The sequence below is a fragment of the Somniosus microcephalus genome, unplaced genomic scaffold, assembly GCF_052327205.1.
Source record: "Somniosus microcephalus isolate GS21.2 unplaced genomic scaffold, FLI_Smic_1.0 unresolved_chr3, whole genome shotgun sequence".
NCBI classification, from domain to species: Eukaryota; Metazoa; Chordata; class Chondrichthyes; order Squaliformes; family Somniosidae; genus Somniosus; species Somniosus microcephalus.
In genome coordinates, this window is record NW_028225181.1 from 68817470 (window position 1) to 68889558 (window position 72089).

The following is a 72089-nucleotide window of genomic DNA, read 5'->3' on the forward strand; positions in this document are numbered from 1 at the left end:
CAGGTTGGATGACTGAGTGAATCTCTTCCGACACACGGAGCAGGTGAACGGCCTCACCCCAGTGTGAATGCGCTGGTGTCTCAGAAGGTCAGAGGAATTAGTGTATCCCTTCTCACACATGGGGCAGGTGAATGGCCTCGCTGCAGTGTGAATGTGCTGGTGTATCAGCAGGGTGGATGAATTAGTGAATCCCTTCTCACACACAGGGCAGGTGAACGGCCTCTCCCCAGTGTGAATGCGCTGGTGTCTCAGAAGGTCAGAGGAATTAGTGAATCCCTTCTCACACACGGAGCAGGTGAATGGCCTCTCCCCAGTGTGAATGCGCTGGTGTCTCAGCAGGGTGGATGAATTAGAGAATCCCTTCTCACACACAGGGCAGGTGAACGGTCTCTCCCCAGTGTGAATGCACTGGTGCTCAATGAGGTGAGATGACTGCCTGAACCTCTTCTCACAGTGAGAGCAACTGAATGGTCTCTCCTCAGTGTGAAGTCGCTGGTGTGTCAGAAGGTGGGATGACTGACTAAATCCCTTCCCACACTTGGAGTAGGTGAACGGCCTCTCCCCGGTGTGACTGCATCAATCAGTTTCCAGCCGGGATGGGGAGCTAAATCCCTTCCCACAGTCCCCACATTCCCACAGTTTCTCCGTGGTGTGGGTGTCCTTGTGTCTCTCCAGGTTGGACAATTGGTTGAAGCCTCATCCACACACACAACACATGTACGGTTTCTCCCCACTTTGAACGGTGTGATGTTTTTTCAGACTGTGTAACTGGTTAAAGCTCTTTCCACAGTCAGTGCACTGGAACACTCTCACTCGGGTGTGTGTGTCTCGGTGCTTTTCCAGTCACACCGATCTTTGAAATCTTTTCCCACAGACAGAACAGGCAAACATTTCTCCTTCCACATTCAAAGGCCGATGATATTCCCTGTAAAAGCAGTTTACAAAAGACATCACTGTAAGTTCAGGATTAAAACCCGGAACAGATAATTCTAGTTTCTATGGAACATTCTCTCCTCTCTTAGTACATAGAATTACACAGATTGTACAGCACAGAAACAGGCCAATCGGCCCAACTGGTCCATGTGGTGTTTATGCTCCACACGAGCCTCCTCCCATCTCTCTTCATCTCACCCTATCAGCATCTCCTTCTATTCCTTTCTCCCATGTGTTTATCCAGCTTCCCCTTAAATACATCCATGCTCTTCGCCTCAACTACTCCCTGTGGCAGCAAGTTCCACATTCTCAGCACCCTCTGGGTGAAGGAGTTTAATCTCAAAAGGACTTTCCTGGGCAGGCAATCAGCACTGCTGCCTCTTTTGTGCATTTCCTGGCGAGGCAAAACAGTTGATATTTTTTGATCAAAAAGAGCTGAGCTCGGCAGCATTAGTCCTGTTTTGCCTCCTTTGGAGACCAGGTGTACGAGCAGAGCGAGCGCAGCCTTCACAGCAACCGCAATAAAATTGTTACAGTTGTGAAGGAACTTTGTGTCAGTGCACTGGACCACAAACAAAGTATGTGTGTCGATTGTTGTCTTATTACCCTACTGTAAAGTGCCTTGAGATGTTTTAAAAGCTCTATATAAAGGTAAGTTGTTGTTGGTGTATAGAGAACCCTGTTGAAATTGAGTGAAATGATCAATAACCAAGGAAGATCATTTCTTTGTTTGGTTCTGTTAGTTTTCATAGAATCATTGAAAAGTACAGCACGAAGGAGGCCATTCGGCCCATCGTGCCTGTGCTGTCTCTTAGAAAGAGCACTCGTGCTTAGTCCCACATCCCTGCTTGTTGTCTGTAACCCTGTAAGATCCTCATCCTCAAGTACCCGCCCAACTCCCTTTTAAAATCATTGATGGAATCAGCTCATGACCTTTTCAGGTCGAGCGTTCCAGCTCCCGACAACTCTCTGAGTTTTATTCAATTGTTACCACAGTTGTTTCTGTGGAGGTTTAATAATAAATGCATTTTGCTGTGAAAGCAATTAAAACACTCCTAGTATATAAATAGACAGATGCATCAACATATTAACATTGTGGGAGGGAGGGCAGTGCTCGCCAAGGCCCAATAAACAATGGAATTCTTCTTTCCTAACCCAATGCTCAGAAGATGAAGTCCCAGAGCTGCCTCTGGCTCGGTTCCACCTGCCCTATTCTGACAAGCTGAGGTGTTGGTCAGTGCACTGTGATTGCCCTGTGGGCAGAAAATGGCAAATCTAGAAATATGACCAAAATAACACATTTTAACCGCAAAGCTGTAAATCCCCGTCCCACACACTGTCCCTCCTCCCTGTGCTGAAATCCAAACCCATCGCACCATCTCCAACATTTCTTTTCTCCACTCCCAGTTTTCCCCCTCCCTCTACTCTGGTTGGGTTCAGTTCTACACCCGCTGTGTGCAGAGTGAGAATCAATGAGTCAATGATTGTCTGTTCTGGTCACTGGTACTCTGAAATCTTCAGTTCTCCACCTGCTGTGTGCAGAGTGAGAATCAATGAGTCACTGGGACCCTGAAGCCCTGCCCACTCTCTGTTCCTGTACAAAGATGGCCACGCATGCGCCCTGCTGCAGGTAGAACCGGTCTGTCTTTCCTTCACCAAGATGGCGGCGCGTAACCCGGGCCTGTCACCGAGAAAAAGCCTCACCGCTGCCCTCCGGCGGAACACATTCGGCCTCTGGATCTCATTCGGGCCTGAGACCATTCTCCAACTTTATAAACCCTGAGGCGTGGCCTAACCGCAGTTTATTAACCTCCCGAACCCGCTCCCGCTGACCTGCAGCTCTGCACGGCGACCGCGCGGGGCTTTCTTTGTAAAGTCGGTGAGGGACACGTGACCCGAGCCCACTGCCTGAGTGATGTGAGCTTCCGACCAATAGGGAGCAAGCGGGGTGGGGCTGGAGGAGCGAGCCGGCGGCGGGTCCTCCAACCAATCGGGGAGCCCGAGGGGCAGGACTAGTGCCGGCTGATTGTCTGATCCGCAGGGCAGCGAGTTTCTCCAGTCCCTTGCTCAGGGCCCGGGGCCAGGGGAGGCTGTGGGCCTTTATTCCCCTCATTGGACACAAGGCTCTTTGGCTCACAACACACTGGCTCAGATTCTAATAGAGACCTTTTAATTTCATCCATAAAAGCAGATAAACCCCGTGCTTCTGTGGAACAAACTTTCTAATATTTGGGAGTAAAAGTACAAGTTTTTTTCCCTCTGGGGAATTTATTATTAGTTTCAGGAAACAGCAACCACTTGTCTTTATAAAGCACCTTTAATGTAGTAAAACATCCCAAGGCTCTTCACAGGAGCGTTATAAAACAAAATTTGACACCGAGCCACATAAGGAGATATTAGGGCAGATGACCAAAAGCTTGGTCAAAGAGCATCTTAAAGAAGGAGAGAGAGGTAGAGAGATGGAGAGGTTTAGGGAGGGAATTCCAGAGCTTAGGGCCCAGGCAGCTGAAGGCACGGCCACCAATGGTGGAGCGATTAAAATCGGGGATGCTCAAGAGGGCAGAATTAGAGAAGCGCAAATATCTCGGCGGGGGGGCAGGTTGTAGAGGCTGGAAGAGATTACAGAGATAGGGAGGGGTGAGGCCACGGAGGGATTTGAAAACAAGGCTGAGAATTTTAAGGATGAGACACTTGAGGAAAAGCAGGGAGTGGGGGAGGTTCAAGCCCTTATGGGACAGGGTCGTTAATTCTGTTCTGTGACAGTTACTGGGACAGACTGTATCTCCCCCTCTCCTCCACACAGGGATTTGTGGTAGTTAAAGGGACAGCAATTCTTCTTGTTCCGCGAGATTGTAATTAAAGTGACACTACTCTGAGATGGCTGTGAACTTTTAGTGCCGCCAGCCTTTCTAAAACATCTTCCTTTTTTTGAAGATCTGTGTGAACTTGCTGGTGACTCAGCAGGTTGGATGAACTCTGAAACCTCTTTGCACAGTCAGAACATTTAAAGGGTCTCTCATCAGTTCTGGGACAGGAGGGATCTGGTTAACAGTGATCACAATATCATTGGGTTTAAAGTAGTTATGGAAAGGGACAAAGAAGAATCAATGGTGAAAATACCCAGCTGGAAGAGAGCCAATTTCAGTGATTTGAGAAGGGATCGAGCACAGGTGGACTGGAAACAAAGATTGTCCAGGAAAACAGTGAATGACCAATGGCAGGCCTTCAAGGCTGAGATAGTTCGGGTACAAACCAAGCATATTCCCATAAGGAGGAAAGATGGGCATCCAAAGCTAGAGCTCCCGATGACAAAGGATATCGAGTTTAGAATAAAACAGAGAAAGGAGGTTTACGACAAATGTCAGGTACAGAATACAGTCAAAAACCAGGAGAATACAGAGAGTGCGGGGGAAATTGAAACAGGATTTAAGGGCAAAGACAATATGAGAAAAGATTAGCGGGTAACATAAAAGAGAACACAAAAATCTTCTATAAACATATGAAAAGTAAAAGGATAGTTAAATGAATGGTGGGGCCGATTAGGGACCAAATAGAAGCACATCATACGGAGGCAGAGGGCATGGCTGAGGTATTGAATGAGCACTTAGCATCTGTCTCCACAAAAGAAGAGGATGAAGTTCATGTCGCAGTAGAGGAGGGGGGAGTAGAGAAATTGGATAAAAATGGATAGAAAGCAGGTGCTAAATAGGTTGTCATCACTCAAAGTTAACAAGTCACCCGGTCCGGATGGGATGCATCCTAGGTTGTTGAGGGAAGCTAGGGTGGAGATAGCAGAAGCTCCGACCACAATCTTTCAATCTCCCTCAGATATATGGGAGGGGTGCCAGAAGACTGGAGGATTGCAAATGTTACACCCTGTTTAAAAAAGGGGAGAGGGATAAACCTGGTAACTACAGGACAATCAGTCTAATGTCAGTGGTGGGTGAAAGACGAGAGACCATTGTCAAGGTCAAAATTAATTCTCACTTGGAGAAGCATGGGTTAATAAGGGGCAGCCAGTATGGATTTGTTAAAAGTAAATCGTGTCTGACTAACCTGATTGAGTTCTTTGATGAAGTAACTGAGGGCTGATGAAGGTAGTGCAGCAAATGTTGTATACATGGACTTTCTAAAGGCATTTGACAAAGTACCACATAAGAGACTTATTCGGATAATAGAAGCACAGGAAATTAAAGGGATGATGGTAATTTGGGTATATAATTGGCTGAGGGATAGGAGACAGTGAGCAGTGCTGAGGGATGTTTTTCTGACTGGAGGGAAATATGCAGGACCATTGCTTTTCTTGTTATATATAACTGACCTGGATTGGGTATAGGTGTACAATTTTGAAGTTTACAGATGATACAAAACTTGGCAACGTAGTAAATAGTGAGCATAGTAGTAGCAGACTTCAGGAGGACAGAGACAGACTGTGAAATGAGCAGACACAAGGCAGATGAAATTAAATGAGGATAAGTGTGAAGTGATGCACTTTGGGAGGAACAACAGGGAGAGGCCGTATAATCTAAATGGGACTATTTTGAGGGGGTGCAAGAGCAGAGGGACCTGGGGGTCCATATTCACAAATCTTTGAAAGTGCCACGGCAAGTTGGTGAGGCGATTCAGAAAGCGTATGGGGCACTTGGCTTTGTAAATAGGGCCATTGAATACAAAAACATGGAAGTTACACTAAACCTTTACAAATCACTAGTTAGGAACATAGGACAGGAGGAGGCCATTCAGTCCCTCGAGCCTGTTCTGCCATTCAATGTGATCATGGCTGATCTGCGATCTAACTCCATACACCCGCCTTTGGCCCATATCTCTTAATACCTTTGGGTAACAAAAACCTATCAATCTCAGATTGAAAATTAACAATTGATATCGCCTCAATTGTCGTTTGCAGAAGAGAGTTCCAAACTTACCACCCTTTGTGTGTAGAAGTGTTTCCTAATTTCACTCCTGCAAGGTCTGGCTCTAATTTTTAGATGATGCCCCCAGTCCGAGAATCCCCAACCAGCGGAAATAGTTTCTCTCTATCTACCCTCTGTTCCCCTTAATATCCTGAAAACTTCAATCAGATCACACATTAACCTTCTAAATTCCAGGGAATACAACCCTAATTTGTGTAATCCCTCCTCATAACTTAACCCTTGAAGTCCGGGCATCATTCTGGTAAACCTACGCTGCACTCCCTCCAAGGCCAATATATCCTTCCTAATGTGTGGTGCCCAGAACTGCTCACAGTGCTCCAGGTGTGGTCTAACCAGGGTATTGTACAGCTGCAGGGTTTTGGCCTCAGCTGGAGTATTGTGTACAGTTCTGGGCACCACACTTTAGGAAGGATGTCAAGGCCTTGGAGAGGATACAGAGGAGGTTGACCAGGATGGTACCAGGGATGAGGGACTTCAGTTATGTGGAGAGATTGGAGAAGCTGGGATTGTTCCCCTTAGAGCAGAGAAGGTTTAGAGGAGACCTAATAGAGGTGTTCAAAATGATGAGGGGTTTTGATCGAGCAAGTAGGGAGAAACTGTTCACTCTGGCAAGTGGGTCGGTAACCAAAGGTCACAGATTTAAAATAGTTGCGAAAAGAACTAGAGGGAAATGAGGAGAATTGTTTTCACACAGAGGGTTGTTAAGATCTGGAACGCACCATCTGAAAGGATGCTGGAATCAGGTTCCACAGGAACTTTCAAACAGTAATTGGACATGTCCTTGAAGAGGACTAGTTTGCAGAGTTTGGGGATAAAGCTGGGGTGTGGGACTAAATTGGACAGCTCTTTCAAAGAGCCGGCACAGACACGATGGGCCGAATCACCTCCTTCTGTGCTGTTAGATTCGATGATCAGTGTGAACACGCTGGTGTCTCTTAAGGCTCTTCGAGATTTTAAAGCTCTTCCCACAGTCAGAACATTTAAAGGGTCTCTCGTCAGTGTGAACTCGCTGGTGTATCAGCAGGTGGGATGACTGAGTGAATCCCTTCCCACACACGGAGCAGGTGAACGGCCTCTCACCAGTGTATAGGAGCCAATGTCTCTTCAGCTCCCTGGAGCTTTTAAAGCTTTTCCCACAGCCAGAACATTTAAAGGGGTTCTCTCCAGTGTGAACTCGCTGATGGGCCAGCAGGTTGGAGGACCGAGCGAATCCCTTCCCACACACGGATCAGGTGAACGGCCTCTCCCCAGCATGTAGGAGCCGGAGTCTCTTCAGCTCCCCAGGGCTTTTAGAGCTTTTCCCATAGTCAGAACATTTAAAGGGTCTCTCGTCAGTGTGAACTCGCTGGTGTATCAGCAGGTTGGAGGGCTGAGCGAATCCCTTCCCTCACACGGAGCAGGTGACTGGCATCTCCCTAGTGTGTAGGTGTTGGTGTCTCTTCAGCTCCAAGGAGCTTTTAAAGCTCTTCCCACAGTCAGAACATTTAAAGGGTCTCTCGTCAGTGTGAACAAGCTGGTGTGTCTGCAGGGTGGATGACTGAGTGAATCCCTTCCCACACACGAAGCAGGTGAACAGCCTCTCCCCAGTGTGAACTCACTGGTGTTGCTTGAGCTCCTCGGGGATTTTAAAGCTCTTCCCACAGTGAGAACATTTAAATGGCCTTTCATCAGGGTGAACAAGCTGGTGTGTCAGCAGGGTGGAGGACTGCAAGAATTCCTTCCCACACACGGAGCAGGTGAATGGCCTCTCCACAGTGTGGGGGCACTGGTGTCCCTTCAGATCCCGGGGCTTTTAAAGCTCTTCCCACAGTCAGAACCTGTAAATGGCCTCTCATCAGTGTGAACAAGCTGGTGTCGCTTCAGATGCCTGGGGCTTTTAAAGCTCTTCCCACAGTCAGGACATTGAAATGGTCTCTCCCCAGTGTGAACTCGCTGGTGTGTTTGCAGGTGGGAAGAATAAACAAATCCCTTTCCACACACGGAGCAGGTGAATGGACTGTCCCTGGTGTGACTGCGCCGTTGAACTTCCAATGCAGACGGGGAACTGACTTCCTTCCCACTGCCCCCGCCTTTACCCAGTTTCTCCCCAGTATGACGGTGCATGTGTCCCACCAGGTCAGGCGATTGGCTGAATCCGTGTCTACACGCTGAACACGTGCGGTTTGTCATCGCTGCTTTCTCCTTCCATGTGCAAAGGCCGATGATATTCAGGTCCTGATGAATCGAGTGACTCTGTCAGATTTTGACGTGATGTTTGGTCTGAGCTTCCCGCCTGTAACTGCTCCACTTCTATAACCCTGTAAATCGAGTTCAGAAAAGGATCAGAGGCAAACTGTTGTTTAATTTTCCCCTTTCCGAACCTAGGGGCAGTGAAGCTGATTTTCAGGCCCCAGCTGCTGCACAGGTTGGTTGAAAGGATCAGCAGTAATGGCGGCTGTAACACCCACAAGCCCCCGGCACTGCAGAAAGCGCTCTGTTGACTCTGTGTCCCGCGCATGTGCTCATGGCCCCCGTGCTCTCCCTCCTGCTCCACAATCGCCCGTCCCAATCGGTCCGCAATGCGCATGCTCAGCGCACAAAACCCCACGGTTGGAACATCAGGCACGCATGCGGAGCCGCAACATCTGGGATGCGTGCGCGGCTCAGGTGGGGGCGAGTCGGTGTTTCGCCTCAGCCGCCAGGGAGGTGCGCATGCGCAGGACAACCCAACATTCTTCCCATCAGCAATCACTCCCTCGTTTCTTTAATAAAAACAGAAAATGCTGAAAAACTCAGCAGGTCAGGCAGCATCTGTGGAGAGAGAAACAGTTAACGTTTCAGGTCGATGACCTTTCGTCAGAACTGCTTCTTCTTTAGTGTCAGCTGTGGCTCAGGTGGTAGCACTCTCGCCTCTGAGTCAGAAAGCTGTGGGTTCAAGTCCCACTCCAGAGATTTGAGCACAAAAATCTACGCTGGCACTGCAGTGCAGTACTGAGGGAGTGCGGCACTGTCGGAGGTGGCATCTTTCTGATGAGACGTTAAACTGAGGCCCCGTCTGCTCTCGCAGGTGGACGTCAATGATCCTATGGCACTATTTCAAGAAAGAAAGGCTTGCATTTATATAGTGCCTTTCATGACCACCAGACGTCTTGAAGTGCTTTACAACCAATGAAGTACTTTTGGAGTGTAGTCACTGTTGTAATGTGGGAAAGAGCAGGGAAATTATCCCCGGTGTCCGAGTCAATGTTTATCCCTCAATCAATGTAACAAAATGATAGAATATCTGGTCATTATCACATTGCTGTTTGTGGGAGCCTGCTGTGCGCTAATTGGCTGCCGCGTTTCCTACATTACAACAGTGACTACACTTCAAAAATACTTCACTGGCTGTAAAGCACTTTGGGGCGTCCGGTGGTGGTGAAAGGCGCTATAGAAATGCAAGTCTTTCTTTCTTCACTGTTCTCACCAGCGACCTCTTCTGGCAGTTAGTTGATTGATTGACAGCCGAGAGTCCGCGCATGCGCACACGGAGCGACGGTTTGGGCCGAGTCCGGTACAGCGACCCCTCCCGGTCACCAAGGGTAATAACTGTGCATGCCCAGAGGACACCAAACACCCCCCCACACTCGGAGCTGCGCCTGCGCACTCGGATCCTGCCGGACGGAGTTGGCGCGGGGCATTCCGGGGAAAGGCCTTGATGTCGGTTCCAGAGTCGCAATCGGTGACGCAAAGTGAGTTTTCTCTGCTCCGATTGGGCGGAGAATCGCGTGGGTTGGGGGGGGAGGGGGGGATCGGGAGAGAATAAAGAGAAATAGAAAAACCTGAGAGACCGCGAGGCCCCAGACCGAGCGGCGTCAGTTGGACGGAGCACGTGATCTCCTCGGGGACACGTGACCCGGGCCCGCGGCCTGATTGACGGGAGCTTCCGACCAATAGGGAGCGAGCGGGGCGGGGCTGGAGGAGCGAGCCAGTGGCGGGTCCTCCAACCAATCGGAGAGCCCGAGGGGCGGGACTAGCGCTGGCTGATTGCCTGATCCGCAGGGCAGCGAGTTTCTCCAGTCCCTTGTTCAGGGCCCGGGGCCAGGGGAGGCTGTGGGCCTTTATTCCCCTCATTGGACACAAGGCTCTTTGGCTCACAACACACTGGCTCAGGTTTTAATAGAGACTTTTTAAATTCATCAATAAAAGCAGATAAACCTGGTGCTTCTGTGGAACAAACTTTCTAATATTTTATAGAATCATAGAATGGTTACAGCACAGAAGGAGGCCATTCGGCCTGTTGAGCCATGCCGGCTCTCTACAAGACCACTTCAGGGAGTCCCACTCCCCGCCCTTTCCCTGTAACCCTGCAAATTTCTTTCCTTCAGGTATTCGAGGGTCCGAATGGCCAACTCCTGCTCCTATCTTCTATGTATCTATAATCCGAGGCACAGGTAGGCCCCACAGTGGCGGTGGCGGCGGACCTGTGAGGAGCGGCGGCAGTGATATAAAGTGAGGTGGTGGAGCAGGTTGGCCCCACAGCAGTGGACCTGTGAGGAGCGGCGGCGGTGATATAAAGAGCGAGGCGGCGGAGTTTATAGGGTGTCTGTAATTCTTGTGACGATTCCTGTGTCCCTGATAACCATGTGTGCGGGAAGTGTATCCAGCTGCAGCTACTGACAGACCGCATTGCGGCGCTGGAGCTGTGAGTGGATACATACTGGAGAATTCGCGATGCTGAGGACATCGTGGATAGCACGTTTAGGGAGTTGGTCACAGCACAGGTAAAGGCTGCACAGGCAGGAAGAGAATGGATGACCACCAGGCAGAGTAGCAGGTGCAGGCAGGTAGTGCAGGGGTCCCCTGTGGGTGATGTGCCTTCAATAACCACAAAACTAGAAGTTATAGACTTTAACAAGTTGGCTTTTAATCACTAAGATCAGAGCTAACATCTCAACACACTGACTGGCTCGCAGGAATGAGCCATACAGGTTAGTCAGGAAAGAGGAAGTGAAACCATACACCGTGTGGGGGAGGGTAATATACATGAGTGCAAAACGAATACAGGCAAGAACAAACAGATTTCATTACAGTGGGCATCCCCCTCTCAAACAGATATACCACTTTGGATATTGTTGCGGAAGATGGCTTATCAGTGGAAGGCAGCAGCAGCCAATTTCCTGGCACCGTGGGTGGTTCTGCTGCACAGGATGGGAGGAAAAAGAGTGGGAGAGCTATAGTAATAAGCGATCGAAAAAGGCAGACACAGGCAGACCAGGCTGCCAAGAGAGGACAGGATATGCTCTCACTGCAGTCAGGGAGTAGTGGAGACAGAGATGCACTTCCTCACAGCCTGTGGAAAATATCAGGGCATCAGGGAGAATTTCTACCAAAAATTCTCACAAATATGCCCTGAATTCAGAAATCTGAATGACGACCAAAAACTCCCATACCTACTGGGGGAGGAGAGAAGCTGTGTAGCACTGGTGGCACACTAGGTTACAGCTTGCCATGAACAGAGGGACAACCAGTAAACCTAAGAAAAGAGTATATATAAATAATGCAAATGTATATTTATACACTCAGGGATATACCTGTTTATACACTGTATGAATAGAACTGCGTTTATGTGTTCAACCATGAATGTATTTTGATGCTTTGGCAACATAAGATGTACCTTATCATGCCAACAGAGCGATTTGAATTGAATTGAATTGATTCTATTGTAAGCGGAATAGATAGGCGTTTCTGCGGCCGCAAACGTGACTCCAGGATGGTATGTTGCCTTCCTGGTGCAAGGGTTAAGGATGTCTCAGAGCGGCTGCAGAACATTTTGGAAGGGGAGGGTGAACAGCCAATTGTCGTGGTGCATATAGGTACCAACGGTATAGGTAGAAAAATGGGATGAGGTCCTAAAAGCTGAATAAATGGAGTTAGGAGGTAAATAAAAAAATAGGACCTCCAAGGTTGTAATCTCAGGATTGCTACCAGTGCCACGTGCTAGTCAGAGTAGAAATAGAAGGATATTTCAGATGACTACGTGGCTAGAGGAATGGTGCAAGGGGGAGGGATTCAAATTCCTGGGACATTGGAACCAGTTCTGGGGGAGGTGGGGCTAGTACAAACCGGACGGTTTGCACCTGGGCAGGACCGGGACTGATGTCCGAGGGGGAGTGTTTGCTAGTGCTCTGGGGGAAGGTTTAAACTAAAATGGCAGGGGGTTGGGAACCTGAGCAGGGAGACAGAGGAAAGGGAAACAAGGATAGAAGCAAAAGACAGGAAGGAGAAAAACAAAAGTGGCAGTCAGAGAAATCATGGGTTTAAATCAAACATAGCCACAGTAAATAATAATTCTAAAAGGTGTAAGAGTGTTAAAAAGACAAGCCTGAAGGCCTTGTGTCTTAATGCAAAGAGCATTCGTAATAAGGTGGATGAATTAGTTGCGCAAATAGATGTAAACGGATATGATATGATTGGGATTCCGGAAACATGGATCCAGGGTGACCAAGGCTGGGAACTCAACATCCAGGGGTATTCAATATTCAAGAAAGATAGGCAAAAAGGAAAAGGAGGTGGGGTAGCATTGCTTTTTAAAGAGGAGATTAACACAATTGAAAGGAAGGATATTAGCTCTGATGATGTGGAATCTGTATGGGTAGAGCTGAGAAATACCAAGGGGCAGAAAACGTTAGTGGGAGTGTTATACAGACCTCCAAACAGTAATGCAGAGGTTGGGGATGGCATTAAATGGGAAATTAGAGATGCGTGCAATAAGGGCACAGCAGTTATCATGGGTGACTTTAATCTACATATAGATTGGGCTAAACAAATTAGTAACCATCCTCTGGAGGAGGAATTCCTGGAGTGTTTACGGGATGGTTTCCTGGACCAATATGTCGAGGAACCAACTAGAGATCAGGCCATCGTAGACTGGGTATTATGTAATGAGAAATAATTAATTAGCAATCTTGTTGTGCGAGGCCCCTTGGGTCAGAGCGATCATAATATGATAGAATTTTTCATTAAGATGGAGAGTGAAGTAGTTGACTCAGAGACTAGGGTCCTGAATTTAAATAAAGGAAACTACGATGGTATGAGGCGCGAGTTGGGTAGGATTGCTTGGGGAATGTTACTCAAAGGCTTGATGGTGGATAGGCAATGGCAAACATTCAAAGATTGCATTGATGAACTACAGAATTTGTTCATCCCTGTTTGGCATAAAAATAAAACAAAAAAGGTGACTCAACCGTGGCTAACAAGGGAAATTAGGGATAGCATAAGATCCGAGGAGAGGACATATAAATTGGCCAGAAAAAGTAGTAAACCTGAGGATTGGGAGCAGTTTAGGATTCAGCAAAGCAGGACAAAGGGATTAATTAAGAGGGGGAAAATAGAGTATGAGAGTAAGCTTTCAGGGAAGATAAAAACTAACTGTAGATATGTGAAGAGAAAAAGATTGGTGAAGTCAAGCATAGGTCCCTTGCAGTCAGAATCAGGGGAATTTACAATGGGGAACAAAGAAATGACAGGCCAATTAAATACATTCTTTGGTTCTGTCTTCACAAAGGAGGACACAAATAACCTTCCAGAGATGTCGGGGAACATAGGGTCTGATGAGAGGGAGGAACTGAAAGAAATCAGTATTTGTAGGGAAATGGTGTTAGGGGAAATTGACGGGATTGAAGGCCGATAAATCCCCAGGGCCTGATAATCGACATCCTAGGGTACTTAAGGAAGTAGCCCTAGAAATAGTAGATGCATTGCTGGTCATCTTCCAAAATTCGATAGACTCTGGAACAGTTCCTATGGGTTGGAGGGTTGCTAATATTACCCCACTATTCAAAAAAGGTGGTAGAGAGAAAACGTGGAATTATATCGGTAGTGGGGAAAATGCTAGAGTCCATTATAAAAGATGTAATAGCAGAGCACTTGGAAAACAGTGACAGGATCGGTCAAAGTCAACATGGATTTACAAAAGGTAAATCATGCTTGACTAATCTACTGCAATTTTTTGAGATTGTAACTGGTAGAATAGATAAGGGAGAACCAGTGGATGTGGTGTATTTGGACTTTCAGAAGGCTTTCGATAAGGTACCGTAGAAGAGATTAGCGTGTAAAGTTAAGGCACATGGGATTGGGGGCACGGTACTGACTTGGATAGAGAACTGGTTGGCAGACAGGAAGCAAAGAGTTGGAATAAACGGGTCTTTTTCCGAGTGGCAGGCAGTGACTAGTGGGGTACCACAGGGATCGGTCCGAGGACCCCAGCTATTCACAATATATATAAATGATCTGGACGAGGGAACTAGATGTAACATCTCCAAGTTTGCAGACAACACAAAGCAGGGTGGGCGTGTGTGAGGAGGATGCCGAAAAACTCCGGTATAATTTGGACAGGTTGGGTGATTAGGCAGAAGCATGGCAGATGCAGTATAATGTGGATAAATGCGAGGTTATCCACTTTGGTGGCAAAAACAGGAAGGCAGATTATTATCTGAATCGCAGTAGATTGTGAGAAGGGGAAGTGCAACGAGACCTAGGTGTCCTTTTGCACCAGTCGCTGAAGGTAAGCATGCAGGTGCAGCAGGTGGTTAAGAAGGCAAATGGTATGTTGGCCTTCGTAGTGAGGGGGTTTGAGTACAGGAACAAGGATTTCTTGCTGCAGTTGTACAGAGCCTTGGTGAGACCACATCGTGAGTATTGTGTGCAGTTTTGGTCGCCTTATCTGAGGAAGGATGTTCTTGCCGGGGAGGGAGTTCAACAAAGATTCACCAGACTGATACCTGGGATGGCAGAAATGACGTATGAGGAGAGATTGGGACGATTGGGCTTGTACTCACTGGAGTTTAGAAGAATGAGAGGGGATCTCATTGAAACTTATGAAATTCTGACAGGACTGGACAGACTAGATGCAGGAAGGATGTTCCCGATGGTCGGGGAGTCCAGAACCAGGGGTCACAGTCTAAGGATACGGGGTAAGCCATTTAGGACAGAAATTAGGAGGAATTTCTTCACCCAGAGAGTGGTGAACCTGTGGAATTCTCTACCACAGAAGGCAGTAGAGGCCAATACATTAAATATATTCAAGAAGGAGTTGGATATATTTCTTAAGGCTAAAGAGATCAAGGGGTATGGGGAGAAAACAGGGACCGGGTACTGAATTTTGATGATCAGCATGATCGCATTGAATGGCGGAGCAGGCTAGAGGGGCCGAATGGCCTACTCCTGCTCCTATCTTCTATGTTTCTATGTTTGTATGTTTCTATGCTTCAGTTTGAGCTGGAGTGGAGATATAGGAGAAGCTGCTGGGTTTAACCCCCAGTACTTCTGAGCCCAGGAGGACCCAACAATTTCCAATGTGAGACTGTCAAGGGAGGTGGATTCTAGGGGAGATTAGGTTGTTAAACAGACACTGTCCCTACAATGTAAAAGAGTATTGTTTTAGGAACAAGTATTTCTGTACAGGCTTTTAATCCAGTTTACATCTACAGATTTGTTTTAATTCATTCTTGGGATGTGGGCGTAGCTCGCAAGAGCAGCAAATATTGCCAATCCCCAGTTTCCCGTTGAGAAGGGGGTGGTGAGTCGCCTTCTTGAACTACTGCAGTCCGTGTGGTGAAGGTATTCCCACAATGTTGTTCGGTAAGGAGTTCCAGGATTATGACCCAGTAACTATGAATATATCTGAGTCAGGATGATGTGTGACTTGGAGGGGAACTTGGATATGATGGTTCTCCCATACAACAGCTGCCCTTGTCCTTCTAGGCGGTGGAGGTTGCGGGTTTTGGAGGTTCTATCAAAGTTCTGGTCGAGTTGCAGATGTATAAAGTTCCTTTCCTTCGCCCCCTCCCCCCTCCCACTCCCACCTCTCTCTCTCTCTCCTCCCATAGAGGCCAGAGTCTTGTGTAGGCCCAGACCAGGTGGTGGATTCCCTTCCCTGAAGGACATTAGTGAATCAGTTGGGTTTTTGTGACAATCCAGCAGCTTTCATGGTCACTTTTTTCTAGTGCCGGCCCACCAAATGACCAGATTCACTGAGCTCAATTTCACAACCTGCCTTTGTGGGTTGTCTCTCACGCTCCCTGTTTTAAATTAATTTTACAGGGCACTGAAAGGGGAGGACTTACAGATGGTAAGCTCAAACCAAACATCACTTCAAGATCTGACAGAGTCAGTCGACTCATCGGATCTGAATATCACCGGCCTCTGAACATGGAAGCAAAAAGCACCGTTCACAGTGGGGAGAAACCGTACACGTGTTCTGTGTGTGGACGAAGCTTCAGCCAACCCTCTGGCCTATCGAGACACAAGCGCATTCACACCGGGGAGAGGCCGTTCACCTGCTCTGAGTGTGGGAAGGGATTCACTAATTCATCCAACCTGCTGATACACCAGCGAGTTCACACTGGGGAGAGGCCGTTTACCTGCTCCGAGTGTGGGAAGGGATTCACTAATTCATCCAACTTGCTGACACACCAGCGTGTTCACACCGGGGAGAGGCCGTTCACCTGCTCCGAGTGTGGGAAGGGATTCACTAATTCATCCAACCTGCTGACACACCAGCGTGTTCACACCGGGGAGAGGCCGTTCACCTGCTCCGAGTGTGGGAAGGGATTCACTAATCCATCCAACTTGCTGACACACCAGCGTGTTCACACCGGGGAGAGGCCGTTCACCTGCTCCGAGTGTGGGAAGGGATTCACTAATTCATCCAACTTGCTGACACACCAGCGTGTTCACACCGGGGAGAGGCCGTTCACCTGCTCCGAGTGTGGGAAGGGATTCACTGATTCATCCACCCTGCTGAATCACCAGCGAGTTCACACTGAGGAGAGACCTTTTAACTGCTCGGACTGTGGGAAGTGCTATAAAGGTTCCGGGGAACTGATACACCATCAACGTGTTCACACTGGGGAGAGACCGTTCACCTGCTCTCACTGCGGGACTGGGTTCAGGTGGTCATCTGAGCTCATTGTACACCAGCGCATTCACACTGGGGAGATGCCGTTCAGGTGCCATCACTGCGGGACTCGGTTCAGGCAGTCATCTGCGCTCACTGTCCACCAGCGCACTCACACTGGGGAGAGGCCGTTCACCTGCTCCATGTGTGGGAAGGGATTCACTCAGTCATCCAACCTGCTGAGACACCAGCGAGTTCACACTCGGGAGAGGCCGTTCACCTGCTCTGAGTGTGGGAAGGGATTCACTCAGTCATCCAACCTGCTGAGACACCAGCGAGTTCACAAGTGACTGCAGGGGTTGGATTCTGTTGTTGTTGCTGCTGTTAATCACATCCAGGACTGAACCATGTTCATTCTGACAGTTGGGGATTGTTTCTGCTGATAAATTCCAGCCCATTTCCCGGAGTTATTAATATTCTGGATAGATGTCAAATAAATCAACTTTGTTTTAAACACATTGTTGTAGATCTTTGTCTTTCCCACCTGAGTGTTTAGCATCACCTGGCTGGAGCTCAGAAAGGACAACCTGGGGGAGGATCGTACGGCGGGAGCAGAACTCCAGCCTGGACACAGTTCTTCAGGGCCACACTGAGAGGGGCAAACGGCACTTGGTCTTTCTTGTCTCTCTTCACTGACAGCAAAGTTGCCGTGCAGGTTAATCTCGAGGCGTGTGAGAAACGTATCCCAGCCACACTCTGCCATGGTTCAGAGCTCCTAGGCACGGAACAGAAGGCTCCTTTAGGAATGTACCCCAGTGCTTTTTTTTTTATGGTCTTATTAACCTGTGTTGCTACTTTTAGTGATTTGTTTATCTGTGTCCCTGGATCCCTCTGCTCCTCCAGCCCATTTAGACTCTTAGGGGGAAATTCGGTGGCGCCCCCTTTGGGTTGCTAACGTTTCCGGGGCTAATTTTAGCCCCCTAAAAAAGTTAGCGCCCCTGCGCATTAAATTCAGTGGTAGCGCCCCAAGCAGGAGGCGGGGTGCTACTGGAAGTGCTACCCTCCCTCTTGAGGCGCTACCAGTGAATTTCATGGTGCTTCGTGTAACAGCGCCACGCCCGTCGGCACATAGCACCGCGTCATAGCAGACCTCCCTCCCTGATTAAAGGGGAGGAGCCTAGCACTGCGCACACCGGGGCCCTGCTGGACCACCGGGGAGTGCGGTGTCGGATCAAGAGGAGCGCCGGGCTGAGCGATCACGGCTGACACCCCGAAGGAGAAAGGAGAAGGGGGCAGGTGCTTGCAGTCGGCCAAAATAAAAATTTGCCGCCCGACACCTGTCCTTTAAGTGGTGTCGCCGCGGCTGCAGGAACGACCCCTGACCCTGTCTGACATATCATAAGAACATAAGAAATAGGAGCAGGAGTAGGCCAATCGGCCCCTCGAGCCTGCTCCGCCATTCAATAAGATCATGGCTGATCTGGTCCTAAACGCCAATCCACTATCACAGAACCATCTCCTGAATCTAACAGAATTAGACACACGAAATAGGAGCAGGATCAGGCTACACAGCCCCTGGGCCCGCTCCGCTACCCTCAGGGCCATGACCGATCCGAACCTAGACTCATGTCCAAATTCCTGCCCGCTCCCCGTAACCCTTAATTCCCTTTACTTCTAGGAAACTGTCTATTTCTCTTTTAAATTTATGTAATGATGTAGCTTCTACAGCTTTTTGGGGCAGCATATTCCATGGACCAACCACCCTCTGAGTGAAGTAGTTCCTCCTCATCTCAGTTTTGAAAGAGCAGCCCCTTATTCTAAGACTATGCCCCCTAGTTCTAGTTTCACCCATCATCGGGAACATCTTCCCTGCATCCACCCGATCCAACCCCTTCACAATCTTATATGTTTCAATAAGATCGCCTCTCATTCTTCTGAACTCCAATGAGTAGAGTCCCAATCTACTCAACCTCTCCTCATATGTCCATCCCCTCATCCCCGGGATTAACCGAATGAACCTTCTTTGTACTGACTCGAGAGCAAGTATGTCCTTTCTTAAGTATGGACACCAAAACTGTATGCAGTGTTCCAGGTGCGGTCTCACCAATACATTGTACAACTGAAGCAATACCTCCCTATTTTTATATTCTATCCCCCTAGCAATGAAAGCCAACATTCCATTGGCCTTCTTAGTCACTTGCTGCACCTGCATACTAACCTTTTGAGTTTCGTGCACCAGGACCCCCAGATCCCTTTGTACTTCAGTACTTTCCAGTTTCTTGCCATTAAGATAATAACTTGCTCTACGATTTTTCCTGCCAAAGTGCATAACCTCACACTTTCCAGTATTGTATTCCATCTGCCAAATCTCTGCCCACTTACTTAGCCTGTCTATGTCCCCTTGCAGGTTTTTTATGTCCTCCTCACTCACTACTTTCCCTCCCATCTTAGTATCATCTGCAAACTTTGATATGTTACACTCGGTCCCCTCCTCCAAATCGTTAATATAGATTGTAAAGAGTTGGGGACCCAGCACTGACCCCTGTGGAACACCACTAGTTACTGATTGCCAGTCTGAGAATGAACCATTTATCCCAACTCTCTGCCTTCTGTTAGATAGCCAATCGTCTATCCATGCCAGAATATTACCCCAATCCCGTGGTTTTTTATCTTAAGCAATAATCTTTTGCATGGCACCTTGTCAAATGCCTTTTGGAAGTCTAAATACACTACGTCCACTGGTTCCCCTTTATCCACCCTATATGTTACTTCCTCAAAGAACTCCAGCAAATTTGTCAAACATGACTTCCCCTTCATAAAACCATGCTGACTTTGTCCTATTAAATTATGATTATCCAAATGTCCTGTTACTGTCTCCTTAATAATGGACTCCAAAATTTTACCTACCACAGATGTTAGGCTAACCGGTCTATAGTTTCCAGCCTTCTGTCTACTGCCCTTTTTAAATAAGGGTGTTACATTAGCAGTTTTCCAGTCTGCCGGGACCTTTGCCGAGTCCAGGGAGTTTTGGAAAATTATTACCAATGCATCCACAATCCCTACCGCCACTTCCCTCAAGACCCTAGGATGTAAGCCATCAGGTCCAGGTGATTTATCTGCCTTGAGTCCCATTATTTTACCGAGTACCACTTCCTTAGTGATTTTGATCATGTTTAGCTCCTCCCCCCCTTTAGCCCCCTGTTTGTCCAGTGTTGGGATATTCTTAGTGTCTTCTACTGTAAAGACTGATATTGACTGGGGAGAAAGGTCAGAGAGAGTCCCATTGACTCAGATACACACTGGTCCTGGAGATGGACTGGGGAGAAAGGTCAGAGAGAGTCCCATTGACTCAGATACACACTGGTCCTGGAGATGGACTGGGGAGAAAGGTCAGAGAGAGTCCCATTGACTCAGATACACGCTGGTCCTGGAGATAGACTGGGGAGAAAGGTCAGAGAGAGCCCCATTGACTCAGGTACACATTGGTCCTGGAGATGGACTGGGGAGAAAGGTCAGAGAGTGTCCCATTGACTTAGATACACACTAGTCCTGGACATGGACTGGGGAGAGAGGTCAGAGTCCCATTGACTCAGATACACACTGGTCCTGGAGATGGACTGGGGAGAAAGTTCAGAGAGAGTCCCATTGACTCAGATACACACTGGTCCTGGAGATGGACTGGGGAGAAAGGTCAGAGAGCGTCCCTGTGACTCATACACACTGGTCCTGGAGTTGGACTGGGGAGAAAGTTCCATTGACTCAGATACACACTGGTCCTGGAGATGGACTGGGGAGAATGGTCAGAGAGAGGCCCATTGACTCAGATACACACCGGTGCTGGAGATGGACATACAAGAATGGATTAGGAAAAAAAGGGTGGCTTTTGGCAGATACAAAGGACTAAAAGCAGTGGAAGCCCGAGAGGAGTACAGAAAGTGCAGGGGGGTACTTAATAAAAGAAATTAGGAGAGCGAAGAGGGGTCATGAAAAAACACTGGCGGGCAAAATAAAGGAAAATCCCAAGGTGTTTTGTTAGTATATTAAGGGCAAGAGGATAACGAGGGAAAGAGTAGAGCCCATTTGGGACCAAAGTGGCAATCTGTGTGCAGAGCCAGAAGATGTAGGTGAGGTTTTAAATAAATATTTTGCATCTGTGTTCACTATGGATAAGGACAATGCAGGCATAGAAATCAGGCAGGGGGATTGTGATATACTTGAACAAATTAGTATTGAGAGGGAGGAGGTATTAGTGGTTTTAGCGGGCTTAAAAGTGGATAAACCCCCAGGCCCAGACGAGATGTATCCCAGCCTGCTGTGTGAGGCAAGGGAGGAGATTGCAGCGGCTCTGACACAAATTTTCAGAACCTCTCTGGCCACAGGGGAGGTGCCAGAGGACTGGAGAACAGCTAACGTAGTACCATTATTCAAGAAGGGTAGTAGTAGGGATATATCAGGGAATTACAGGCCAGTGAGCCGAACATCAATGGTAGGGAAATTATTGGATAAAATTCTGAGGGGCAGAATTAGTCTCCACTTGGAGAGGCAAGGATTAACCAAGGATAGTCAGCATAGCTTTGTCAGGGGGAGATCATGTCTAACCAATTTGATTAAATTTTTTGATGTGGGTGACTAGGTGTGTGGATGAGGGCAGTCCAGTTGATGTAGTCTACATGGACTTCAGTAAGGCTTTTGACAAAGTCCCACATGGGAGACTGGTCAAGAAGGTAAGACCCCATGGGATCCAGGGCAATTTGGCACATTGGATCCAAAATTGGCTTAGTGGCAGGAGGCAGAGGGTGATGGTCGAAGGTTGTTTTTGTGACTGGAAGCCTGTGTCCAGTGGTGTACCACAGGGTCTGCGTCCTTTGCTGTTTGTAGTGTACATTAATGATTTAGATATGAATGTAGGAGGTATGATCAGTAAGTTCGCAGATGACACGAAAATTGGTGGAGTGGTAAATAGCGAGGAGGGAAGCCTCAGGCTACAGGAGAATATAGACGGTTTGTTGGGAAAGAGCAGGGGAAATATCCCCGGTGTCCTAGCCAATGTTTATCCCTCAATCAATGTAACAAAAGGATAATAGCAAAATACTGCGGATGCTGGAAATCTGAAATAACAACAGGAAATGCTGGAAACACTCAGCAGGCCAGGCAACATCCGTAGAGAGAGAAACAGATTTAACAAAAAGATAGATTATCTGGTCATTATCACATTGCTGTTTGTGGGAGCTTGCTGTGCGCTATTTCACTGCCGCATTTCCTACATTACAGCAGTGACTACACTTCAAAAGTACTTGATTGGCTGTAAAGCACTTTGGGGCATCCGGTGATGGTGAAAGGCGCTATAGAAATGCAAGTTTTTCTTTCTTCACTGGTCTCACCAGCGACCTCTTCTGGCTGATGGTTGATTGACAGACGATAGTCCGCGCATGCGCACAGGGAGCGACGGTTTGGACTGAGTCCGGCACAGCGACCCCTCCCGGTCACCAAGGGGGGGAGGAAGGGAGGGGGGAGAATGGGAGGGGGGAGCCAGCAGACCCTCTCCCCTCTGCCGGCGATGGCTCCGCTGAGCTCCGTGCCGCCCCACGCACTGACATGCCGAGCGCAGCGCCCCGGTGAGCCCGAGCCCCGCCCTTCTGAGGCCGGGCCTGAGACGGCCGATTGCGGCTGGCCCGGCCTGGTTGCCTTGGTAACTCTCCGCCTCCCGATCTCCGGGCCTGAGCGGCTTGAGACGGCCGATTGCGGCTGGCGAGCCCGGTTGCCGGAGTAACCCTCTCCGCTCCCCCTCCCGAGCCCCGCCCCCCCCGAGCCTGCTCGCTTCCCTCTGGCCGCGCTCTGTGTGGAGGTGCGCCGTGCAGCGCGAGGAGCTTGCAGTGAGCCCAGCCAGCCTTTACCAAGATGGCTGGCCGCTGGTTCGGAATCGGGCCCAGCGGGATGGCCGGTGCGTAGCTCGGGCGTGGCTGGGCAACAGACGCCCAGGCTTCGAGGCCTGCCTGGAAAAACGGTGAAAGGTAGGAAAATTATAGAGGTTAGAAAAAAGATTTACAAATGAATTAACTTTTTTAAACATTTTGTGTTTTAAAAGCGACTTTTTTTGGTGGAAATGTAGATTTGAAAAGAAACACGCAGAAAGCGGGAAAAAGAAATGAAAAGTTTGGAATCACGATAGCGTCGACTCACCTCGGTTCAGAACGATAAGGCCCGCCCACACACGCACCGATTGGTCGACCGTTAGGTCACTGAAGCGTAGGATTGGTCAATCGTCCTGTCACTCGACTCGAGGGGGGCCCGCCCACACACGCCAGGAACCCGCCCCCGCCACGCCGCGATTAGTCGACCGTCGGGTCGCTGGACCATACGATTGGTTGACCTCGATGTAACTCAATGCTAATGAGCAGATAATGAGCGGAATTTTGAACGTTTCTTGGATACTGCGGGCGCAATTTTTGTCCGGCCGAAACGTAAATACGCTTACGACCGTTCCGGAATCGCAAGCTTTCTTTTGATGTAACGCACGTGTAGGTACGCTCTATAACTTTAGAGTGTATAGCTCGACAGACAGACAGATAGACAGACAGATGTATCCTAGATAGATAGATATAATATATACTAGCTGGGGGAGCCCGGCTTTGCCAGGGCTGTTTTGGGCCGGGCGGTTTAAATCGAGTGCGAGGCTTTGGGGCCTGTCTGTCCCTCTGTGAATCTGCTGCCGAGCAACATTTTAAATCGAGTCCCAGGCTTTTGGGCCCTGTCTCTGTCCCTTTGTGAATCTGCTGCCGGGCAACATTTCTACCTTTTAATACCTTGAAAGATGAAAGTGAAAATACTTATAAAACGTTTTTGGTAAATCTTATGTTATTTTTAAAAGAGATACTAACTTTTTCAAAGCTGGATGATCAAAGTAGTTTGAGCTGGAAGCTGAAGTAATGTTAGTGAAACAATGGCTGCCAGATCCCTGAGATGAAAACGATTAGTCCCGCCCACACACACACACACCGATTGGCCAACCATCAGGGGACCATACTGTCGGATTGGTCAATCGTGACGGCACAGGATTGGTTGAACCTTGACGTCAGTCAATCAATGCTAAGTAGCAGATAATGAGTTTAATTTTGAAGGTTTTTTGCATAAGGCGCGAACAATTTTCGTGCGACCGAAAAGTAAATACGCTTACGACCGTCCCGGAAGCGTAAGCTTTCTTCGGAGGTAACGCGCGCGTAGGTACGCTCTATAACTTTCGAGCGCATAGCCGGACAGACGCACACCCGAGGACAGAAGGACAGACAGAGAGATCGACTCATACATACATGCACTAGCTGGGGAGCCCTGCGTTGCGAGGGCAATTTTGGGGCGCGAGGGCAATTTTGGGGCGTTTGGTCTCCCTGCCCCTGTGTGTCCCCCCTCTCCCTGTCATGTCCTCTCCCTGTCCTATCCCTCCCTCCCCTCTCTCCCTCCCCTCCTCTCCCCTCTCTCCCTCCCCTCCCCTGTCTCCCTCTCACCCCTCCCCTCCCCCGCTCCCCCACTCCCCTCTGTCCCTCTCTCCGGCCCCTCCCCCTGCCTAGCGCCTGAGGTCCGGTGCCGTTGCTGAGGTCCCCCGCGTATCGCGCGGCTGATGGACGGCCGCTGCGGGCAGGCGGGCGGCGCATGCGCGGTGAGTGCGGGCGGCGCATGCGCGGTGAGTGCGGGCGGCGCATGCGCGGTGAGTGCGGGTGGCGCATGCGCGGTCAGTGCGGGCGGCGCATGCCCGGTCAGTGCGAGCGGCCCGCGGGAGCCGGCAAGGCCGTTAGCGAGCGAGAAACTTTGGGCGGCGCGCCCGCGCTCCGTCCGCGACACCTGAGAGGGGGAAGTAGAGAGAGACAGAGAGGGAAGAGGAGAAGGAGAGAGCGGGAAGAGGAGAGAGGGAAGAGGAGAAGGAGAGAGAGGGAAGAGGAGAAGGAGAGAGGGAAGAGAGGGAGAGAGAGAGAGAGAAATTTTTTCAGCTTCAGGCCCCGAGTCCCCCCTGCGCGAGGGTGAGGAGGAGGCGGGGGGGGGTTGCTAAACACAATATAAAACTCAAATAAATTGTTAATTAATTGCCTAACACATAATTGAAATATTTACCTTAGTTCCCTAACACACAGAAAGTGTGGGGGAAAAAATCGTGGAAAATCAAGATGGCGGCCACTCACCTCGGTTCAGAAGGATAAGGCCCGCCCACACACGCACCGATTGGTCGACCGGTCAGGTCACCGAAGCGTAGGATTGGTCAATCGTCGAGTCACTCGACACTCAACTGTAGGAAGACCTCGACGTCACACGGTCGCTAATGAGATGCTAATGAGCGGAACGCTGAACGTTTTTGGGATACCGCGGGCGGGATTTTTGTCCGGCCGAAACGTAAATACGCCTATGACCGGTCCGGAATCGCAAGCTTTCTTTTGAGGCGACGCGCGCGTCGGTACGCTCTGTAACTTCCAAACGTATAGAGACCAGGCGGACAGACAGACAGACATCGGGACAGACAGAAGAGCCGCTTTATATATATAGATATATATATATATGTATGTATATATATATATATATATCTCAAGAAAAGCAGTGGTCCTAGTACCGACCCCTGGGGAACACCACTGGATACCTTCCTCCAGTCTGTAAAACAACCGTTCACCACTACTCTATTTCCTGTCACTTTGCCAATTCCGTATCCATGTTGCCACTGTCGCTTTTATTCCATGGGCTTCAACTTTGCTGGCAAGCCTATTATGTGGCACTTGTCGAACGCCTTTTGGAAATCCATGTACAACATGTTAACCGCATTGCCCTCATTAACCCTCTCTGTTACCTCATCAAGAACCTCAATCAGAATCAGAGCGGCCGGGCCCGGCGGACATGCAGCCAGGGCCCTGGCACCAGGAAACCCTGGGTGCAGCGCCTACCCCATCCGAGCCGCCGCTTTCCGGTTTCTTCAGCCGGTTCCACCAAGTCCGACTCGGGCCAAAGGACAGGAGCCAGGCTCCCAGAATGACCCGCAGCCCCGGGGAGCATGCGCACTCTCAGCGGGTAAATCAGCGAGTTGGATAGAGTGGTTTCTGGGGCGCGGTGAATTGTGGGTGCTGCGGCCGCCATTAGTCAGCAGCTGTCGGGAAGAGTTTTATTGCAGGCTGACGGAAGGTAGGTCCCTGGCCGCCTGTGTAGGTCTTTTTGTTGCTTCTGTTTGAGCTGGAGTGGAGATGGAGCAGAAGCAGCTGGGTTTAACCCCCAGTACTTCTGAGCCCAGGAGGACCCAACAATTTCCAATGTGAGACTGTCAAGGGAGGTGGATTCTGGGGGAGATTAGGTTGTTACACAGACACTGTCCCTACAATGTAAAAGAGTATTGTTTTAGGAATAAGTATTTCTGTAGAGGCTTTTAATCCAGTTTACATCTGCAGATTTGTTTTAATTCATCCTTGGGATGTGGGCGTCGCTCGCAAGACCAGAATATGTTGCCAATCCCCATTTTCCCGTTGAGAAGGTGATGGTGGGCCGCCTTCTTGAACCGCTGCAGTCTGTGTGGTGAAGGTACTCCCACAATGCTGTTGTGTAAGGAGTCCCAGGATTTTCACCCAGTGATGATGTAGCAACGGCGATATATGTCCAAGTCAGGATGGTGTGTGACTTGGAGAACTTGGAGGTGATGGTGCTCCCATGCACCTTCTGCCTTTGTCCTTCTAGGTGCTGGAGGTTGTGGGTTTTGGAGGTTCTGTCAAAGTTCTGGTCGAGTTGCAGATGTATAAAGTCCATCTCCTTTGCCCCCTCCCACTCCCACCTCTCTCTCTCTCTCTCTCTCCTCCCATAGAGGCCAGAGGCCCAGACCAGGTGACAGATTCCCTTCACTGAGGGACATTAGTGAACCAGTCGGATTTTATGACAATCCAGCAGCTTTCATGGTCACTTTTTTCTAGTGCCGGCCCCACAAATGACCAGATTCATTGAGCTCAATTTCACAACCTGCCTCTTTAGTGGGTTCTCTCACGCTCCCTGTTTTAAATTCATTTTACAGGGTATTGGAAGGGGAGGATTTGCAGACGGGAAACTCAAACCAAACATCACGTCAAGATCTGACAGTCACTCGATTCATCAGGAACTGAATATCATCGGCCTTTGAATATGGATGCAAAAAGCACCGTTCACACCGGGGAGAGGCCGTTCCCCTGCTCTGAGTGTGGGAAGGGATTCACTAATTCATACAAACTGCTGTCACACCGGCGAGTTCACACTGACGAGAGACCTTTTAATTGCTCGGACTGTGGGAAATGCTTTAAAAGTTCCGGGGAACTGATGTGCCATCAACGTGTTCACACAGACGAGAGACCGTTCAGGTGCTCTCACTGCGGGACTGGGTTCAGGCGATCATCTGGGCTCACTGTACACCAGCGCACTCACACTGGGGAGAGGCCGTTCACCTGCCCTGAGTGTGGGAAGAGATTCACTCAGTCATCCAACCTGATGAATCACCAGCGAGTTCACACTGGGGAGAGGCCGTTCACCTGCTCTGAGTGTGGGAAGGGATTCACTGAGTTATCCAACCTGCTGAATCACCAGCGAGTTCACACTGGGGAGAGACCGTTCACCTGCTCCGTGTGTGGGAAGGGATTCACTCAGTCATCCACCCTGCTGAATCACCAGCGAGTTCACACTGGGGAGAGGCCGTTCACCTGCTCTGAGTGTGGGAAGAGATTCACTCAGTCATCCAACCTGCTGAATCACCAGCGAGTTCACACTGGGGAGAGGACGTTCACCTGCTCCGTGTGTGGGAAGGGATTCACTTGCTCATCCCACCTGCTGACACACCAGCGAGTTCACACTGGGGAGAGGCCGTTCACCTGCCCTGTGTGTGGGAAGGGATTCACTCAGTCATCCCACCTCCTGACACACCAGCGAGTGCACAAGTGACTGCAGGGATTGGATTCTGCTGCTGTTGTTGCTGCTGTTAATCACATCCAGGACTGAACCATGTTCATTCTGACAGGTGGGGATTGTTTCTGCTGATGTTAATAACTCCGGGAACTTGGCTGGAGTTTAATATTCTGGATATATGTCAAATAAATCAACTTTTTTAAAAACACATTGTTGTAGATTTTTGTCTTTCCCACCTGAGTGTTTAGCATCACCTGGCTGGAGCTCAGAAAGGACAATCTGGGGGAGGATCGTACGACAGGAACAGAACTCCAGCCTGGACACAGTCCTTCAGGGCCACACTGAGAGGGGCAGACGGCACTTTGGCCTTTCTTCTCTCTCTTCACTGACAGCAAAGTCCCCATGAGGGTTAATCTCGAGGCATGTGAGAAACATATCCCAGCCGCTCACTGCCATGGTTTAGAACTCCTAGGCACGGAACAGAAGGCTCCTTTAGGAATGTACCCCAGTGCTTTTTTTTAATGGCCTTATTAACCTGTGTTGCTACTTTTAGTGATTTGTGTATCTGGATCCCTGGATCCCTCTGCTCCTCCAGCCCCTTTAGACTCTTAGGGGGAAATTCGGTGGCACCCCCTTTGGGTTGCTAACGTCACCGGGGCTAATTTTAGCCCCCTGACAAAGTATGCGCCCCTGCGCATTAATTTCAGTGCTAGCGCCCCAAGCAGGAGGCGGGGTGCCACTGGAAGCGCTCCCCTCCCTCTTGAGGCGCTACCAGTGAATTTTGCGGTGCTTCGTGTAACAGCGCCACGCCCGTCGGCACATAGCACCGTGTCATAGCAGACCTCCCTCCGTGACTAAAGGGGAGGGGCCTAGCACTGCGCACACTGGGGCCCTGCTGGACCACAGGGGAGCGGGTGTCGGATCAAGAGGAACGCCGGGCTGAGCGATCGCGGCTGACACCCCAAAGAAGGGGAAGGGATGCAGGTGCTGGCAGTCGGCCAAAATGAAATGTTGCCGCCCGACAGCTTCCCTTTAACTGGCGCTGCCACGGCTGCAAGAACGACCCCTGACCCTGTTGGACATATCGTCCGGCGATAGGTCAGGGGGCGCAACCCAAGGTTGCAGCCGGTGTGCTGCGCACGGCGAGGACGTCATTGCCGGCCGTGCAGTGCCGCGGGGCGCTGTCGGCTACCGCCGCCGCTACCCTCCTGCTGAATATCACAGGAGTCACAAAGCAACCCAATTTCACCCCCTTTTCCAAGTAATGTGTGGCCTCCTTATTCTTCCCACCAAAACACACCACCTCACACTGATCTATAGTGAAATTAATTAACACACCACCTCACACTGATCTACAGTGAAATTAATTTGCCAATTACACCCCCATGCTGAAATGTATTAATAGCTTCTTGCATTTTGTCTTCCTCAGTATTAACTCTACCTTTTTCGGTGTTATCGACAAACTTTGAAATTGTTCTTCTGATTCCCGAGTCGAAATCGTTTATGGACAACAGTGATCCCAGCATCGATCCCTGTGGAACACCACTTCCCACCTTTTGCCAGTCTGAGTAGCTACTCCCAACCCCTACTCTCTGTTTTCTGTTTTGTAACCAGCTTGCGATCCATTAACAGTTTGTAAGATCGACAAGATGACCCAGGTCAGGCCGTGTGGAGTGAAGGGCCCGGCAGCAGAATGGATGGAAAGATGGCTACAAAATGGAAATCAGAGGGTTGGAGTTGAGGGAAGTTTGTTGCGATCTTTCCATCCATTCTCCTGCCTGGCCATTGACTCCACACGGCCTGACCGTGGTCATCTTGTAGACCGTACATACTGCAGACACAGTGCACCAGTTGTGGAGGGGGTGGATATTGAGCTCTGTGGCAGGGGCGCCCCTGACAGGGTTACAGACCCTTCAGCCACTGGAAAAACATGGAGAGAGCTGAGCTCGGCAGCATTAGTCCGGTTTTGTCTCCTTTGGAGACCAGGTGTACAAGCAGAGTTAGCGCAGCCTTCACAGCAACCACAATAAAATTGTTACAGTTGTGAAGGAACTTTGTGTTAGTGCACTGGACCACAAACAAAGTATGTGTATCGATTATTGTCTGACTGCGTTACTGTGACTTTCTAAAGGTGCTATATAAAGGAAAGTAGTTGTTGGTCTGAGTTTGTGGTGTGTAAATGCTGCCCTTCTCACAGCCTGTAAAAGGAGTTTACAAAAGCCATCACTGTGAGTCCAGGATAGAAATTGACAAGATTCTCTCCTCCTGGTTCCTGGCCAAGGAGGCTGCGCATGCGTCCTGCTGCCCCCTGAGCCTCTCAAGATGGCGGCCATTACCCCGGGCCTGTCGCCGGGAGAAAGCCCCGCAGCTGCCGCCCCGCTCGGGGCAAACGCCCGGCCCGGAGGCTCTTGTTCGGGGCCTGAGGCCCACCCCGGGTGTGTGTGAATCGGACAATGTTGAGTGTTTTAATAATGGGGCCTGGGGCCGCACTCGGGGTGTGTGTGAAGTGGATAATGTTGAGTGTTTTAATAATGGGGCCTGGGGCCACACTCGGGGTGTGTGTGAAGCGGACAATGTTGAGTGTTTTAATAATGGGGCCTGGGGCCGCACTCGGGGTGTGTGTGAAGCGGATAATGTTGAGTGTTTTAATAATGGGGCCTGGGGCCACACTCGGGGTGTGTGTGAAGCGGATAATGTCGAGTGTTTTAATAATGGGGCCTGGGGCCGCACTCGGGGTGTGAGCAGCCCGTGCCCCCCCGGGGTTCATTTAAAAAAAAATCAAACATATTTATTTAAATATGGTGGTACTTGTTACAACTCATCAATGACATAATAAATCCATTACATTCATTAGCCGCAATAAAACAAAGCCTTAAAAACAGCTTTAGGGTTAACAGTATAAATGCAGTGGTAAATTTTACAGATAAACCAATAATATTAACAGTACAGGTACCCATAGTGAAAAACAATTTTACGCCAGTCCCATTGGCAATCTGGTAACTCTTTGTTTTTGCTTGGTATTACCTGTTGTCCTTTTTTAACATTCAAGTACAACAGTACTTATATAACTCATCAATTACATAGTAAATCCGTTACATTCATTGACCACAATAAAAAGGATAAAGCCTCAAAAAACAGCTTTATGGTCAACAATATAAATACAATAATACATTTTTACAGGTAAATCAATAATGTTTACAGTACAAACTGCCACTATTGAATAAACCAAGAAAAGAAAGTCCAACTGGCATCGCTCAATCATTCGATCATTCATTCCTCCATTCATTCGTTCGCTCAAGCGTCACTTCCATTGTGCAGGTCTGCATTTCATTTGTCTACATGTGCGCATGCGTGCGTTCATTCATCCGTCCAGACAGGCCTCACGCTCACCCAATAGGATGCCAACTTTCATCCTAGGGAGCGAGAACCCCTCATTCGGTCGAACGTAAGTTCCATTGTGTATGCGTGCGTACGTGTTATTTGTCTACCTGTGTGCATGCGTGTGTTCGTTCATCCGTCCGGCAGGCCTCACGCTCACCAAGCGGGCCTTCATCCTGGGGAGCGAGGGCCCTTCATTTGGTCGAATGTAAGTTCCATTGTGTGTGCGTGCGTATTATTTGTGTCCGCATGCATGCGTTCACTTGAGCCTTCGTTCGTTCGATTAAGGAAGGCTTTAACACTAAATAACACCACAATATACAAAGTCCCATAACCATATCAGAAATCAATTAAAACTTCAAGTAAACTACTTTTAACCAGAACCCGAAACTTCTTCAACAAAACAAGTAAATACCAGTTCTACGCCAGTCCTATTGGCACTCTAATAACTCCTCGTTTTCACTTGATGTTATCTAACCATATAATGTCATGATCCTTGTCCACAGTCTTCAACTTTCCCACAGAAAAGAAGCCGACCACTTTCTCAAATACGTAAAAGAGGAAAACGACTACTCAAATTTCCTTCTTCTTGCTGTTATCACTCACAGGACCCAGCCATCAAGACATTCATTATTCCTTGCCGATATTACTGTGTTTTGCCTTTTATCTTCCTTTTATTTTCCTTTTTCACTTTTATTCCGTTCTCTTTTCCCATCTTATGGCCGCTCAAGCTCCATACTACAGATGGAAACAGTCTGTCTTTCCTCCACCAGAATGGCAGCGCACAAACCGGCACCCGTTACCAAGAAAAAGCATCACAGCTGCCACCAAATGGAGCACAGGCGGGGCCGCTGGAACTCATTCGGGCCGGAGACCGTTCTTCAACTTTAGAAACCGTGCAGCATGCTCACCCACAGCATCTCCCGACTCCGCTTCTGTCGACCAGCCGCTCCGCCCTGGGCCCCCCGCCTGGGGTCCTCCGTGCTGGGCCTCCTGACTGGGGTCCTCCATGCTGGGCCCCCCACCTGGGGTCCTCCGTGCTGGGCCTCCCGCCTAGGACACTCTCCTCTGGGTCTTCCACCCTGGGCCCCCCGCCTGGGGTCCTCCGTGCTGGGCCCCCCGCCTGGGGTCCTCCATGCTGGGCCCCCCGCCTGGGGTCCTCCGTGCTGAGCCCCCCGCCTGGGGTCCTCCATGCTGGGCCCCCCGCCTGGGGTCCTCTGTGCTGGGCCCCCCGCCGTGGGTCCTCCGTGCTGGGCCCCCCGCCTGGAGTCCTCCGTGCTGTGCCCCCCGCCTGGGGTCCTCCGTGCTGCGCCACCTGCCTGGGGTCCTCCGTGCTGGGTCCCCCGCCTGGGGTCCTCCGTGCTGGGCCTCCTGCCTGGTGTCCTCCGTGCTGGGCCTCCCGCCTAGGACTCTCTCCTCTGGGCCTTCCACCCTGGGCCTCCGTGCTGGGCCCCCCGCCTGGGGTCCTCCGTGCTGGGCCTCCCGCCTGGGACACTCTCCTCTGGGTCCTCCGCCCTGGGCCTCCCGCCTGGTGTCCTCCATGCTGGGCCTCCCGCCTGGGACACTCTCCTCTGGGTCCTCCGTCCTGGGCCCCCGCCTGGGGTCCTCCGTGCTGGGGCTCCCACCTAGGACTCTCTCCTCTGGGTCTTCCGCCCTGGGCCCCCCACCTGGGGTCCTCCGTGCTGGGCCTCCCGCCTAGGACACTCTCCTCTGGGTCTTCCACCCTGGGCCCCCCGCCTAGCGTCCTCCGTGCTGGGCCTCCCGCCTGGGGTCTTCCGTGCTGGGCCTCCCACCTGGGACACTCTCCTCTGGGTCTTCCGCCCTGGGCCCCCCGCCTGGGGTCCTCCATGCTGGGCCTCCCGCCGAGGACACTCTCCTCTGTGTCCTCCGCCCTGGGCCCCCTGCCTAGGGTCCTCCGTGCTGGGCCTCCCACCTAGGGTCCTCCATGCTGGGCCTCCCACCTGGGGTCCCCCATGCTGGGCCTCCCGCCTAGGACTCTCTCCTCTGGGTCTTCCACCCTGGGCCTTCTGCGTCCGAATCCTCTGCTGAAACAAATCCTCCAAACCCCCTTCATTCTTCCGGTGATAATCTGAAATTAAGTCCCTCTAGTTACTGACTCACCGACCAGTGAAATACTTTTTCCTGATCTTCCTGAACAGATTTTAAACACCTCCCTCAGATTTCTTCTCACCCTTCTTTGTTCTAATGAAAAGAGCCCAGTTTCTCCAATCTCTCCTGATAACTAAAGGCTCTCTTCCCTGGTATCCTCTCAGTGAATCTCTCTGCAACCTCTCCACGGCCTTGACATCCTTCTTTGAGTAAGATGCCCCAGAACCTGACACAATATTCTAACTGCAGCCTCACCAATGATTTTGTACAGGTTTACATGAGCTCTGCCCTTTTGTACTCTACACCCCTATTTATTAAAGCCCACTATACAATTTCTAAAACAGCTTCATCAACTTGTCTGCTCACTGTTAAAGATTTCTGTACCTGAACTCCTGAATCACTCTGCTCCTCTACTCCTTTTAAAGTTTTACATAAGAACATAAGAATTAGGAGCAGGAGTGGGTCACACGGCCCCTCGAGCCTACTCTGCCATTCAATAAGATCATGACTGATCATCAACCTCAACTCCACTTTCCCACCCAATCCCCATATCCCTTGATTCCCCTGGAGTCCAAAGGCTGGATTTTGTCTTTGAGGCGGGCTGGGGTCATGTCATCCACTTTTCGTGTTATCCACCCCATTCCAAATCGATGTGGGAGATTGATGCGATTTTCACATAATTGGGCAATTGAGTTCCAGCGTGTGGGAACCCATGGCCCAATTAGTTTTTTCAGTCTGAAGCTCGCCTCCGATGACGTCATCATTGCTTCTGCATTTAAGGTCTGCAAGAAGCCTTGCTTCTTCTGCAGACTGCCAACCTTTTGGCCTTTGTAGTGAGAGGGACCTGGAGGCAGAATGAGCAGCGGGAGACCTAAGTCTGCTCCCAGATTTGATGACGTCGCCCTGCAAGCTTTGGTGGAGGGAGCAAGAGCTAGTAAGGAGGTGCTCTTCCCTTCTTCAGGGAGGAAGAAGCCTCCCCAGCAGACGAAGGCTGTGCGGATCCAGGTGGCCTAGGAGGTCAACTCGTTGTCCCTCATCCGCAGAACCTGGCTTCAGTGCAGGAAGAGGTTTCATGACCTTCTGCGCACTGGAAAAGTGAGTATGCCTTTGCCATCACCCTCAATCTGATCCCCATTGCCTCTCCTTGTCAGCACTCAGCTTTGACAACCTCTTCCTCCACATCCCACTTGACACTGACATCCCTGAACCCTTACCCATTCCCTCTCTCTCTATGGTCACATTCACCTAACTATTCGACTATGCAGCCCTCACACTCCCTATCGCTGTGATGCTATGAAAACAACTTACAACACACAGGGAGGGCCCTTGGTCTTGCCATCTCACTCCATCTTTGTCTCCTTCTAACCACCAATGATATGGATTCTCTACACTCACTCCTTCATTCTCACTCAAACTCCACTTGTCTCCCTCATTGCAGGAAAAGATCACTCACAATAAGAGGGAAAGAGTGAGGACAGGAGGAAGGCCACCCTCAGTAGCCCAGCTCACCCCCTCGGAGGAGCCGGCCCTGGAGATCATGGGCGTGGAGGAGGATGCGCAAGTGGGGGACGGACAGACGGGTGCATCAGAGCAAGCTGGTGACAGAATAGTTTATCATCTCTCTCATTGTCAATGCATGAGTCACTGATAATGATTCTGATGCTCTAACAGATTGACTTTTGATCATCTGCAATATTCAATGTGCATGTAACCTTGGCATCACATCTCTGACTCTTTCCTTTACTCCCCCACAGGACCATCAAAAGCCCCCGTCCCCACTATCCAGGAGGAACAGCCTGAGCCTCCAAACTCCTCAGAGGAAGCTGCAACCTCTGAGGGTGCAGCGTCAGCAAAATTCAGTGCACCCAGCACCAGCGCAGACACTCACACTTCGGTGGTACCTTTGCGAGATAGTGCAGTGTTGTCACCTGGTGTATCACAGCGCACAAGTGAGCATCAGCAGATGGTGGAGACAGGGACAGCTGTGGAGAGTCCTAGTCGGAGGGCGCAGGACTCTGCCAGCTCGGCTCAGCAGCATGTTGACCCTCTGCCTCCGGGTCCATCCAGAAGAAGAGCAGTGCTGGAACTCCAGGAACAGGTGCAGGAGTCTCTGGCAGGTTTTGTCTCCAGGGTCGCTGTGAGTGTGGAGTGAATGGAGGAGTCCTTCACTAACATGAGCAGAGCCTTTGTGGAGGCGTTGGCGCATGAATGCATCACCACAGAAATGATGGCAACCTCCGCGGAAAGGATGGCTACCTCCATGGTAAGGCTGGCTACGGTAGAGGAGAGGATGGCAATGGTAGAGGAGAGGATGACTACGTCCATGGAGGAGCTTAGTCGCCAGGGTATGGAAAACATGGTATTTGTTCAGAATAGACTGATATCTCTTGAGGAGCAATGGTCAGCTCTAAGGTGCTGTCAAGCTACTTGCTAGCTCTGAAGTGGAGCTGACACATTAGAGGGATGTTGGTGGCATACAACAAGGAAGTGGGGGCTCCACTCCAAGCGCTCACACGACCATGCCACTGCAGAGACCTCGGTCAGAGACCCACCAGAGTCCCCACCCAACTGAAATCGGCATCTCAACCCCTGCACAGTCGCAGGAGCAGCAGACTGTTGCCGAGCCCCCACATGTTCGCAATCCCAGAGGACACCCGTCAAAGGTGTCGAGACAGGAGCAGCAAAAAAGTGAGCAAGGGGCCTCCACATCCGCTGAAGCCACAGGGGAAGCACCACGTAGGAGCACGCGTAAAAGGAAGATAATGCACAAGTAGTCACAAGGGTAGTCACTTGGGTGAAATATTGGCCCAGAAATTCTGGTCCCAGCGCGTGAGTACGCACGGGGTACTCACGCGTGGACCCGATGGAAGTACCAGTTTCTTGCATGCACAGCGCATGCGCGGGAAACCGGCACTTCCGATCCTCTGAACAAAGGGGTTCAGCGGTGGAACGCGCGCGCAGGGGAGGCTGCGCGTCCGCTTTGAACTTAGTTTTTTTTTACAGGTTTTCACTTGAGGGTAAGCCTGTAGGATTTACACATTTAAAAAGCAGGCGTAAAGCCTGCTTTTTACAAGGTAAGTGGTCAATTAATTAAAATTAAAACATTTTTTCCACAGGTTAATTATTTTTAAATACTTTAAAGTAAGGTAAGTTTATTTTTAGCCCTGTTTTTTTATAAAATTATTATTTTCAAAAATTTAAATTATTGTTTAAAATAGTTATTTAATGTAATTTGTAGTTTATTTAAAAAGTGTGATTTAAATTTTTTTTTATTTGAATGCTAAGTACTGTTTTGGGCCCTCAGCATTCATACGTTCTGACAGGTCTTTCTGTCAATCTTCTCCCTCCTCTGATTGGCTGCCCATGGCTCACATGATCCCAGGGGACGCATCACACTAACTACGCCCCTGGAACACGGAAGCACAGCGCACTGACCTCTGGGCCAGGCCTCAGAGAGGAAATTCACGCAGGCCCAGGCCTCAACGGCCGGAGCGCTAGGTAAGTGTAGGTCGGGGGCTTGCACCCGCGGGAAGCCCCCGACCCGAATTTCTGGGCCGTTATGTTTAATGTTAAAAAGCCATCAGTTGGTTATTGTCATTAAAAATTCTGATGTCAACTGTTGCAGTTGTGGCGTGTGTAATATCGCTAATGGGACTTCCACATTGAGGGCTTAGGATGACTTGCAATTGTCAGTATGGTGGTCAGAGTGGTAGGAACTGCAGGTTCTTGGCCATTGTCGATGCTCTGGTAAGAAGCTGTGAGGCAAAAGTGCTTGATTGGCTAGGTTAAGCAAATCTGGCCAAGATGAGTGCGTGCCTTGCATCCCGGCCAGCAATGTGCTCGCATGCTGCTGCCGCTGGTTGATGCGCCTCTGCAAGCTGGTCGTTGTCACTCTCCTCCTCCTCCTCCTCCTCATCTGAGGAGGCTATGTGATGAGCCACTTGTTCCTCAGGCATCTGCAAGACACGATGCTGTACCATGTTGTGAAGTGCACAGCAAACCACGACGAATCTGGAAACATAGAAACATAGAAGATAGGAGCAGGAGTAGGCCATTCGGCCCCTTGAGCCTGCTCTGCCATTCAATGCGATCATGACTGATCATCCAAATTCAGTACCTGGTCCCTGCTTTCTCCCCATATCCCTTGATCCCTTTAGCCTTAAGAAATATATCCAACTCCTTCTTGAATATATTTAATGAATTGGACTCAACTCTCTTCTGTGGTAGAGAATTCCACAGGTTCACCACTCTCTGGGTGAAGAAATTCCTCCTCATCTCCGTCCTAAATGGCTTACCCCTTATCCTTATACTATGACCCCTGGTTCTGGACTCCCCGCCATCGGGAACAGCCTTCCTGCATCTAGTCTGTCTAGTCCTGTTAGAATTTTATGAGTTTCAATGAGATCCCCTCTCATTCTTCTAAACTCTAGCGAATATGAGCCTAATCGACCCAATCTCTCTTCATACGTCATTCCTGCCATCCCAGGTATCAGTCTGGTGAATCTTCGCTGCACTCCCTCCATGGCAAGAACATCCTTCCTCAGATAAGGCGACCAAAACTGCACACAATACTCAAAGTGTGGTTTCATCAAGGCCCTGTACAACTGCAGCACATCGTTGCTCCTGTACTCGAATCCTCTCGCTATGAAGGCCAACATACCATTTGCCTTCTTAACTGTCTGCTGCACCTGCATGCTTACCTTCAACAACTGGTGCACAAGGACACCCAGGTCTTGTTGCACTACCCCTTTTCCCAATCTATTGCCATTCAGATAATAATCTGCCTTCCTGTTTTTGCCACGAAAGTGGATAACCTCGCATTTATCCACATTATACTGCATCTGCCATGCATCTGCCCAATTGCCCAACCTGTCCAAATCATCTTGGAGTTTCTCGGCATCCTCCTCACAGCACACATGCCCACCTAGCTTTGTGTGTGTGTGGGGGAGGAGGGGGGGTGCAAGTCCATGGAGGAATTTGAAAACAAGGATGAGATTTTTTAATTGAGGCGTTGCTTAAGCGGGAGCCTCTGTAGGTCAGCGAGCACAAGGGGTAATGGTTGAACGGGACTTGGTGCAAGTGCGGACACGGGCAGCAGAGTTTTGGATGACCTCAAGTTTACGTAGGGTGGAATGTGGGAGGCCGGCCAGGAGTGCATTGGAATAGTCAAGTCTAGAGATAACAAAGGCGTGGATGAGGGTTTCAGCAGCAGATGAGCTGAGGCAGAGGCGGGGTCGGGTGATGTACCGGCGGCGGAAATCGGCGGTCTTAGTGCTGGCGTGGATATGTGGTTGGAAGCTCATCTGAGGGGGCGGGGGTGGGGGTTTAAATATGGCACCACAGTTGCGAACAGTCTGGTTCAGCCAGCTGCCCAGGGAGAGGGAGGGAGTCGGTGACGTGGGGACGCAGTTAGTGGCGGGGACCGGTCTTCCCAACATTCAGCTGGATCAATGTCGGGCAAGCAGTCTGCAATTTAACAGGGCAACTTATGGTACCAAAAATATATTTTTCAACAGAAAATGCTGGAAATAATCAGCTGGCAAGGCAGCATCCGTGGAGAGAGAAACAGAGTTAACGTTTCAGGTCTGGGACCCTTCATCAAGTATTTCCAGCATTTTCTGTTGCTATTTCAGATTCCGCAGTATTTTCCTATTGTAATATATTTTTCAAGCTGCAGCCATGTGGAGACTCTCCCCCACGTGCCTGAAACCAGCTGCAACACCATGAGCGTTTCTGATTGGCCAGGTTGCACCCCTTGTTCCTAACTCACAATAGATACTTATGCGCTGGTTCACCAATAGGAATCCTTCACTTTCTGATTCCTCATTTGCATACGGCTAGCTATTAAATAGCGCGTCCGGGAGACTTTCTCCATCACAAACCCTCGCGTCCATTCACCAGGACTGAAGCGGCGTCCAGGGGCATCGCCCCGAAAAAGGGGCCGAAGAAAGCGGCCACCAAGAAGCGGGCCAAAGGCGAGAAGAAGCGCAGGAAGCAGAGTTACAGCATCTACATCTACAAGGTGCTGAAGCAGGTCCACCCCGACCCGACACCGGCATCTCATTTACAAGCGGGTCGCTGAAAAGCTAAAATGAAATTAAATCTGTCAATTCAGGAACCAGTAATTTTAAAGGATCAATTTGCCATAATTCACAATTTAATAATGAATTATTCAGTCTCACAGATGCCATTTTAATGATCATTCAGTCCCACAGATGACAATCTTTAGCAGTAATGATTATTATTTAGTCTCACAAATGCCATAGTTTTAATTATTATTCAGTCCCAGATACCATAATTTTAACGATTATTATTCAATCCCACAGATGCAATAATTTAAACAATAATGATTATTATTCAATCCCACAGATGCAATTATTTTAACAATAATGATTATTATTCAATCCCACAGATGCAATAATTTAAACAATAATGATTATTATTCAGTCCTACAGCTGCAGTGATTTTAATAACTGGTTAATATTCAGTCCCACAGATGCAATTATTTTAATAACTGGTTAATATTCAGTCCCACAGAGGGCCATCACTTTAACAATAACGAGTCTGATTCACAGACGAGCTCTTATTCTATAAGCCGCCTTTTTCGTTGGTGTCCGAGGTTGGAGCGGATTGAAAAACGCGCCAATCAGAGGCGGAGATTTGCCGGGTTTTCAGCCAGTCAGAAGGCGCGGCTGGGCTGAACGGGGCCGGCGGCTGCTATAAAAGCCGGAGCGGGGGGGGGGGAGGAGCAGTTGGAGAACAGAGTTAGAGAGGAGTCCACCCCCCCCCCCCCCGGGGGAAGGACAGCCGCCCGCCCGCCCGCCCGGGGAGAAGGGACAGCAGTCGGCCGGCACCTTGGGCAACAAGGGTTCGCGGGTGGGCGGGGCTATGACCTCACCCGCGCGCTGAGGCGGTTGAACGGCCGATCAGGAGCCACGTGACCCCGGAGCTGGCGGCGGCCTTTTAACACAGTGGGCGGGGCCCCGAGGCGTTGTGGGCTGCGATTGGTTAGCGCAGCTGTCAATCTACGAGTCGCAGCCAATAGAAGAGATGGACTCCGTGAGGGACTTTAAGCGCGCGCTGCGTGGCCGCAGTGCGCATGCACGGCGCTGCTCGCAGTCCCCGGATGAGGCTCCTGTTTGAGGAAGGAGATAAAATGGCGGCGGGACTGAGGAGCGGCGGATGGTGCGGTGAGTGTGGCGGGGTGCGCGCGCGCGCTTGGGGCGAAGAGGGCGGTGTGGGGTGTGGGTGGGGCGCTTGGGTTGACATGCGCTGCCTGTGCTTGTCTTCCAATTGCTCCTGGCGAAGCGACTCGAGGTCTTTGTGTTCTCCTCACAGCTTACCGTCCCACCTAGATTTGTATCGTCAGCAAACTTGGATACATTACACATTGTCCCTTCATCTAGGTCATTAATGTAGATTGTAAATAGCTGAGGCCCCAACACTGATCCTTGCGACACCCCACTAGTTACAGCCTGCCGACCTGAAAAAGGTCCGTTTATCCCTACTCTCTGTTTTCTGTCTGTTAACCAATCCTTGATCCATGCTACTATATTACCCCAACCCCATGAGCCCGAATCTTGTGCAATAACCTTTTATGTGACACCTTATCGAATGCCTTTTGGAAATCTAAATATACTACATCCACTGGTTCCCCTTTATCTACCCTGCTAGTAACATCATCAAAAAATCTCTAATAAGTTTGTCAAACATGATTTCCCTTTCATAAAACCATGTTGACTCTGCCTAGTCATGTTATGATTTTTCTAAGTGCCCTGATACCACTTCCTTAACACTGGATTCCAGTGTTTTCCGAATGACTGATGTCGGACTAACTGGCCTGCAGTGCCCTGTTTTCTCTCTTCCCTCCTTTCTTGAATAGCGGTGTTACATTTGCGACCTTCCAATCCGCTGGGACCATTCCAGAATCTAGGGAATTTTGGAAGATCAAAACCAATGTATCCACTATCTCTTCAGCCACCTCTTTTACAACCCTAGTGTTAGATCCGTGATTCTTTAAACAGGATGTTTCCCCAAGAACTACACGGATGCTGTAACTTAACAATCAACAGGTATTTACTGGAATAGAGTAGTCTCAAGACTGGGGTACAGAATCCTGCTCCGGCTTTATATACAGGTGTGGTCACTGCCGGTACTACAGTATACAGGAGCTGTAAAACAGTTCTCTCTTAAAGGTACATACACAACAATTCTTCCCCTTTTAGATGAACAGTACCATAACATTCATTTAACAATTAACATCTTTAACATGCAACATTAACTGAAAATAGTCCATTTATAGATTCAGTCTTTGGGGCGGCTTCCTGATCCTTTCGGGATAGCGCCTTTCCTGAGGTTCTTGTTCTTGGTGCGGAGGCGATTCTGGCCCCTTTTTGTCGGTTAGTTCATCGGTTTCTACTGCTACTGGTTCGGAGGTAGATGCTACCGGTATGTCGGGTTCATCCCCAGGTACTCGAGACATGAGGTAGACTCGTTCCTGTGACGCTAAGATCTGATCGACGTAGCATCTCACAATGTTCTCCCCAACATCCACTGTGTACATTAATGGCCCCTGCCTTGTGCATATCGTTCCGGGTTGCCATTTCTCTGTTCTGTAGTCACGGGCCAAGACTGGTTGTCCTACATTGAAGCTCCTTGTCGGCTTCTCGTTGATGTGCTGGAATTGTTTATCCTCAACATTTCTTCGCACATTGGGTCTGAGCAAATCCAGATGAGAGCTCAACCTTTGGTTAAAGAACATCATGGCCGGGGTCTGGTTGGTAACTGCATGTGTCGCATTTCTGTAGGCTAATAGGAAATTGTCCACCTTATGCTGTAGTGGAATTTCATCATCGCACATGGCCTTTATCGCCTTTTTAAAGGTTTGTACGAACCTTTCAGCCAATCCATTTGTGGCTGGCTGATACGGGGCGGATGTGTAATGCCTTACCCCATTCCTTCTCATAAATTTACAAAACTCTTCGGACACAAACTGTGGTCCATTATCAGAGCAAATCTGCTCTGGTAAGCCGTTCCTGGCAAATATGGTCCGTAGGACTGCAATTGTTTTCTCTGTAGTGGTTGAAGACATCTTTATCACCTCAGGCCATTTCGAGTGAGCATCCACTGCTATTAAGAACATTAAGTCCATGAATGGACCAGCAAAATCAATATGCACCCGTTGCCATGGAGAGGAGGGCCACTCCCATGGGTGTAGAGGGGCATGTGGTGGTGCATTTTGGACCTTCTGGCATCCTGAGCCGCTCTTGGTTAGGTCCTCGATTTGCTGATCGATCCCCGGCCACCCCACACAAGCCCTAGCAAGGCTTTTCATTTTCACCCCTCCCAGATGACCTTCATGAAGCTCATGTAGCACTCACTCCCTTAACTTGGGTGGAATCACCACTCGGGATCCACACATCACTGTCCCCTGGCATACTGACAGCTGTTCTCTTCTGGATGAGAATGCTGGCAGCAGTGAGTCGCCATGTGTTGGCCATCCCCTCACCGTCAAATCATATACCCGAGACAATGTCGGATCATTGTGGGTCCCCTCTATATCCGCGTTCGTTACTGGCAATCTTTCAATTATTGATGAATAAAATATCTCGATAGGGTCCACTGCTGGTGCTTCCTTCTCAGTAGGCAGTGGCAGGCGTGATAGCCCATCAGCGTTTCCATGCTGTTTCGTGCCTTTATATTCTATTTCATATTGATTCGCCCCTAGAAACAAGGACCGTCTTTGTAACCGTTGTGCAGTCATCACTGGAACGCCCGTCTTAGGATTAAAGATGGAGACAAGTGGTTGGTGGTCAGTCAGCAAGGTGAACTTCTGCCCATGCAGATAGTGGTTGAATCTTTTTACTCCCCATACTAGGCTGAGGGCCTCCCTGTCAATCTGGGCGTAGTTGCGCTCGGCTGAGGTTAGTGACCGAGACGCAAAGGCTACTGGCCTCTCCAACCCGTCTGGGAATTTGTGCGACAGTACCGCTCCAATACCATAGGGTGATGCATCACATGCCAAACGAATTGGTAGTGCTGGGTTGAAATGGGCCAACACCTCTTTTGATGTGATCAATTCTTTACACTTCTGGAAAGCTCGTCTACGTTCGTCATTCCACTTCCATGGCACCCCTGTTTGCAGTAGGGTGTTCAGTGGGTGTAATACCGTGGACAAATTTGGTAAGAACTTATGGTAGTAGTTTACCAGCCCGAGGAACGACCTCAGTTGTGACACATTTTCCGGTGCTGGAGCCTTGACTACTGCCTCAATCTTTTCAGGGGACTTATGTAACCCCCTCTTCATCGATGATGTGGCCACAATACGAGATCTGCTTCTGGAAAAACTCGCACTTGTGGTGATTAGCTCGTAGCCCATATTCCTTTAATCTGGTGAGCACCTTCTCCAAGTTGGCGAGGTGATCACTGTCATTTTCGCCCGTGACCAGGATGTCGTCCAAATAACACTGGGTCCCTGGAACCCCTTGCAGGACTTGATCCATCGCCCTTTGCCAAATAGCCGGAGCCGATGCTACCCCGAACACCGCCGGTTGTATTGATAGAGACCTTTGAGTGTTGATCGTGAGGTATTGTTTTGAGGCTTCTTCTACCTCCATTTGCAAGTATGCTTGGGCTAGATCAATTTTGGTGAAGCGTTTAGCTCCAGAAAGCGAGGCGAAAATATCCTCAATTCGTGGAAGCGGATATTGTACAGTGTGAAGGACTGGGTTCACTGTCACCTTAAAATCCCCACAGATGCGGACCTTCTTTGGTTCCCCAGGCGTATTACTCAACGACTTCTTCATTACAGGAACGATGGGTGTAGCCCACTCGCTCCAGTCTACTTTGGACAGTACTCCTGAACGTTCCAACCCTTCCAGCTCTGCTTCGACGGCTGGTCTGACCGCATAAGGCACTGGTCTGGCCTTAAGAAACTTTGGGCTTGCATTTTCCTCTATTTTAATCGTTGCTGTTATGCCTTTTAGTGTTCCGAGTCCCTCCTGGAACACTTCTTTTGCGTCAGTTAGCATTTTTGACAGTCGTCCAGGTGTGACGTCATCATCCTTTTTGGCCTCAACCTTTAGTGCCTGTATGGAATGCCAATCTAATTGTATCTTCCGGATCCATTCACGTCCTAGCAGTGGTGGTCCTCCATCTGGCAATACATATGTCTATTTTAGGTATTTCCTGGCCTTTGTATATCACTTTTACCCTTATTTTTCCTTTGGGGTAGACTTTTTGCCCAGTGTACGTCTTCAAGACAATCTCTGTAGCTTTCAAGGGTATATGTGAAAATAGCCGCTTGTAGTCCCTTTGGTTTATGATTGTTAGGGCTGATCCTGTGTCCAATTCCATTTTCACTTGGACTCCGTCTATCTTGAGTGTAACCCAGATAGTCTGGTGATCCTCCATTTTGGTTACCTTATGTAGTTTCAGACAACCCAGCTCCTTGCTTCCGGAGTCTATCACTTTTCTGTTCGTCTGAACGACTGTCCATCACCTTGTGTATCTTTTTGTACTTCTCCTGTGGAGATTTCTTGCTGTTGGTTTTCTTCCCAGACCTGCAGACTCTTGTTATGTGTCCTGCTTTTCCACACTGTCTGCACACTTGGTCCTTGAACCAACAACCCTTCTGGTTGTGTGTTGTTCTGCCGCAGTGATAACACTTCCCTGTTCCATAGGACATTTCATTGGTGCCATATTCTTGCGGTCTCCGTTGTATCTCTGCAGCGCCCCTTGCGGCTGCTTCGTGTGATACTGCCATACTGAAAGCCTTGTCCAGCGTAAGATCCGTTTCTGATAGAAGCCGTTTCTGGGTTCCTTCACTTTGAAGCCCACACACAAACTTGTCCCTTAACGTATCTGCTAGTCCCACTCCAAACTGGCAGTGTTTCGATAGCTTGCGCAGTTCCGTTAAGTACTCAGCATTGCTTTCGTCTTTGTGTTAGTTCCTTTTATGGAACTTAAATCGTTCTGCTATCAGCAGCGGTGTGGGGTTTAAGTGGTCCTGTAGGATTTCTACTATGCTTTCGAAATTCTTATTCACAGGCTTCTCTGGGGTTATTAGGTTTTGCAGTAACCCATAAGTTTTTGCACCCATGGAATTTAACAAAACCAGTGCTTTCCTAGCATCTGGCACTTCATTCGCCCTGCAGTACACCTCAATACGTTCCACATATGTCGCCCAATCTTCGACTTCATTGTCGAACGTAGAGATACTGCCACTCTTCGGCATCCCTGGGTGTGATTTAACTGTCAAAAATGGTATCTCCCACGCTTTCACTTCTTCTCCGCGCTCTCCCTTCTTCGCCGCGCTCACCCTTCTCCGCTGCGGCTTCTAAAAATGGCGTCTCCCGCGCTCTTCCTTCTCCGCGGCTCAATGGCGTCTCCCGCGCTCTCCCTTCTTCTCCCCGCGGACACTGTTCAGCCCTTGAACCCTGGTTGTGTTCTGCGCTTGTTTTTTTTTTCTGTGCGCCTTTCCCGTTTCCGCCGCTCGGTCCTGAACCCGGCTGCTGCTTTACCCTCTCTCTGTTTTGTTTTTCCTCGACGCCGCTCAGTTTTCAACCCCCGGCTGCGCCTTGTACGCTTCACCCTCTATCTTACCCCGTCGACGCTGCTCGGCTTTTTCTCTGCCGTCGGTCGGCTCCAGCCGCCGCTGTCCGGGAAGGGTCTGCGCTGTACCTGTCGTCAGTCTGTTGCTGACCGTCGTGGCTGGGGAACCAAGCCCGGCTCTCCACAGCCTCCCCTGCGATGTTCACTCTCTGCCGGACGACTAGGCGGTTGCTCGTGGTCGACGCCTGTGTTTCTGGCCTCGACTTTCTTCCACCGCCCTCCCGGAGCGAATCCTCGAAGGGAAATGCAGAGTTGCAGGTAGATTCGAATCGCCACTGGTCGCCACTGTTAGATCGGTGATTCTTTAAACAGGATGTTTCCCCAAGAACTACACGGATGCTGTAACTTAACAATCAACAGGTATTTACAGGAGTGGAGTAGTCTCAAGACTGGGGTACAGAATCCTGCTCCGGCTTTATATACAGGTGTGGTCACTGCCGGTACTACAGTATACAGGAGCTGGAAAACAGTTCTCTCTTAAAGGTACATACACAACACCTAGGATGTAGGTCGTCGGGCCCAGGGGATTTGTCGATTTTCAGTCCTATTCGATTCTCTAGTACTTTTTCTCTACTTATATGAATTACGTTCAGTTCCTCACCCTCAGTAGACCCTCGGTTCCCCACCATTTTTGGTCTGCTTTTTGTGTCTTCTATGAAGACAGATACAAAATACTTGTTTAACGTTTCTGCCATTTCCTTATTCCCCACAATAATTTCGCCTGTCTCAGCCTCTAAGGGACCAATGTTTACTTTTGCTACTCTCTTCCTTCCTACATACTTGTAGAAATTCTTACAATCTGCTTTTAGATTTCTTGCTCGTTTTCTGTCATTGCATTTTTTATCAATTTTTGGTCAATCTTTGCTGGTTTCTGAAACTCTCAATCCTCAGGCTTACTATTATTCTTTGCAACATTATAAGCTTCTGTCAATCTAATGCTATCCTTACCTTCTTTAGTTAGCCATTGTTGGATCACTTCCCGTGGAGTTTTTGTTTCTCAATGGAATGTATTTTAGTTGCGAATTATGAAATATTTCTTTAAATGCTAGCCACTGCTTATCTACCGCCATACCTTTTAATCTATTTTTCCAATCTACCTCAGCCAACTCTCCCCTCATACCTAATGTAATTGGCTTTATTTAAGATTAAGACACTAGTTTCGGACTTAGGCAAGTCACTCTCAAAAATTAATGTGAAGTTCTAACATATTATGATCACTCTGCCCCAGAGGATGCTTTACTATGAGATTGCTAATTAACCCTGTCTTATTACACAATACAAGTTCTAACATTGTTGGTTCCATGACATTTTGTTCCAGGAAACTGTCCCGAATGGATTCCATGAACCCGTCCTGCAGACTCTTGCTCCACAGCCCTGTAGGTTACGGCTCTTCAAGTGTACACCCAAGTACTTTTTAAATGTGCTGAGGGTCTCTGCCTCGACCATCCTTTCGGACAGTGAGTTCCAGACTCCCACCACCCTCTGGGTGAAAAAAATTACATCTGCTCTGCACCCTCTAGTGGATGGACTGGGGAGAAAGGTCTTTACTAGCCGAGGCATAGAATATAAGAGCTGGGAGGTAATGCGTGAACTGTATAGCTAGGCCGCAGCTAGAATACTGCGTGCAGTTCTGGTCAACACATTACAGGAAGGCTGTGATTGCATTACAGAGGGTGCAGAGGAGATTTACGGGGATTTTGCCTGGGCTGGGGAATTTTTGCTATGTGGAAAGATTGGATAGGCTGGGGTTGTTTTCTTTGGAACAGAGAAGGCCAAGGGGAGACTCGATTGAGGTGTATCAAATTATTAGGGGCCTAGATAGAGTGGATAGGAAAGATCTATTTCCCTTAGCAGAAGGGTCAATAATCAGGGGGGCATAGATTTAAAGCAGATGGTCAAAGGGTTAGAGGGGTTTTGAGGTAAGTTTTTTACACCCAGAGGGTGGTGGAGGTCTGGAACTCACTGCCTGAAAGGGTGGTAGAGGCAGAGAAGCTCATCACGTTTAAAAACTGCTTGGATATGCACTTGAAGTGCCGTAAGCTACCAGGCTACGGACCAAGTGCTGGAAAGTGGGATTAGAGTGGATAGATCTTTGTCAGCCGGCTCGGACAAGATGGGCTGAATGGCAGCCTTCTATGCAGTAAATTTCTATGATTGTGTAACCCGTGGAGGATGGGCCCAGTGTGATCAGACAGTGTGTAACCCGGGGAGGATGGGCCCAGTGAGATCAGACAGTGTGTAACCCGGGGAGGATGGGTCCAGTGAGATCAGATAGTCTGTTACCTGGGAAAGATGGGCCCAGTGAGATCAGACAGTGTGTAACCCGGGGAGGATGGGCCCAGTGAGATCAGACAGTGTGTAACCCGGGGAGGATGGGTCCACTGAGATCAGACAGTGTGTTACCTGGGGAGGATGGGCCCAGTGAGATCAGACAGTGTGTAACCCGGGGAGGATGGGTCCAGTGAGATCAGACGGTGTGTAACCCGGGGAGGATGGGCCCAGTGAGATCAGACAGTGTGTAACCCGGGGAGGATGGGCCCAGTGTGATCAGACAGTGTGTAACCCGGGGAGGATGGGTCCAGTGAGATCAGACAGTGTTACGTGGGAAAGATGGCCCCAGCTTCGGTTTGCCTAAAGCACAGGGAAATTGTGCATTTCTATCCAGAACTTTGGTGATTTGCTGGAAGCCCAGGCGGGCGTGGCGGGGATCTGAGAAAAGGGACAACATCAGACAGAAGCACTCGGACCCAAACTTTTATTTTTATTAAGCTGAAGAAAAGTCTACATTACATTACTTCACACTATTCATGTTGTTATTTTCAGTCCTGCCATAATTAGATCTCCTGGTGAAAGACTGAGTGATTGAGAGGTCCACAGCTGAGAGTAAACAGGGATTGTAGACTGAGGAACGACAGCAGGTGAACCAACACAGGATTGTGAGAGCACCAACCGGAGAGAACTCTTCCGATTCAAAGAGTTTCCAGAGATCGACTGGGGGAAAAGGTCCGAGAGAGTCCCATTGACTCAGATACACACTGGTCCTGGAGATGGACTGGGGAGAAAGGTCAAAGAGAGTCCCATTGACTCAGATACACACTGGTTCCTCCCTCCCTTCCATTTCCTGATTTACAGCTATTTCTGGGATGTTACTTGTATCCTCTGTGGTGAAGACCAATACAAAATACCTGTACAATTCAACTGCCATCTCTCGTACTCTAATTTAGAGGAGAGAAGGCTGAAGGGGGACCTGGTTGAGGTGTACAAAATTATGAGGGGCATAGATAGGGTAGATAGAAAAGAACTTTTCCCCTTAGTAAAGGGGTCAATAACCAGGGGGCATAGTTTCAAGGTAAGGGACAGGAGGTTTAGAGGGGATTTGAGGAAAAACTTTTTCACCCAGAGGGTGGTTGGAATCTGGAACTCACTGCCTGAAAGGGTGGTAGAGGCAGGAACCCTCACAACATTCAAGAAGCATTTAGATGAGCACTTGAAACGCCATTGCATACAAGGCTACGTACCAAGTGCTGGAAAATGGGATTAGAATAGACAGGGCTTGATGGCCGGCGCGGACACGATGGGCCGAAGGGCCGCTTTCTGTGCTGTATAAATCTATGACTCTATGGTAGCACTCTTGCCTCTGAGGCATAAGGTTGTGGGTTCAAGTCTCACTCCAGAGACTTGAGCACAAAAATTCAGGCTGACACTCCAGTGCAGTACTGAGGCACTGTCAGAGGTGGCGTCTTTCGGATGAGACATTAAACTGAGGCCCTGCCTGCTCTCTCAGGTGGATGTAAAAGATCCCATGACACTATTTTGAGACAGAAAGACTTGCATTTATATAGTGCTTTCATGACCAGCAGACGTCTTGAAGTGCTTTACAGCCAATGAAGTACTTTTGAGGTGTAGTCACTGTTGTAATGTGGGGAAAGAGCAGGGGAAATATCCCCGGTGTCCTAGCCAATGTTTATCCCTCAATCAATGTAACAAAAGGATAATAGCAAAATACTGCGGATGCTGGAAATCTGAAATAACAGGAAATGCTGGAAACACTCAGCAGCCCAGGCAACATCCGTAGAGAGAGAAACAGAGTTAACAAAAAGATAGATTATCTGGTCATTATCACATTGCTGTTTGTGGGAGCTTGCTGTGTGCTATTTGACTGCCACATTTCCTACATTACAACAGTGACTACACTTCAAAAGTACTTCATTGGCTGTGAAGCACTTTGGGGCGTCCGGTGGTGGTGAAAGGCGCTATAGAAATGCAAGTCTTTCTTTCTTCACTGGTCTCACCAGCGACCTCTTCTGGCTGATGGTTGATTGACAGACGATAGTCCGCGCATGCGCACAGGGAGCGGCGGTTTGGACCGGATCCGGCACAGCGACCTCTCACGGTCAGCGAGGGCAACAACCGCGCATGCCCAGGGGACACCAACCCCGCTGCTGCACTCGGAGCTGCGCCTACGCACTTGGATCCTGCCGGACGGAGTTGGTGCGTGCCATTCCGGGGAAAGGCCTTGGTGTCGGTTCCAGATTCGTGATCGGTGGCGCAAAGTGAGTTTTCTCCGCTCCAATTGGGTGGAGAATTGCGCGGGGTGGTGTGGGAGGGGTGGATCGGGAGAGAATAAAGAGAAACAGTAAAAACTGAGTCCGCGAGGCCCCGGACCGAGCGGCGTCAGTTGGACGGTGACGTGAGCTCCTCGGGAAACGTGACCCGGGCCCGCGGCCTGATTGACGGGTGCTTCCGACCAATAGGGAGCAAGCGGGGCGGGGCTGGAGGAGCGAGCCGGCGGCGGGTCCTCCAACCAATCGAGGAGCCCGAGGGGCGGGACTAGCGCCGGCTGATTGTCTGACCCACAGGGGAGCGAGTTTCTCCAGTCCCTTGTTCAGGGCCCGGGGCCAGGGGAGGCTGTGGGCCTTTATTCCCCTCATTGGACACAAGGCTCTTTGGCTCACAACACACTGGCTCAGGTTTTAATAGAGACTTTTTAAATTCATCAATAAAAGCAGATAAACCTCGTGCTTCTGCGGAACAAACTTTCTAATATTTTATAGAATCATAGAATGGTTACAGCACAGAAGGAGGCCATTTGGCCCGTCGAGCCCGTGCCGGCTCTCCAAGACCACTTCAGCTAGTCCCACTCCCCGCCCTTTCCCCGTAACCCTGCAAATTTCTTTACTTCAGGCACTTACACAATTCCCTTTTGAAAGCAGTGATTGAATTTGCCTCCACCACCCTTTCAGGCAGTGCATTCCAGATCCTAACCACTCAATGAGTAAAAAGGTTTTCCCTCATGTCGCGTTTGGTTCTTCTGGCAATCACCTTAAATCTGTGTCCTCCGGTTCTCGACCCTTCCGCCAATGGGAACAGTTTCTCTCTCTCTACTCTGTCCAGACCCCTCATGATTTTGAACACCTCTATCAAATCTCTTCTCAACCTCTCTGCTCTAAGGAGAACCACCCCAGCTTCTTCAGTCTATCCACCTAACTGAAGTCCCTCATACCTGGAACCATTCTTGTAAATCTTTTCTGCACCCTCTCTGAGGCCTTCACATCCTTCATAAAGTGCGGTGCCCAGAATTGGACACAATACTCCAGTTGAGGCCGAACCAGTGTTTTATAAAGGTTCATCATAACCTCCTTGCTTTTGGACTCTATGCCTCTATTTATTAAGCCCAGGATCCCGCACGCTTTTTTAACCGCTTTCTCAACCTGCCCGGCCACCTTCAATGATTTGTGCACACATACCCCCAGGTCTCTCTGTTCATGCACACACTTTAGAATTGTACCCTTTAGTTTATATTGCCTCACTTGGTTCTTCATACCAAAATGTATCACTTCGCACTTTTCTGCGTTAAATTTCATCTGCCACGTGCCCGCCCATTCCACCAGCCTGTCTGTCTTCTTGAAGTCTATCACTATCCTCCTCACTGTTCACTTTACTTCCAAGTTTTGTGTCATCTGCAAATTTTGAAATTATGCACTGTACACCCAAGTCTAAGTCATTAATATATATCAAGTAAAGCAGTGGTCCTAGTGCCGACCCCTGGGGAACACCACTGTATACCTTCTTCCAGTCCGACAAACAACCGTTCACCACTGCTCTCTGTTTTCTGTCACTTTGCCAATTCCGTATCCATGCTGCCACTGTCCCTTTTATTCCATGGGCTTCAACTTTGCTGGCAAGTCTATTATGTGGCACTTGTCGAACGCCTTTTGGAAATCCATGTACACCACGTTAACCACATTGCCCTCATCAACCCTCTCTGTTACCTCATCAAAAACTCAATCAGAATCAGGGCGGCTGGGCCTGGCGGACGTGCGGCCAGGGCCCCGGCACCAGGAAACCCAGGGTGCAGCGCCTCTCCCATCCGAGCCGCCGCTTCCCGGTTTCTTCAGCCGGTTCCACCGAGTCCAAATTGGGAAAAGGACAGGAGCCAGGCTCCCAGAATGGCCCACGGCCCCGGGGAGCATGCGCACTCTCAGCGGGGAAATCGGTGCGTTGCATAGAGCGGTTTCTGGGGCACGGGGAATTGCGGGTGCTGCAGCTGCCATTAGTCAGTGGCTGTGGGGAAGAGTTTTATTGCAGGCTGACGGAAGGTAGGTCCCTGGCCGCCTGTGTAGGTCTTTTTGTTGCTTCATTGTTGAGGATGTAACTAGTAAAATAGATAAGGGAGAACCAGTGGATGTGTATTTGGACTTTCAGAAGGCTTTCGATAAGGTCCCGCATAAGAGATTAGCATGTAAAGTTAAGGTACCTGGGATTGGGGGCAAGGTATTGACTTGGATAGAGAACTGGTTGGCAGACAGAAAGCAAAGAGTTGGAATAAACGGGTCTTTTTCCGAGTGGCAGGCAGTGACTAGTGGGGTACTGCAGGGATCGGTCCTTGGACCCCAGCTATTCACAATATATATTAATGATCTAGACAAGGGAACTAGATGTAATATCTCCAAATTTGCAGATGACACAAAGCTGGGTGGGCGTGTGTGCTGCGAGGAGGATGCCGAGAAACTACAGGATGATTTGGACAGGTTGGGTGATTGGGCAGAAGCATAGCACATGCAATATTACGTGGATAAATGTGAGGTTATCCACTTTGCTGGCAAAAACAGGAAGGCAGATTATTATCTGAATGGCAATAGATTGGGAGAAGGGGAAGTGCAACGAGACCTGGGTGTCCTTGTGCACCACTCGCTGAAGGTAAGCATGCAGGTGCAGCAGGCAGTTAAGAAGGTAAATGGTATCTTGGCCTTCGTAGCGAGAGGGTTTGAGTACAGGAACAAGGATGTCTTGCTGCAGTTGTACAGGGCCTTGGTGAGCCCACATCTTGAGTATTGTGTGCAGTTTTGGTCACCTTATCTGAGGAAGGATGTTCTTGCCGTGGAAAGAGTTCAACAAAGATTCACCAGGCTGATACCTGGGATGGCAGGAATGATGTATGAGGAGAGATTGGGATGATTGGGCTTGTATTCGCTGGAGTTTACAAGAATGAGAGGGGATCTCATTGAAACTTATAAAATTCTGGCAGGACTGGACAGACTAGATGCAGGAAGGATGTTCCTGATGGTCGGGGTGTCCAGAACCAGGGGTCACAGTCTAAGGATACGGGGTAAGCCATTTAGGACAGAAATGAGGAGGAATTTCTTCACCCAGAGAGTGGTGAACCTGTGGAATTCTCTACCAGAGAAGGCAGTAGAGGCCAATACATTAAATATATTCAAGAAGGAATTGGATATATTTCTTAAAGCTAAAGGGATCAAGGGATATGGGGAGAAAGCAGGGACCGGGTACTGAATTTGGATGATCAGCCATGATCGCATTGAATGGCGGAGCAGGCTTGAGGGGCCGAATAGCCTACTCCTGCTCCTATCTTCTTTGTTTGTATGTTTCTATGTTTCAGTTTGAGCTGGAGTGGAGATGGAGGAGAAGCTGCTGGGTTTAACCCCCAGTACTTCTGAGCCCAGGAGGACCCAACAATTTCCAATGTGAGACTGTCAAGGGAGGTGGATTCTAGAGGAGATTAGGTTGTTACACAGACACTGTCCGTACAATGTAAAAGAGTATTGTTTTAGGAATAAGTTTTTCTGTACAGGCTTTTAATCCAGTTTACATCTACAGATTTGTTTTAATTCATTCTTGGGATGTGGGCGTAGCTCGCAAGAGCAGCAAATATTGCCAATCCCCAGTTTCCCGTTGAGAAGGGGGTGGTGAGTCACCTTCTTGAACTACTGCAGTCCGTGTGGTGAAGGTATTCCCACAATGTTGTTCGGTAAGGAGTTCCAGGATTATGACTCAGCAACGATGAATATATCTGAGTCAGGGTGGTGTGTGACTTGGAGGGGAACTTGGATGTGATGGTGCTCCCATACAACAGCTGCCCTTGTCCTTCTAGGTGGTGGAGGTTGCGGGTTTTGGAGGTTCTATCAAAGTTCTGGTCGAGTTGCAGATGTATAAAGTTCCTTTCCTTCGCTCTCCCGCTCCCCACCCGCCCCCCCCCCCCAAATAGAGGCCAGAGTTGTGTGTAGGCCCAGACCAGGTGGCGTATTCCCTTCCCGAAGGACATCAGTGAACCAGTTGGGTTTTTATGACAATCCGGCAGCTTTCATGGTCACTTCACAATTGACCAGATTCATTGAGCTCAATTTCACAACCTGCCTTTGTTTTCCTGTGGGTTGTCTCTCTCACTCCCTGTTTTATATTAATTTTACAGGGCACTGGAAGGGGAGGATTTACAGACGGTAAGCTGAAACCAAACATCACTTCAAGATCTGACAGAGTCACTACTCGCCGGATCTGAATCTCACCGGCCTCTGAACATGGAAGCAAAAAGCACCATTCACAGCGGGGAGAAACCGTACACGTGTTCTGTGTGTGGACGAGGCTTCAGCCAACCCTCTGGCCTATCGAGACACAAGCGCATTCACACCGGGGAGAGGCCATTCACCTGCTCTGAGTGTGGGAAGGGATTCACTCAGTCATCCAGCCTGCTGACACACCAGCGAGTTCACACTGGGGAGAGGCCATTCACCTGCTCATTGTGTGGGAAGGGATTCACTCAGTCATGTGACCTTCAGACACACCAGCGTGTTCACACCGGGGCGAGACCGTTCACCTGCACTGAGTGTGGGAAGGGATTCACTAATTCATCTCACCTACTGACACACCAGCTTGTTCACACTGGAGAGAGGCCGTTCACCTGCACTGAGTGTGGGAAGGGATTCACTCAGTCATGCAGCCTGCTGAAACACCAGCGAGTTCACACTGGGGAGAGGCCATTCACCTGCTCTGAGTGTGGGAAGGGATTCACTAATTCATCTCACCTACTGACACACCAGCGTGTTCACACTGGAGAGAGGCCGTTCACCTGCACTGAGTGTGGGAAGGGATTCACTCAGTCATGCAGCCTGCTGAAACACCAGCGAGTTCACACTGGGGAGAGGCCATTCACCTGCTCTGAGTGTGGGAAGGGATTCACTAATTCATCTCACCTACTGACACACCAGCGTGTTCACACTGGAGAGAGGCCGTTCACCTGCACTGAGTGTGGGAAGGGATTCACTAATTCATCCAGCCTGCTGAATCACCAGCGAGTTCACACTGGAGAGAAACCGTTCACCTGCACTGAGTGTGGGAAGGGATTCACTCAGTCATCCCACCTACTGACACACCAGCGTGTTCACACTGGAGAGAGGCCGTTCACCTGCACTGAGTGTGGGAAGGGATTCACTCAGTCATCCCACCTACTGAGACACCAGCGTATTCACACTGGGGAGAGGCCGTTCACCTGCTGAGTGTGGGAAGGGATTCACTAATTCATCCAACCTGCTGAATCACCAGCGAGTTCACACTGATGAGAGACCTTTTAATTGCCCGGACTGTGAGAAGTGCTTTAAAAGTTCCAGGGAACTGACATACCATCAACGTGTTCACACTGACGAGAGACCGTTCAGGTGCTCTCACTGCGGGACTGGGTTCAGGCGATCATCTGAGCTCACTGTACACCAGCGCAGTCACACTGGGGAGAGGCTGTTCACCTGCTCTGAGTGTGGGAAGGGATTCATTGAGTCATCCAACCTGCTGAATCACCAGCGAGTTCACACTGTGGAGAGGCCGTTCACCTGCTCCGTGTGAGGGAATGGATTCACTCAGTCATCCAACCTGCTGACACACCAGCGTGTTCACAAATGACTGCAGGGGTTGGATTCTGCTGTTATTGCTGCTGTTAATCACATCCAGGACTGAACCATGTTCATTCTGACAGTTGGGGTTTGTTTCTGCTGATGTTAATGACCCCTATAACTGGGCTGGAGTTTAATATTCTGGATAGATGTCAAATAAACCAGCTTTTTTTTAAACACATTATTGTAGATTTTCTTCTTTCCCACCTGAGTGTTTAGCATCACCTGGCTGGAGCTCAAAGGACAATCTAGGGGAGGATCGTGCAGTGGGAACAGAATTCCAGCCTGGACACAGTCCTTCAGGGCCACACTGAGAGGGGCAAATGGCACTTTGGTTTTTCTTGTCTCTCTTCACTGACAGCAAAGTTGCCGTGCGGGTTAATCTCGAGGCGTGTGAGAAACGTGTCCCAGCCACTCTCTGCCATGGTTCAGAGCTCCTAGGCACGGAACAGAAGGCTCCTTTAGGAATGTACCCCAGTGCTTTTATTTTAATGGCCTTATTAATCTGTGTTGCTACTTTTAGTGATTTGTGTATCTGGATCCCTGGATCCCTCTGCTCCTCCAGCCCATTTAGACTCTTAGGGGGAAATTCGGTGATGCCCCCTTTGGGTCGCTAACGTCCCTGGGGCTAATTTTAACGCCCTGAAAAAGTTAGCGCCCCTGCGCATTAAATTCAGTGGTAGCGCCCCAGGCAGGAGGCAGGGTTCTACTGGAAGCGTTCCCCTCCCTCTTGAGGCGCTACCAGTGAATTTCACGGTGCTTCGTGTCACAGCGCCATGCCGGTCGGCACGTAGCACCATGCCATAGCAGACCTCCCTCCCTGATTAAAGGGGAGGGGCGCAGCACTGCGCACATCTGGGCCCTGCTGGACCACCGGGGAGCGGGGTGTCGGATCAAGAGGAGCGCCGGGCTGTGCGATTGCGGCCGACACCCCGAAGAAGAAAGGGGAAGGGGGCAGGTGCTGGCAGTCGGCCAAAATAAAAAGTTGCCGCCCGACACCTGCCCTTTAAGTGGCATCGCGGCTGCAGAAACGACCCCTGACCCTGTCGGACACATCGTCCGGTGATAGGTCAGGGGTCGTAACCCGGGGTGCTGCGCTTGGCAATGATGTCATTGCCGGCGGTGCAGTGCCGCGGGGAGCTACCGACTACCTACGCCGCTAACCTCCCGCTGAATATCGCGGGAGGCACAAAGCAACCCAATTTCACCCCCTTGTCCAAGTAGTGAGTGGCCTCCTTATTCTTCCCACCAAAACACACCCCCTCACACTGATCTATAGTGAAATTCATTAACACACCCCCTCACACTGATCTATAGTGAAATTCATTAACACACCCGCTCACACTGATCTGCAGTGAAATTCATTAACACATCACATCACACTGATCTATAGTGAAATTCATTAACACACCACCTCACACTGATCTACAGTGAAATTCATTAACACAGCACCTCACACTGATCTACAGTGAAATTCATTTGCCAATTACACGCCCATTCTGAAATTTATTAATGTCTTCTTGCATTTTGTCTTCCTCAGTATTAACTCTACCTCCCAATTTGGTGTTATCGACAAACTTTGAAATTGTTCTTCTGATTCACGCGTCCAAATCGTTTCTGTAAATGGTGAACAATAGTGATCCCAGCGCCGATCCCTGTGGAACACCACTTCCCACCTTTTGCCAGTCTGAGTAGCTATTACTAACCCCGACACACACACTCCTGTTTTTTGACCAGCTTGCTATCCATAACAGTATGTAAGATCGACAAGATGACCAAGGTCAGGCTGTGTGGAGGGAAGGGCCAGGCAGCAGAATGGATGGAAAGCTGGCTACAAAACAGAAATCAGAGGATTGGAGTTAAGGGAAGTTTGTAGCGATCTTTCCATCCATTCTGTTGCCTGGCCCTTGACTCCACATGGCCTGACCGTGGTCATCTTGTAGACCGTACATACTGCAGACACAGTGCACCAGTGGTGGAGGGGGTGGATATTGAGTCCTGTGGCAGGGGCGCTGATGAAGTGGATTTCTCTGTCCGTGAGTTTTGAGGCATCACTAGTTGCGTTTTTCACCTCTTTCCACCTTTTTAAAAAAAACCTTGCTACCAGTTTATTAAAGCCATTAACAGCCGCTCGGGTGAGGCACACCAACATATGAGGCCTTGTTTCCCTCAGAATGACAGGCCTGAACCTGAGTTAGAAAACATTTAGTAATTAAACCAGACTGGGCGGGGCCTGAGGTGTGAGTTAGTAACGGAAAATTGGTGGCCAGCGTACTTCACACCAGGGCTGAGGACCCGGGGACTCGGGTTTCTGTATAATTTATTGATTAATTTTGTTTATTGCCCAATCTCAATCAGACTGGTGGGTGATCTTGCTGTCTGACGGAGGTGAGGGTCCCCAATGGAGGGCTCTCTATGCGGGAGTCCTTCCCAGCACCATTGGGGATCTGGGGTGGAGACTGTGGCAGGGAGCTGTCGTGTGCAACAGTTTTTAAGCTCCTTTCTGGACTCCAAGGCCAGGTGTGGTTTCTGTGGCCGAGAGGAGTCCACGGGCCGTGTATATATTCAGTGTGAGAGGTTACAGCGCCTGTGTAGTTCCCTGAAGGGGCTGCTCCTCAACTCTTGGTTACACTTTAGCCCCACGCTCCTAATCTCTGGCCACCGCGTGCGGAGTGGTGGTGGGTAAGTGGGAGGATCTTCTCCTGGACATGCTCTTGGGCCTGGCGAAAACAGCAATTTGTAGGCCCAGGATGGGCGGGGCCCATGGGGTCACTCTGGCTGCCTGCCTCTCTCCCATGGTCTTGTCCCTGCCCGGGTGGCCCTGGAGAGGGAGCAGGCGGTGTCCACCTGTTCACTTGATACCTTCCTCGACCGGTGGACACGGAAGGTATCAAGAGGCGAAAATCGATCCTCACAATCACATTGTGATTTAATTATTAATTGTGTGTGTGTGTCACACGGGGTTTATAAAGAAACAGGACCAGCCACACTGGCTTCATAAAGGGACAGGAACAGTCACACAGGTTTTATAAAGAGACAGGACCAGTCACACAGGCTGTATAAAGAGACAGGACCAGTGACACAGGGTTTATAAAGAGACGGGACCAGTCACACAGGCTTTATAAAGAGACAGGACCAGTCACACAGGGTTTATAAAGAGACAGGACCAGTCACACAGGCTTTATAAAGAGACAGGACCAGTCACACAGGCTTTATAAAGAGACAGGACCAGCCACACAGGCTTTATAAAGAGACAGGGCCAGTCAGACAGGCTTTATAAAGAAATAACAACAGAAAATGCTGGAAAAACTCAGCAGGTCAGGCAACATCCGTGGAGAGAAATTTGTGTTGACGTTTCGGGTTTGACCCTTCTTCAAAACTGGAGAGAAAAGGAACTAGATCGAAGGCAGGGCTGCGATCGGACAAAAGAATAAAAGACCCAAAAGAAGTAAAAGAGATTAGAAGCTAGACGAGATGGTAATATGCTGGGATTAGGTGTAAAGTGCACTGGCAGGGCGAAAGATAGCTGCCAGGTGTGAGAGAGAATCAAAAGGAAAGGGCGGTGGGGAGGAAAGGAGTGGAAAAATATAAATAATAATGAAATAGGGGCCGAGGTTATGATCTGAAATTGTTGAACTCGATATTGAGACCGGAAGGCTGCAGAGTGCCTAATCGGAAGACGAGGTGCTGTTCCTCGAGTTTACGTTGAGCTTCCGTGGAACAGTACAAGAGGCCAAGGACGGTGAGGTCCGAGTGGGAATGGAGCGGTGAATTGAAATGACAGGCGACCGGAATCTCGGGGTCACCCTTACGGACTGAACGGAGGTGTTCCGCAAAGCGGTCACCCAATCTGCGTTTGGTCTCCCCAATGTAGAGGAGACCGCAGCGTGAGCAGCGAATACAGTATACTAGATTGCGAGAAGTACAAGTAAATCACTGTTTCACCGGGAAGGGGTGTTTGGGGCCCTGGACAGTGGGGAGGGGGGAGGTATCGGGGCAGGTGTTACATCTCCTCCGCTTGCACGGGAAGGTGCCAGGCGAAGGGGAAGGGCTGTTTGGGGTGATAGAGGAGTGGACTAGGGTGTGTCGGAGCGAGCGGTCCCTGCGGAATGCTGAAAGGGGAGGGGAGGGGAAGATATGTTTGGTGGTGGGATCACTTTGGAGGTAGCGGAAATGCCGGAGGATGATCCGTTGAATGTGGAGGCTGGTGGGGTGAAAGGTGAGGACAAGGGGAACCCCATCGTGGTTCTGGAAGGGAGGGGCAGGGGTGAGGGCAGAGGTGCGGGAGATAGAACTGACACGGTCGAGGGCAGTGTCAACCACGGTAGAGGGGAATCCTCGGTTGCGCAAAAAGGAAGACATGTCTGAAGCACTGGTGTGGAAGGTGGCATCGTCGGAGCAGATACGGCGGAGGCGGAGAAACTTTATAAAGAGACAGGACCAGTCACACGGTCTTTATAAAGAGACAGGACCAGTCACACAGGCTTTATAAAGAGACAGGACCAGTCACACAGTCTTTCAAAAGAGACAGGACCAGTCACACAGGCTTTATAAAGAGACAGGACCAGTCACACAGGCTTTATAAAGAGACAGGACCAGTCACACAGGCTTTATTAAGAGACAGGACCAGTCACACAGACTTTATAAAGAGACAGGACCAGTCACACAAGCTTTATAAAGAAACAGGACCAGTCACACTGGCTTTATAAAGAGACAGGAACAGTCACACAGGCTTTATAAAGAGACAGGAGCAGACACACAGGCTTTATAAAGAGACAGGACCAGTCACACAGGCTTTATAAAGAGACAGGACCAGTCACACAGGCTTTATAAAGAGACAGGACCAGTCACACGGGCTTTATAAAGAGACAGGACCAGTCACACAGGCTTTATAAAGAGACAGGAACAGACACACAGGCGTTATCAAGAGTCAGGAGCAGTCACACAGGCTTTATAAAGAGACAGGAGCAGACACACAGGCTTTATAAAGAGACAGGAACAGGCACACAGGCTTTATAAAGAGACAGGACCAGACACACGGTCTTTATAAAGAGACAGGACCAGTCACACAGGCTTTATAAAGAGACAGGACCAGTCACACAGGCTTTATTAAGAGACAGGACCAGTCACACAGACTTTATAAAGAGACAGGACCAGTCACACAAGCTTTATAAAGAAACAGGACCAGTCACACTGGCTTTATAAAGAGACAGGAACAGTCACACAGGCTTTATAAAGAGACAGGAGCAGACACACAGGCTTTATAAAGAGACAGGACCAGTCACACAGGCTTTATAAAGAGACAGGACCAGTCACACAGGCTTTATAAAGAGACAGGACCAGTCACACGGGCTTTATAAAGAGACAGGACCAGTCACACAGGCTTTATAAAGAGACAGGAACAGACACACAGGCGTTATCAAGAGTCAGGAGCAGTCACACAGGCTTTATAAAGAGACAGGAGCAGACACACAGGCTTTATAAAGAGACAGGAACAGGCACACAGGCTTTATAAAGAGACAGGACCAGACACACGGGCTTTATAAATAGACAGGACCAGTCACACAGGCTTTATAAAGAGACAGGACCAGTCACACAGGCTTTATAATGAAACAGGACCAGTCACACTGGCTTTATAAAGAGAGAGGACCAGTCACACAGGCTTTGTAAAGAGACAGGACCAGCCACACAGGCTCTATAAAGAGACAGGACCAGTCACACAGGCTTTATAAACTGACAGGGGCAGTCACACAGGCTTTATAAAGAGACAGGACCAGTCACACAGTCTTTATAAAGAGACAGGACCAGTCACACAGGTTTATAATGAGAGAGGACCAGTCACACAGGCTTTCAAAAGAGACAGAACCAGACACACAGGCTTTATAAAGAGACAGGACCAGTCGCAGAGGCTTTATAAAGAGACAGGACCAGACACACAGGCTTTATAAAGAGACAGGACCAGTCAAACATGCTTTATAAAGAGACAGGAACAGTCACACAGGCTTTGTAAAGAGGCAGGACCAGCCACACAGGCTTTATAAAGAGACAGGACCAGTCACACAGGCTTTATAAAGTGACAGGACCAGTCACACAGGCTTTATAAAGTGACAGGACCAGTCACACAGGCTTTATAAAGAGAGAGGACCAGTCGCACTGTCTTTATAAAGAGACAGGACCAGTCACACAGGCTTTATAAAGAGACAGGACCAGTCACACGGGTTTATAATGAGAGAAGACCAGTCACACAGGCTTTATAAAGAGACAGGACCAGTCACACATGCTTTATAAAGAGACAGGACCAGTCAAACAGGCTTTATAAAGAGGCAGGACCAGTCACACAGATTTAATAAAGAGACAGGACCAGTCACACAGGCTTTATAAAGTGACAGGACCAGTCACACAGGCTTTATAAAGTGACAGGACCAGTCACACAGGCTTTATAAAGAGACAGGACAAGTCGAACAGGCTTTATAAAGAGGCAGGACCAGTCACACAGGCTTTATAAAGAGACAGGACCGGACACAAGGGCTTTATAAAGAGACAGGACCAGTCACACAGATTTTATAAAGAGACAGGACCAGTCACACAGGCTTTATAAAGAGACAGGACCAGTCACACAGGCTTTATAAAGAGACAGGACAAGACACACAGGCTTTATAAAGAGGCAGGACCAGTCACACAGATTTAATAAAGAGACAGGACCAGTCACACAGGCTTTATAAAGTGACAGGACCAGTCACACAGGCTTTATAAAGTGACAGGACCAGTCACACAGGCTTTATAAAGAGACAGGACAAGTCGAACAGGCTTTATAAAGAGGCAGGACCAGTCACACAGGCTTTATAAAGTGACAGGACCAGTCTCACAGGCTTTATAAAGAGACAGGACCAGTCAAACAGGCTTTATAAAGAGGCAGGACCAGTCACACAGGCTTTATAAAGAGACAGGACCAGTCACACAGGCTTTATAAAGAGACAGGACCAGCCACACCAGCTTTATAAAGAGACAGGACCAGTCAAACAGGCTTTATAAAGAGACAGGACCAGTCACACAGGCTTGAAAAAGAGACAGGACCAGTCACACTGGCTTTATAAAGAGACAGGACCAGTCACACAGGCTTTATAAAGAGACAGGGCCAGTCACACAGACTTTATAAAGAGACAGGGCCAGTCACACACACATTATAAAGAGACAGGACCAGTCACACAGGCTTTATAAAGAGACAGGACCAGTCACACTGGCTTTATAAAGAGACAGGACCAGTCACACCGGCTTTTTAAAGAGACAGGACCAGTCACACAGGCTTTATAAAGAGACAGGACCAGTCACACAGGCTTTATAAAGAGACAGGACCAGACGCACAGGCTTTATAAAGAGGCAGGACCAGTCAAACAGGCTTTATAAAGAGGCAGGACCAGGCACACAGGCTTTATAAAGAGACAGGACCAGTCACACTGGCTTTATAAAGAGACAGGACCAGTCACACAGGCTTTATAAAGAGACAGGACCAGTCACACAGGCTTTATAAAGAGACAGGACCGGACACAAGGGCTTTTTTAAGAGACAGGACCAGTCACACAGTTTTTATAAAGAGACAGGACCAGTCACACAGGCTTTATAAAGAGACAGGACCAGTCAAACAGGTTTATAAAGAGGCAGGATCAGTCACACAGGCTTTATAAAGAGACAGGACCAGTCACATTGGCTTTATAAAGAGACAGGACCAGTCACACCGGCTTTTTAAAGAGACAGGACCAGTCACACAGGCTTTTTCAAGAGACAGGACCAGTCGCACTGGCTTTATAAAGAGACAGGACCAGTCGCACAGGCTTTATAAAGAGACAGGACCAGTCAAACAGGCTTTATAAAGAGGCAGGACCAGTCACACAGGCTTTATAAAGAGACAGGACCAGTCACACAGGCTTTATAAAGAGACAGGACAAGTCACACAGGCTTTTTAAAGAGACAGGACCAGTCACACTGGCTTTATAAAGAGGCAGGACCAGTCACACAGGCTTTATAAAGAGACAGGACCAGTCACACAGACTTTATAAAGAGAGAGGACCAGTCACACACACATTATAAAGAGACAGGACCAGTCACACAGGCTTTATAAAGAGACAGGACCAGTCAAACAGGCTTTATAAAGAGACAGGACCAGTCACACAGGCTTTATAAAGAGACAGGACCAGTCACACAGGCTTTATAAAGAGACAGGACCAGACACACAGGCTTTATAAAGAGACAGGACCAGTCACACAGGCTTTATAAAGAGACAGGAGCAGACACCCGGGCTTTATAAAGAGACAGGACCAGTCACACAGGCTTTATAAAGAGACAGGACCAGTCACACAGGGTTTATAAAGAGACAGGACCAGTCACTCAGGGTTTATAAAGAGACAGGACCAGTCACACTGGCTTTATAAAGAGACAGGAACAGTCACACAGGCTTTGTAAAGAGACAGGACCAGTCGCACAGGCTTTATAAAGAGACAGGACCAGTCACACAGGCTTTATAAAGAGACAGGACCAGTCACACAGGCTTTATAAAGTGACAGGACCAGTCACACAGTCTTTCTAAAGAGACAGGACCAGTCACACAGGCTTTATATAGAGACAGGACCAGTCAAACATGCTTTATAAAGAGTCAGGACCAGTCACACAGGCTTTATAAAGAGACAGGACCAGACACACAGGCTTTATAAAGAGACAGGACCAGTCACACAGGCTTTATAAAGAGACAGGACCAGTCACACAGGCTTTCAAAAGAGACAGAACCAGACACACAGGCTTTATAAAGAGACAGGACCAGCCACACAGGCTTCATAAAGAGACAGGACCAGTCACACAGGCTTTATAAAGAGACAGGACCAGTCAAACAGGCTTTATAAAGAGACAGGACCAGTCACACAGATTTTATAAAGAGACAGGACCAGTCACACAGGCTTTATAAAGAGACAGGACCAGTCAAACAGGCTTTATAGAGAGACAGGACCAGTCACACAGGCTTTATAAAGAGACAGGACCAGTCACACACACATTATAAAGAGACACGACCAGTCACACAGGCTTTATAAAGAGACAGGACCAGTCACACAGGCTTTATAAAGAGACAGGACCAGTCACACAGGCTTTATAAAGAGATAGGACCAGTCACACAGGCTATATAAAGAGACTGGACTAGTCACACAGGCTTTATAAAGAGACAGGACCAGACACACAGGCTTTATAAAGAGACAGGACCAGTCACACAGGCTTTATAAAGAGACAGGACCAGACACACGGGCTTTATAAAGAGACAGGACCAGTCACACAGGCTTTATAAAGAGACAGGACCAGTCACACGGGCTTTATAAAGAGACAGGACCAGTCAACAGGCTTTATAAAGAGACAGGACCAGTCACACAGGGTTTATAAAGAGACAGGACCAGTCACACAGGCTTTATTAAGAGACAGGACCAGTCACACAGACTTTATAAAGAGACAGGACCAGTCACACAAGCTTTATAAAGAAACAGGACCAGTCACACTGGCTTTATAAAGAGACAGGAACAGTCACACAGGCTTTATAAAGAGACAGGACCAGTCACACAGGCTTTATAAAGAGACAGGACCAGTCACACTGGCTTTATAAAGAGACAGGACCAGTCACACATGCTTTATAAAGAGACCGGGCCATTCACACAGGCTTTAAAAAGTGACAGGACCAGTCACACAGGCTTTCTAAAGAGACAGGACCAGTCACACAGGCTTCATAAAGAGACAGGACCAGTCACACAGGCTTGAAAAGAGACAGGACCAGTCACACGGGCTTTATAAAGAGACAGGACCAGTCACACAGGCTTTATAAAGAGACAGGAACAGACACACAGGCGTTATCAAGAGTCAGGAGCAGTCACACAGGCTTTATAAAGAGACAGGAGCAGACACACGGGCTTTATAAAGAGACAGGACCAGTCACACAGGCTTTATAAAGAGACAGGACCAGTCACACAGGCTTTAGAATGAAACAGGACCCGTCACACTGGCTTTATAAAGAGAGAGGAGCAGTCACACAGGCATTGTAAAGAGACAGGACCAGTCACACTGGCTTTATAATGAAACAGGACCAGTCACACTGGCTTTATAAAGAGAGAGGAACAGTCACACAGGCTTTATAAAGAGACAGGACCAGTCACAGAGGCTTTATAAAGTGACAGGAGCAGTCACACAGGCTTTATAAAGAGACAGGACCAGTCACACAGGTTTATAATGAGAGAGGACCAGTCACACAGGCTTTATAAAGAGACAGGACCAGTCACACAGGCTTTATAAAGAGACAGGACCAGTCACACAGGCTTTATAAAGAGAGAGGACCAGTCACACAGGCTTTATAAAGAGACAGGACCAGTCACACAGGCTTTATAAAGAGACAGGACCAGTCACACAGGCTTTCAAAAGAGACAGAACCAGACACACAGGCTTTATAAAGAGACAGGACCAGTCGCAGAGGCTTTATAAAGCGACAGGACCAGTTACACAGGCTTTATAAAGAGACAGGACCAGTCAAACAGGCTTTATAAAGAGACAGGACCAGTCACACAGGCTTTGTAAAGAGGCAGGACCAGCCACACAGACTTTATAAAGAGGCAGGACCAGTCACACAGGCTTTATAAAGAGAGAGGACCAGTCGCACTGTCTTTATAAAGAGACAGGACCAGTCACACAGGCTTTATAAAGAGACAGGACCAGTCACACGGGTTTACAACGAGAGAAGACCAGTCGCACAGGCTTTATAAAGAGACAGGACCAGTCACACAGGCTTTATAAAGAGACAGGACCAGTCAAACAGGCTTTATAAAGAAATAACAAGAGAAAATGCTGGAAAAACTAGCAGGTCAGGCAACATCCGTGGAGAGAAATTTGAGTTGACGTTTCGGGTTTGACCCTTCTTCAAAACTGGAGAGAAAAGGAACTAGATCGAAGGCAGGGCTGCGATCGGACAAAAGAATAAAAGACCCAAAAGAAGTAAAGGAGATTAGAAGCTAGACGAGATGGTAATATGCTGGGTTTAGGTGTAAAGTGTACTGGCAGGGCGAAAGATAGCTGCCAGGTGTGAGAGAGAAACAAAAGGAAAGGGCGGGGGGGAGGAAAGGAGTGGAAAAATATAAGTAAAAATGAAATAGGGGCCGAGGTTATGATCTGAAATTGTTGAACTCGATATTGAGACCGGAAGGCTGCAGAGTGCCTAATCGAAAGATGAGATGCTGTTCCTCGAGTTTACGTTGAGCTTCCGTGGAACAGTACAAGAGGCCAAGGACGGTGAGGTCCGAGTGGGAATGGAGCCGTGAATTGAAATGACAGGCGACCGGAATCTCGGGGTCACCCTTACGGACTGAACGGAGGTGTTCCGCAAAGCGGTCTCCCAATCTGCGTTTGGTCTCCCCAATGTAGAGGAGACCACATCGTGAGCAGCGAATACAGTATACTAGTTTGCGAGAAGTACAAGTAAATCACTGTTTCACCTGGAAGGGGTGTTTGGGGCCCTGGACAGTGGGGAGGGGGGAGGTATAGGGGCAGGCGTTACATCTCCTCCGCTTGCACGGGAAGGTGCCAGGCTAAGGGGAAGGGCTGTTTGGGGTGATAGAGGAGTGGACTAGGGTGTCTCGGAGCGACCGGTCCCTGCGGAATGCTGAAAGGGGAGGGGAGGGGAAGATATGTTTGGTGGTGGGATCACTTTGGAGGTACCGGAAATGCCGGAGGATGATCCGTTGAATGTGGAGGCTGGTGGGGTGAAAGGTGAGGACAAGGGGAACCCTATCGTGGTTCCGGGAGGGAGGGGCAGGGGTGAGGGCAGAGGTGCGGGAGATAGAACTGACACGGTCGAGGACATTGTCAACCACGGTAGAGGGGAATCCTCGGTTGCGGAAAAAGGAAGACATGTCTGAAGCACTGGTGTGGAAGGTGGCATCGTCGGAGCAGATACGGCGGAGGCGGAGAAACTTTATAAAGAGACAGGACTAGTCACACGGGCTTTATAAAGAGACAGGACCAGTCACACAGACTTTTTAAAGAGACTGGACCAGACACACAGGCGTTATAAAGAGACAGGACCAGTCACACAGGCTTTATAAAGTGACAGGACCAGTCACACAGGCTTTATAAATAGACAGGACCAGTCACACAGGCTTTATAAAGAGACAGGACCAGTCACACAGGCTTTACAAAGAGACAGGACCAGTCACACAGACTTTATAAAGAGACAGGACCTGTCACACAGGCTTTATAAAGAGACAGGACCAGTCACACAGGCTTTATAAAGAGACAGGACCAGTCACACAGGTTTTATAAAGAGACAGGACCAGTCACACAGACTTTATAAAGAGACAGGACCAGTCACACAGGCTTTATAAAGAGACAGGACCAGTCACACAGGCTTTATAAAGAGACAGGACGAGTCACACAGATTTTATAAAGAGACAGGACCAGTCACTCTGGCTTCATAAAGAGACAGGACCAGTCACACAGGCTTTATAAAGAGACAGGACCGGACACAAGGGCTTTATAAAGAGACAGGACCAGTCACACAGGCTTTATAAAGAGACAGGACCAGTCACACAGATTTTATAAAGAGACAGGACCAGTCACTCAGGCATCTTAAAGAGACAGGACCAGTCACACAGGCTTTATAAAGAGACAGGACCGGACACAAGGGCTTTATAAAGAGATAGGACCAGTCACACAGATTTTATAAAGAGACAGGACCAGTCACACAGGCTTTATAAAGAGACAGGACCAGTCACACAGGCTTTATAAAGAGACAGGACCAGACACACAGGCTTAACAAAGAGGCAGGACCAGTCACACAGATTTAATAAAGAGACAGGACCAGTCACGCAGGCTTTCAAAAGTGACAGGACCAGTCACACAGGCTTTATAAAGTGACAGGACCAGTCACACAGGCTTTATAAAGAGACAGGACCAGTCGAACAGGCTTTATAAAGAGGCAGGACCAGTCACACAGGCTTTATAAAGTGACAGGACCAGTCTCACAGGCTTTATAAAGAGACAGGACCAGTCAAACAGGCTTTATAAAGAGGCAGGACCAGTCACACAGGCTTTATAAAGAGACAGGACCAGTCACACAGGCTTTATAAAGAGACAGGACCAGTCACACCAGCTTTATAAAGAGACAGGACCAGTCAAACAGGCTTTATAAAGAGACAGGACCAGTCACACAGGCTTGAAAAAGAGACAGGACCAGTCACACTGGCTTTATAAAGAGACAGGACCAGTCACACAGGCTTTATAAAGAGACAGGGCCAGTCACACAGACTTTATAAAGAGACAGGGCCAGTCACACACACATTATAAAGAGACAGGACCAGTCACACAGGCTTTATAAAGAGACAGGACCAGTCACACAGGCTTTATAAAGAGACAGGACCAGCCACACAGGCTTTATAAAGAGACAGGACCAGTCAGACAGGCTTTATAAAGAAATAACAGCAGAAAATGCTGGAAAAACTCAGCAGGTCAGGCAACATCCGTGGAGAGAAATTTGTGTTGACGTTTCGAGTTTGACCCTTCTTCAAAACTGGAGAGAAAAGGAACTAGATCGAAGGCAGGGCTGCGATCGGACAAAAGAATAAAAGACCCAAAAGAAGTAAAAGAGATTAGAAGCTAGACGAGATGGTAATATGCTGGGATTAGGTGTAAAGTGTACTGGCAGGGCGAAAGATAGCTGCCAGGTGTGAGAGAGAATCAAAAGGAAAGGGCGGTGGGGAGGAAAGGAGTGGAAAAATATAAATAATAATGAAATAGGGGCCGAGGTTATGATCTGAAATTGTTGAACTCGATATTGAGACCGGAAGGCTGCAGAGTGCCTAATCGGAAGACGAGGTGCTGTTCCTCGAGTTTACGTTGAGCTTCCGTGGAACAGTACAAGAGGCCAAGGACGGTGAGGTCCGAGTGGGAATGGAGCGGTGAATTGAAATGACAGGCGACCGGAATCTCGGGGTCACCCTTACGGACTGAACGGAGGTGTTCCGCAAAGCGGTCACCCAATCTGCGTTTGGTCTCCCCAATGTAGAGGAGACCGCAGCGTGAGCAGCGAATACAGTATACTAGATTGCGAGAAGTACAAGTAAATCACTGTTTCACTGGGAAGGGGTGTTTGGGGCCCTGGACAGTGGGGAGGGGGGAGGTATCGGGGCAGGTGTTACATCTCCTCCGCTTGCACGGGAAGGTGCCAGGCGAAGGGGAAGGGCTGTTTGGGGTGAAAGAGGAGTGGACTAGGGTGTGTCGGAGCGAGCGGTCCCTGCGGAATGCTGAAAGGGGAGGGGAGGGGAAGATATGTTTGGTGGTGGGATCACTTTGGAGGTAGCGGAAATGCCGGAGGATGATCCGTTGAATGTGGAGGCTGGTGGGGTGAAAGGTGAGGACAAGGGGAACCCCATCGTGGTTCTGGAAGGGAGGGGCAGGGGTGAGGGCAGAGGTGCGGGAGATAGAACTGACACGGTCGAGGGCAGTGTCAACCACGGTAGAGGGGAATCCTCGGTTGCGCAAAAAGGAAGACATGTCTGAAGCACTGGTGTGGAAGGTGGCATCGTCGGAGCAGATACGGCGGAGGTGGAGAAACTTTATAAAGAGACAGGACCAGTCACACGGTCTTTATAAAGAGACAGGACCAGTCACACAGGCTTTATAAAGAGACAGGACCAGTCACACAGTCTTTCAAAAGAGACAGGACCAGTCACACAGGCTTTATAAAGAGACAGGACCAGTCACACAGGCTTTATAAAGAGACAGGACCAGTCACACAGGCTTTATTAAGAGACAGGACCAGTCACACAGACTTTATAAAGAGACAGGACCAGTCACACAAGCTTTATAAAGAAACAGGACCAGTCACACTGGCTTTATAAAGAGACAGGAACAGTCACACAGGCTTTATAAAGAGACAGGACCAGCCACACAGGCTTTATAAAGAGAGAGGACCAGACACACAGGCTTTATAAAGAGACAGGACCAGTCACACAGGCTTTATAAAGAGACAGGACCAGCCACACAGGCTTTATAAAGAGAGAGGACCAGACACACAGGCTTTATAAAGAGACAGGACCAGTCACACAGGCTTTATAAAGAGACAGGAACAGACACACAGGCGTTATCAAGAGACAGGACCAGTCACACAGGCTTTATAAAGAGACAGGAACAGACACACAGGCGTTATCAAGAGTCAGGAGCAGTCACACAGGCTTTATAAAGAGACAGGAGCAGACACACAGGCTTTATAAAGAGACAGGAACAGGCACACAGGCTTTATAAAGAGACAGGACCAGACACACGGGCTTTATAAATAGACAGGACCAGTCACACAGGCTTTATAAAGAGACAGGACCAGTCACACAGGCTTTATAATGAATCAGGACCAGTCACACTGGCTTTATAAAGAGAGAGGACCAGTCACACAGGCTTTGTAAAGAGACAGAACCAGCCACACAGGCTTTATAAAGAGACAGGACCAGTCACACAGGCTTTATAAAGTGACAGGAGCAGTCACACAGGCTTTATAAAGTGACAGGACCAGTCACACAGTCTTTATAAAGAGACAGGACCAGTCACACAGGTTTATAATGAGAGAGGACCAGTCACACAGGCTTTCAAAAGAGACAGAACCAGACACACAGGCTTTATAAAGAGACAGGACCAGTCACACAGGCTTTATAAAGAGACAGGACCAGACACACAGGCTTTATAAAGAGACAGGACCAGTCAAACATGCTTTATAAAGAGACAGGAACAGTCACACAGGCTTTGTAAAGAGGCAGGACCAGCCACACAGGCTTTATAAAGAGACAGGACCAGTCACACAGGCTTTATAAAGTGACAGGACCAGTCACACAGGCTTTATAAAGTGACAGGACAAGTCACACAGGCTTTATAAAGAGAGAGGACCAGTCGCACTGTCTTTATAAAGAGACAGGACCAGTCACACAGGCTTTATAAAGAGACAGGACCAGTCACACGGGTTTATAATGAGAGAAGACCAGTCACACAGGCTTTATAAAGAGACAGGACCAGTCACACAGGCTTTATAAAGAGACAGGACCAGTCAAACAGGCTTTATAAAGAAATAACAACAGAAAATGCTGGAAAAACTCAGCAGGTCAGGCAACATCCGTGGAGAGAAATTTGAGTTGACGTTTCGGGTTTGACCCTTCTTCA

General features: G+C 49.1%; 1 protein-coding gene and 1 pseudogene across 1 annotated transcript; both read left to right on the top strand.

Moving 5' to 3' along the window:
• The first annotated feature begins 15379 nt into the window (after positions 1–15379).
• On the top strand, positions 15380–27805 carry LOC147091891 (uncharacterized). Its single transcript, XM_085976633.1, has 2 exons — positions 15380–17072; positions 26812–27805. The coding sequence occupies exons 1-2, from the start codon at positions 16038–16040 to the stop codon at positions 27637–27639; spliced, it is 1863 nt and encodes a 620-aa protein (XP_085832759.1). The 5' UTR covers positions 15380–16037; the 3' UTR covers positions 27640–27805.
• Positions 27806–49988: 22183 nt separating this feature from the next.
• On the top strand, positions 49989–55890 carry LOC147091892 (uncharacterized; annotated as a pseudogene).
• Positions 55891–72089: the final 16199 nt, after the last annotated feature.

Excerpts from the sequence above, each read along its gene's own strand:
- LOC147091891 (XM_085976633.1), top strand. The coding sequence starts at position 16,038 with ATGGAAGCAAAAAGCACCGTTCACAGTGGGGAGAAACCGTACACGTGT. Across the intron at positions 17,073-26,811 it reads GACACCAGCGAGTTCACAAG|TCACTCGATTCATCAGGAAC; the intron begins TGACTGCAGGGG and ends AAGATCTGACAG.